Here is a 72089-nt window from a genome sequence, read left to right as displayed (position 1 = left end):
ACGCGGAGGTGCCGTCCGTTCGGCACTAGGATCATCGGTGATTTGGATCACGACGAGTATGACTCCATCAACCCCGTTCACTTGAACGCTTCCGCTTAGCGATCTACAAGGGTATGTAGATGCACTCTCCTTCACCTCGTTTCTAGATTACTCCATAGATTTATCTTGGTGATGCGTAGAAAATTTTAAATTTCTGCTAATAGCTACCTCCAGAACATGAACATGACCTAAATCTGTCACCGGATCACATCCAGCGGATGGTCCCTGCTGCTGCAACGGCCTTAGAACTGGAGCAAACCGTGCCATCCGAAGCCACAGAGTCCCCGGTGTTGGAGCCGCACACGGACTCGGCATCCCGCGATATCTATGTCAATGGAACTCCAGACTCGTCTCCAGCCATGAGTTCCAAATCGGGTATGCCTGCGGACACCGAGCTGGATCGGTTATCGATTTTTGAATTTAGCGCCGCAGACATCTTCTAGCACTCGCCCTTGGGTGATGTGCTAAACTCTTTAAAGAATTTGTCCTTGGAGAAGGACTCACAGCCAAACTATATTCGGTTCAAACCAGAGGTTGGTGATGGGAAATTTTGTTTCCCACCCACCACCCACTTCATAGCCACTATCGATGATTTAACCGATGTGCTCGATTACGGCTTCGAAGACATCGACGGTATGGACGATGATGCCGACCAGGAGCAAGGCCAAAACCCGCCATTTACTGGACGTTGGATAGCCACCTCTTCATGTGATGTGTACATGGTCGACACACCTAAAGAAGCTAGCGACGATGACAAAGGGGATCCAGTCGCGGATAGGCCTTCTGGGACACAGTCCAAACGACGGCGCCCCAAATACCGCTCCAAGCCTCGTCGCTCAAAAAATGACAACACTGGCACCGGAGAAAATGGTACTCCAGGCGACGCCGAAAACAATGAAGACCTTGTCGGAGCCGCATCCGAACAAAAGGAACAAGACAGCGGGCAAGATGACCCTAATAAACCAGCCACGCCCAGTGACTCAGATGATGATAGTTATCGTCCAGTCTCCGAAGATGAGGAGAGCCTCGGCAGCGAGGATTTCATCGTGCCTGAGGCACCCCTAGAGCAGGAATGCTTCAAGCGCCAGCTAATAGCTACCGCCAGAAGCCTGAAAAAGAAACAACAACAGCTCCAGGCTGATCAAAACTTGCTCATTGACAGGTGGACTGAGGTCCTGGCAGCCGAAGAATACGGCCTCGAGCGCCAAGTCAAGAGTTACCCAAAGCGTAGACTGCTACCTCAGTTCGATGAGGAGGCACTAAACCCCATACCTCCCTCACGCAATACAGACTGACCACCACGCGATCAAGATAGTGCGACGGACCGACCACCCCACGGTCGGGATAAAGCAGCAACTCAGGCCGAACAACAGCCCACCCTACCACCTCGCAAAAATAGGGACAGAACAGCTCGGGACCTTACATACGACCTTCGGCAAGAGCTGGACAGCAGAGCAGAACACACCAGATCAATCTACGGATCGCGAGGACGCTTCCCAACTCGGGATGACGGCTACCTATTCAGGCGTGACAAGCCTAGTCACACCCGGGCCGATGACCGCAGATGCACTCCATCAGGGGTGCGCCGTGATGCGGCCCAATACAGAGGCACCGCACACCCTCTCTGCTTTACAGATGAGGTGTTGGACCACGAATTCCCCGAGGGGTTCAAGCCCATCAATATTGAACCATACGACGGAACAACCGACCCCGCAGTATGGATTGAGGACTTTATTCTCCACATCCACATGGCCCGGGGAGACGACCTCCACGCCATCAAATACCTCCTAGTGAAACTCAAAGGGCCAGCTAGACACTGGCTGAATAGCCTGCCCGAGAATTCCATCGGCAGCTGGGAGGACCTGGAAGAGGCCTTTCTTGACAACTTCCAAGGTACATATGTCCGGCCACCCGATGCTGACGACTTAAGCCACATAGTTCAACAACCTGGAGAATCAGCCAGAAAATTCTGGACTAGGTTCCTAACCAAAAAGAACCAGATCATTGACTGTCCGGATGCCAAAGCCCTAGTGGCCTTTAAACACATCATCTGTGACGAATGGCTAGCCCGCCACCTCGGCCAAGAAAAGCCAAGATCCATGACAGCCCTCATGGCACTTATGACCCGCTTTTGCGCGGGAGAAGATAGTTGGCTGGCTCGCAGCACAAACACAGCCAACGAAGCAGGCCCCTCTGAGGCCAAAAATAGCACCAGCAAGCTCCGACGCAACAGACACAAACGATGAAGCAATGGCGATAACACCGAGGACACCACAGTTCACGCCGGATTCAGTGGCTCCAAATCCAGCCAGCGAAAGAAGCCCTATAAAAGGAACGGCGAAGGACCATCCAGCTTGGACCGCATACTTGATTATCCTTGCCAAATACCTGGCACCCCAGACAAACCGGCCAACCATACTACCAGAGATTGCCGGGTCCTTAGGCAAGCCAGTAAGGCAAATAGCGGAAACAAGGAAGGGGAATCGCAGAGCGAGGACGAAGATGAGGAACCTCGGCAGCCAAACAAAGGGGGGCAGAAGAAATTCCCGCCTCAAGTCAAAACGGTGAACATGATATACGCTACACACATCCCCAAAAGGGAGCACAAGCACGCACTTAGGTGTTGGGGAACGCAGTAATTTCAAAAAATTTCCTACGCACACGCAAGATCATGGTGATGCATAGCAACGAGAGGGGAGAGTGTTGTCTACGTACCCACGCAGACCGACTGCGGAAGCGTTGACGCAACATAGAGGAAGTAGTCATACGTCTTCCCGATCCGACCGATCCAAGCACCGTTACTCCGGCACCTCCGAGTTCTTAGCACACGTACAGCTCGATGACGCTCCCCGGGCTCCGATCCAGCAAAGCTTTGGGGATAAGTTCTGTTAGCACAACGGCGTGGTGACGATGATGATGTTCTACCGACGCAGGGCTTTGCCTAAGCACTACAACGATATGATCGAGGTGGAATATGGTGGCAGGGGGCACCGCAGACGGCTAAGGAATGATCATGTAGATCAACTTGTGTGTGTAGAGGTGCCCCCCTGCCCCTGTATATAAAGGAGCCAAGGGGGAGGGGGCGGCCGGCCAGGAGGAGGGCGCAGGAGGAGTCCTACTCCTACCGGGAGTAGGACTCCCCCCCCCCAATCCTATTTGGAATAGGATTCCCCGAGGGGGAAGAGAGAGAGGGGGGCCGGCCACCTCTCCTTGTCTTAATAGGACTAGGGGAGAGGGGAGGCGTGCGGCCCACCTTGGGCTGCCCCTTTCTCCTTTCCACTAAAGCCCACTAAGGCCCATATAGCTCCCGGGGGGTTCCGGTAACCTCCCGGTACTCCGGTAAAATCCCGATTTCACCCGGAACACTTCCGATATCCAAACATAGGCTTCCAATATATCAATCTTTATGTATCGACCATTTTGAGACTCCTCGTCATGTCCGTGATCACATCCGGGACTCCGAACTAACTTCGGTACATCAAAAATGCATAAACTCATAATAATTGTCATCGTAACGTTAAGCGTGCGGACCCTACGGTTCGAGAACAATGTAGACATGACCGAGACACATCTCCTGTCAATAACCAATAGCGGGAACTGGATGCCCATATTGGCTCCTACATATTCTACGAAGATCTTTATCGGTCAGACTTCATAACAACATACGTTGTTCCCTTTGTCATCGGTATGTTACTTGCCCGAGATTCGATCGTCGGTATCCAATACCTAGTTCAATCTCGTTACTGGCAAGTCTCTTTACTCGTTCCATAATACATCATCCCGCAACTAACTCATTAGTTGCAATGCTTGCAAGGCATATGTGATGTGCATTACCGAGAGGGCCCAGAGATACCTCTCCGACAATCGGAGTGACAAATCCTATTCTCGAAATATGCCAACCCAACATCTACCATTGGAGACACCTGTAGAGCTCCTTTATAATCACCCATTTACGTTGTGACGTTTGGTAGCACACAAAGTGTTCCTCCGGCAAATGGGAGTTGCATAAAACATGTATAAGTCATGAAGAAAGCAATAGCAACATACTAAACGATCGGGTGCTAAGCTAATGAAATGGGTCATGTCAATCAGATCATTCAACTAATGATGTGACCTCGTTAATCAAATAACAACTCTTTGTTCATGGTTAGGAAACATAACCATCTTTGATTAACGAGCTAGTCAAGTAGAGGCATACTAGTGACACTCTGTTTGTCTATGTATTCACACATGTATTATGTTTCCAGTTAATACCATTCTAGCATGAATAATAAACATTTATCATGATATAAGGAAATAAATAATAACTTTATTATTGCCTCTAGGGCATATTTCCTTCATTAGGGACGTTTACGCGGTAGAGCCAGTCCCCCAAAATTCAACCAATGGTGGTCATTCCCGATCACCTTCGATCATAGTGATCATCCAACTAGTATCCGTCACGGCGGTTTAGCCGCATTGGTACTGGACCCAATCATCGACGGATTTCACATGACACGAGTCCTAATGGACGGTGGTAGCAGCCTCAACCTGCTCTATCAGGATACAGTACATAAAATGGGCATTAATCCCTCACCAATCAAGCTCACGATAACTACCTTTAAAGGACTTATACCAGGCGTGGAAGCTTGTTGTACGGGCTCGATCACACTGGAGGTGGTCTTCGGTTCCCCCGATAACTTCCGAAGCGAAGAGCTAATCTTCGATATCATCCCCTTCCGCAGCGGCTACCATGCACTGCTCGGACGAACTGCGTTCACCAAATTCAATGCGGTTATCTCAAGCTCAAGATGCCCGGTCCACGCGGCGTCATTATAGTAAATGGAAACACGGAACGTTCCCTCCATACAGAGGAACATACTGCAGCCCTAGCAGCAGAAGTACAGAGCGGCCTCCTAAAGCGGCACCATAATCCGGCCGCCGAACCCCTGGACATCGTCAAGAAGGTCCGGACTACACTGCAAAAGGGCAGTTCGGTTCGTCAAGAGCTGAATTAGTTAATTCGGCCTCCGTCCCAGCCCCGTTGAGGAAGGAGGCACCTGTGCCGCGCGTACATAATTACGCACTCAAACCTCATGGGTACTGACGGAGGCATAACTCGCTCGCGATCCACAGTGCGTCTTGACCGACCCTGGGATTCGCACGCCTTTATTTTTTTCTTTCTATTATCACGGGTCTTTTCTCTTTTCGAGGTCTATATGGACGACCCGCTTACAGAACAGACCAAGGAGGCAAGAAGCTCTGGCATATAAGGGAATCTCCAGGTGGTGTCTATTAAACGATTGCCATACTTGTTTTACATACCCGCACGTAGCTCGGCCTTGGTCGCGACATGCAAATAGCTTTACTTGCTTGTCACATTACTCGCACAAAGTACGCCTCGACGTACTAATTACATTACATTGGTGATGTCAGCTTATTACTTAATTTTTCCTGTTGCCTCACCTTTGTGTATATTATATATTAAACGCGTACACTATGGTACATATTACTGCGCCAGGGGCTTCATTACATCCCGTTCTACGGCAATAAAAGTCCGAACACTTTTTTCAGTATAGTTCGGCACCCCGAACTTATAGCACTATATGCATCGGCTCTGAATCATGTCTTTGGTCAATAGTTGGGTTGCCCGGCTCCTGTGCTTACTACCCTACGTTCCGCTATATCGGCTAGGGTAGTAAAGGGAGAAGTACTGCGATTGTGTCCCGGTTTTTTCGGACGAGCACCTCAGTAGAGAAAGCCGAAAACTGACTGTCATGATGTGGCGAGAGTCGGTCAGCTATTCGAGAGGTTCCAACTTCAGGCAAAGAGTCGGTCCCTCCGATTAGGCATGTATAACGCCCCTAGTTCGGCCTTCCGAATACCATGGGCTTCGCCAACTCTTTTAAATTGTCAAACTCCTATGGCTAAGTGAGGGCGGTAAAGGCCGCATAGTCTGATTTCCTTGTTCGTTGCGCTAAACACCTCCTTCAAGGACCAGAATGTGGAGTAAAGAGTGTTTAGCTTTATCCCGAACACCCCCGTACTATCTACGTGGGGGCAGAAGCCGACGACTGGTCAACTCTCAGATTTCATAAACGGTCGCACGTGAGGTAAAATGTAAATCATAAGCATTATAATACATAACATCACTACTCCACATTACATGACAAGATAATACAAATGTTCTCATTGGAAATGATATCCTTCGAACATTGTTCCGCCACAAGGCGGGACCCCTCCAGGATGCCATAAAAATAGAGCTCAGGTCGACGATGCTCATTGCCCTCCGGCGGCCCCTCGGTCATCAACTTCTTAGCATCCAGTTTTGCCCAATGTGTCTTGACACGGGTAAAGGCCATACGCGCACCTTTAGTGTAGACCGACCGCTTCACGGTTTTGAGCCGCGGACAGGCATTTACAAGCCGCTTAACAAGTCCGAAATAGCTGCTAGGTACAGGCTCGGAAGGCCACAGCCGGACTATCAGGTCCTTCATGGCTAGCTCTGCCGACTTGTGCAGCTCGACCAACTGCTTCAGCTGGTCGATGAAGGGAAACAGATGTTCGAGTCCAAGATACTGGGACCAGAATAGCTTCTCCGTAGACATCCCTTCTTCGGCTCTGTAATACTCGGCAGCATCCGATATACTTCACGGCAGATCCGCAGACGCCCCTGGAAAACCCGAATTTGGATAAGTACATGGAACGTTTCTTTTACATACTTGCTTTGCATGGTGAAAGAATTACCTGCCGTAATCTCCTTGGCCGCCTGAATTTCCTGGAGGGTGTTCTGGATTTCAGCTCGTGCATCCTGTGCGCTCCGGCGGGCCATCACCAGTTCGGACTCTTGCGCCTTACAATCACGCTCCAAGGACTCAAATCTCTTGATCGCGTCCTGGAGATGTTGCTGTGCTTCGCCGACCTGGGCCTCGTGCTTCTCACTCACGGCACGCTCCTTAGCCGCTTTGTCCTCGGCCTCGGCCAGCGCCTTCTTGAGGGCTGCCACCTCGGTCGTGGCCCCTAGTAAAGTTCACGACAACTTAGTCTGGATGGACTTTTCATATTTTTTGAAGGTACTAGCAGATCAGCACATACCTTGGCTATCCTCTAGTTGCTTCTTTATGAGGCCGAGCTCTTCCTCGGCCTACTCCAATTTCCGCTTCAATTCGGAGACCTCTGCACCATGAGCGGTGGCAGCCTGCAGCGACACCTACTTATTCACAAAAACAACTTATGTTAGACTCCTGCGATTTTTTCTCTTCGATCCTCTGTTCGGCTCCATCTTTCCGAACACCAAACAGAGCATCGGGGGCTACTGTCTATACTGTGATATTCTTCCTGCAAACGCGTTACTTACCTCAAAGCCTGATAGAAGGCTAGTGCAGGCTTCGGTCAGTCCGCTTTTCACGAAGTGGACCTTCTCTATTACAGTGCCCATAAGGGCACGGTGTGCAGCCACAATAGAGGCACCTCGTAGCACCTCCAGCAAGCTATCCGGTGCCTCTAGTTGGATAGAGGTCACTGGCGGAACAGGCACACTCCCACCTCTCGGAGCATGCCGTTCGCTGGACTCCGGAGCCGCATAGGTCTTCGGAATAGTACCCGGCTCAGGTCCGAAGGGAACCCGGCCCCCGTCACTGGTCCTCGCAGGGGCTTTCCCCCCATGCGTCCAGCAATTGAGGAATCGTCCTGGGGCACCGCCTCGACGACCTCCAGAAGCCCCTCTGGTCGGGGATGATCTTTGGCGACACCACCTCGTCGTCACCCCTGGGAGAGACGGAATGAGCAGGTGGCGGAGACATGCTAGCCATCTCCTTTGAGTCTAGAGATCCCTCGGACGAAGATCGCGGGGAGTCGTCGCGCACTGGACTGCAATAACAAGGTTCATCAATATTACAAACCGGGAAAGCTAGATGTTTTCGGATCCCGATACTTACGAGGCGGCCTGATGCTTGGTCCGGCGAGGTCGCTCCGGATTGCTGTCCACATCCCACACGGAGTTATCCGCGTGGGAACCTCTAACCCTTTTAGGTGCTCCCGCCTTCGGATTTGTGGAAGCCACCCTCTTCCTCCTCCCCACTTCACGTGGGGAGTCGCTTTCTTCTTCCTCTTCGTCATCGTCGTCGGCGGACGAAGAGTAAGTCTCGTCTTCGGACATCATGTACGGAGCACCTTTTCGGCGAAGGCCCTTCTTGGCCCCTTTGACCGTTTTCTTGGTCGTCTTCTCCGGCACCTCATAAGGTGCTGGAAAAAGCACTTTCATCAACAATGGGAATTCTCGGTCTTCGGGTAGCGGAGCCGGACTGTTAATCCCCTCCGCTATCTTGATCCAAGCCTGAAAACACGGGTAGGAAGGCTTAGGCTTTTTCTCAAAATATGCTAGTAAAGGGTACGCCTTGAAAACATTAGAAGAGCTTACCGGGTTAGCCTGGCATTTTAAGCTAAGCCCGCGATCTTCGGTCGTGGGCGGTGGTGTCTCGCCGGCCTTAAAGAGCACTTTCCAGATTTCTTCGTGTGTTGTGCCATAGAGCTCTTGTAGCGTCTAGTGCTTGGTCGGGTCGTACTCCCACAGATAGCAAGTCCGGCGTTGGCACGGAAGAACCCGACAAATGAGTATAACCTGGACCACATTGACGATCTTGATCTTCCTATACATCATATTCTAGACACACGTCTGGAGTCGAGTCAGTTCGTCCGAGGGACCCCAGGTTAGGACCCTCTCTTGCTAGGAGGTGAGCCACATCGGGAATCCAGATCTGAATTTGGGGGCCGCTACCCAGTTGGCGTCGCGCAGCTCGGTGATATAGAACCACCCCGATTGCCACCCTTTCACCATCTCCGCGAACGAGCCTTCGGGCCAGGTAACGTTGGGCATCTTGCCCACCATGGCGCCTCCGCATTCTGCTAGTTGGCCGCTCACCACCTTCAGCTTCACGTTGAAGGTCTTCAACCATAGGCCGAAATAAGGCGGGATGCAGAGGAAGGCCTCGCACACGACATTGAATGTCGTGATGTTGAGCATGAAGTTGGGGGCTAGGTCATGGAAGTCTAGCCCATAGTAAAACATCATTCCCCGAACGAAGGGATGGAGAGGGAAACACAGCCCGCGGACGAAATGTGTGAGGAAAACAACCCTCTTGTGGGGCTCTGGAGTAGGGATGATCTGTCCCTTATCCGGGAGTCGGTGAGCGATCTCCTTGTCCAGATATCCGGCCTCCCAGAGCGCCTTGATATCCTTCTTGTTTACGGAGGAGGCCATCCACTTACCCCCAGCTCCGGATCCGGACATTTTTGGAGTGTTTTCTCGGTTGAGGGAAAAGTTAGAAGCTTGGGCGCTGGAGCTCAGGGACGAAAAGGTTGAGGAGGGGCTGAGGTGTGCGTGAAGTTGGGGAATCCTTATCCCCTTATAAAGGTCGCGAATGTCAAGCGTCTCCCCACTCGCCTTGAACTCGCCTATTTCCAAGGGCCATGCAAAACGGCACGGTTGGGTCACCCACGCCCGTATTGATGAGAATCCCGTAATAAGGGGGCACGATCTCTGCTTTGACAAGACGTGCCAATGGCAACCGCGTCTCAAAATGTGGAGCGGCAGACAAAAAACGGTCCAAAATTATGACCGGACAGGCGTGATGTCATATTGTAAAAGCTGTCAGCGGATTAGACTCGTGCAAAAATATATATTCTCTCTACGGTTTTGTATGGTGTGTGTGACAGGTCCGGATACTATCATCGCATCCGAAGACTATTTTGAAGTTTGGATAAAAGGGAACCCGCCTTGCAATGCCGAAGACAATCTGCATGCCGAACTCCTCAACATTTAAGCCAGGTTCAGGGGCTACTCAGGGAGTCCTGGACTAAGGGGTCCTCGGGTGTCCGGCCTGTTATCCGTGGGCCGGGCTGATGGGCTGTGAAGACATGAAGGCCAAAGACTATACCTGAGTCCGGATTGGACTCTCCTTGGCGTGGAAGGCAAGCTTGGCGACCGACTATGAAGATTCCTTCTTATGTAACCGACTCTATGTAAACCCTAGATCCCCCCGGTGTCTATATATACCGGAGGGGATAGTCCGGAAAGGACACCATTCATTACCATAGTCATATAGGCTAGGCTTCTAGGGTTTAGTCATCACGATCTCGTGGTAGATCAACTCTTGTAACACCCATATTCATCAATATCAATCAAGCAGGACGTAGAGTATTACCTCCATAGAGAGGGCCCGAACCTGGGTAAACATTGTGTCCCTTGTCTCCTGTTACCATCGATCCTAGACGCGCAGTTCGGGACCCCCTACCCGAGATTCGTCGGTTTTGACACCGACAACGGCGTCGAGGTCGTCATCCATGGCGAGGGTGGGGAGGGAGCGCCCGCGGGCGGGAGGATTATGGGGGGAAATGGAAGGAGAAGGCTGCCACCGACCAATGGGCCAGGAGGTAGAAGGCGCGTGCGTGTCTATCTCGTGTCCACACAGACACAAATCCGGCTCAAAAATGGGTCGGGAATGGGTCGGTAGACAGACTCCAAGTGGACGCACGTCCGTTTGGGCCGGCACGTTGGGCCGACTTTCGTATTCAGGCCGACCCAAACAGACACTAGCGGAGGAAATGGGTCGCCCCGTTGGAGTTGCTCTAATGTCCTAGTGGGACTCTTGTATCCTAGGCCTGTTATATAATGTGAGGGTAGACAAATGATGTAAGCTATGTCAACATAATAGCAAAGGCACCCAAGGGAGACGGTGGCGTGTGCCAACGCCCGGGTGACCGGGGTGCGGTGTTGTGGCCGTGTCATGGGGCTAGCGCCCATAGTCAAGCTCCGACAATGTAGGAAAGTCAATAAATTTCGTTAACAAATCCCGATGTCATGTTTTGTGTGATTGTTTGATTCTTGGTAGATCGACTACGCACCTCGGGTTATTCTAACAGCAGAGGCTTGGTTGCGCATGATCGCGTGTGCTGCGGAGGCGGCACTACGGCATGGTTGCATGAAGGCCCGGCAACTGCACGGAGGTGTCGCAATACCATTGTTGGGTTTCTCCATTTCAAACTTCTTGTGTCGGTGTACTAGGTTTGTGAGATAAAAAATGGCATCACCTCATTTGTTTGATTAGAAGCCCAAGATAAAACTTGAGTTCAACCATCATCGACGTCTCAAACTTGCTTGTCATTAGATCACCAAACTCTTTGACGAAATGTAAGTTACTTCATTGGAAAATAATATCGTCCACATAAATTTGACAAGTAAAGAGTTCATCATTGCCAGGCTGGTAAACAGAGTATAGTCAAGTTTTCTATTTCAACACCTTTTTTCAAAAAGAAACATCTTCCAACACTCACCAAGCTCTAGAAGCTTCTTTGAGTCCATAAAAAGGTTTGTGAAATTTGTAATATTGTTAGGTTTCTTAGGTTTTCGATACCGGGTGATTGTTTAACATAAATCTCTTCCTTGGTGTCTCGCTCATGCGTCTAGCATCATTGGTGGGTGCGTGCAGGCATGTCTTTGGTGGATCTGTCCTTGGTGGATTTTCTCGAGTATGGTTGTAGTTCATCTATGTTCGTGTGTTTTCTAGTTGGATCTTCCGATTTACGCTACACTTCAATGGTGGCAATTGTTGTTTTCGTGTGCTGGTCCTATGGGGCCTTAGCACGACGACTTCCAGACTGTCTACTACAGCAAGTTTTCTCCGGATCCAGTGAGGGAGGCGTGATGACGGCGGCACGCCTTTGGCTTGCTTCAGTGGTTGTAATTGTCGATAGATGGTTTATGGATCTAGATGTAAATTTTATTATTTCTGGTGTTCATTGTACTGACATGATTGAAGATGAACATATCAGAATTTCTCCCACAAAAAAAACCTCATCCTCGACTTTACCATTCAAAAATGCATGTATTTATGTCCATTTGGTATCATGTAATATTATAGTGATTTTTGTAGGCAAAAAGAATGTCAATAGCTTCTAGTCAGGCAAAGAGAGCACAATTAAATTCCACTAAAATCCAAACCTTATAATTGAATATATCACTAGCAAATATGCACGCGCGTTGCAACGAGGAAACAAAAACCTAATAGTATACAAAACCAAATGATGCATCTAGTTAGTCCTTCGGTCTATATCAATTATAATTATGCTCTCCTTTCTTGAGGGCTGCCACCTCGGTCGTGGCCCCTAGTAAAGTTCACGACAACTCAGTCTGGATGGACTTTTCATTTTTTTTTGAAGGTACCAGTAGATCAGCACATACCTTGGCTATCCTGTAGTTGCTTCTTTACGAGGCCGAGCTCTTCCTCGGCCTGCTCCAGTTTCCGCTTCAGTTCGGAGACCTCTGCAGCATGAGCGGTGGCAGCCTCCAGCGACACCTTCTTATTCACAAAAACAACTTATGTTAGACTCCTACGATTTTTTCTCTTCGATCCTCTATTCGGCTCCTTCTTTCCGAACACCAAACAGAGCATCAGGGGCTACTGTCTATACTGTGATATTCTTCCTGCAAACGCGTTACTTACCTCAAAGCCTGATAGAAGGCTAGTGTAGGCTTCGGTCAGTCTGCTTTTCATGAAGTGGACCTTCTCTATTACCGTGCCAATAAGGGCGTGGTGTGCAGCCACAATAGAGGCGCCTCGTAGCACCTCCAGCAAGCTATCCGGTGCCTCTAGTTGGATAGAGGTCACCGGCGGAACAGGCACACACCCTTCTCTCGGAGCATGCCATTCGCTGGACTCCGGAGCCGCATAGGTCTCCGGAATAGTACCCGGCTCAGGTCCGAAGGGAACCCGGCCCCTGTCACCGGTCCTTGCAGGGGCTTTTCCCCCCATGCGTCCAGCAATTGAGGAATCGTCCTGGGGCACCGCCTCGACGACCTCCAGAAGCCCCTCTGGTCGGGGATGATCTTTGGCGACACCACCGCATCGTCACCCCTGGGAGAGACGGAATGAGCAGGTGGCGGAGACATGCTAGCCATCTCCTTTGAGTCTAGAGATCCCTCGGATGAAGATCGCGGGGAGCCGTCGCGCAATGGACTGCAATAACAAGGTTCATCAATATTACAAACCGGGAAAGCTAGATGTTTTCGGATCCCGATACTTATGAGGCGGCCTGATGCTTGGTCCGGCTGTTGGGTTTCGTAGTAATTTCAAAAAAATTCCTACGCACACGCAAGATCATGTGATGCATAGCAACGAGAGGGGAGAGTGTTGTCTACGTACCCACGCAGACCAACTGTGGAAGCGATGACGCAACGTAGAGGAAGTAGTCGTACGTCTTCACGATCCAACCGATCAAGCACCGAAACTACGGCACCTCCGAGTTCGAGCACACGTTCAGCTCGATGACGATCCCCGGACTCCGATCCAGCAAAGTGTCGGGGAAGAGTTCTGTCAGCATGACAGTGTGGTGACGATCTTGATGCACTACAGCAGCAGGGCTTCGCCTAAACTCCGCTACAGTATTATCGAGGACTATGGTGGCTGGGGGCACCGCACACGGCTAAGGAATAGATCACGTGGATCAACTTGTGTGTTCTAGGGTGCCTCTACCTCAGCATATAAAGGACTAGAGGGGGGAGGCTGGCCGGCCAAGGTGTGGCGCGCCAGGAGAGTCCTACTCCCTCTGGGAGTAGGATCCCCCCCCCCCCAATCCTAGTTGGAATAGGATTCGCGGAGGGGGAAAAGAGAGAGAGGGGGCCGGCCACCTCTCCTAGTCCTAATAGGACTAGGGGAAGGGGGAGGCGCGCAGCCCATGTAGGGATGCTCTTCTCTTTTCCACTAAGGCCCATCATGGCCCATTTAGCTCCCAGGGGGTTCCGGTAACCTTCCCGGTACTCCGGTAAAATCCCGATTTCACCCGGAACACTTCCGATATCCAAACATAGGCTTCCAATATATCAATATTTATGTCTCGACCATTTCGAGACTCCTCGTCATGTCCTTGATCACATCCGGGACTCCGAACAACCTTCGGTACATCAAAATGCATAAACTCATAATATAACTGTCATCGTAACCTTAAGCGTGCAGACCCTACGGGTTCGAGAACAATGTAGACATGACCGAGACACGTCTCCGGTCAATAACCAATAGCGGGACCTGGATGCCCATATTGGCTCCTACATATTCTACGAAGAACTTTATCGGTCAGACCGCATAACAACATATGTTGTTCCCTTTGTCATCGGTATGTTACTTGCCCGAGATTCGATCGTCGGTATTCCAATACCTAGTTCAATCTCGTTACCGGCAAGTCTCTTTACTCGTTCTGTAATACATCATCCCGCAACTAACTCATTTAGTTGCAATGCTTGCAGGGCTTTAAGTGATGTGCATTACCGAGAGGGCCCAGAGATACCTCTCCGACAATCGGAGTGACAAATCCTAATCTCGAAATACGCCAACCCAACATCTACCTTTGGAGACACCTGTAATGCTCCTTTATAATCACCCAGTTACGTTGTGACGTTTGGTAGCACCCAAAGTGTTCCTCCGGCAAATGGGAGTTGCATAATCTCATAGTTATAGGAACATGTATAAGTCATGAAGAAAGCAATAGCAACATACTAAACGATCGGGTGCTAAGCTAATGGAATGGGTCATGTCAATCAGATCATTCAACTAATGATGTGACCTCGTTAATCAAATAACAACTCATTGTTCATGGTTAGGAAACATAACCATCTTTGATTAACGAGCTAGTCAAGTAGAGGCATACTAGTGACACTTAGTTTGTCTATGTATTCACACATGTATTATGTTTCCGTTTAATACAATTCTAGCATGAATAATAAACATTTATCATGATTATAAGGAAATAAATAATAACTTTATTATTGCCTCTAGGGCATATTTCCTTCAGTCTCCCACTTGCACTAGAGTCAATAATCTAGATTACACGGTAATGATTCTAACACCCATGGAGTCTTGGTGCTGATCATGTTTTTCTCGTGGAAGAGGCTTAGTCAATGGGTCTGCAACATTCAGATCCGTATGTATCTTGCAAATCTCTATGTCTCCCACCTGGACTAGATCCCGGATGGAATTGAAGCGTCTCTTGATGTGCTTGGTTCTCTTGTGAAATCTGGATTCCTTTGCCAAGGCAATTGCACCAGTATTGTCACAAAAGATTTTCATTGGACCTGATGCACTAGGTATGACACCTAGATCGGATATGAACTCCTTCATCCAGACTCCTTCGTTTGCTGCTTCCGAAGCAGTTATGTACTCTGCTTCACATGTAGATCCCGCTACGACGCTTTGTTTAGAACTGCACCAACTGACAGCTCCACCGTTTAATGTAAACACGTATACGGTTTGCGATTTAGAATCGTCTGGATCAGTGTCAAAGCTTGCATCAACGTAACCTTTTACGATGAGCTCTTTGTCACCTCCATATACGAGAAGCATATCCTTAGTCCTTTTCATGTATTTCAGGATGTTCTTGACCGCTGTCCAGTGATCCACTCCTGGATTACTTTGGTACCTCCCTGCTAGACTTATAGCAAGGCACACATCAGGTCTGGTACACAGCATTGCATACATGATAGATCCTATCGCTGATGCATAGGGAACATCTTTCATATTCTCTCTATCTTCTGCAATGGTCGGGCATTGAGTCTTACTCAACTTCACACCTTGTAACACAGGCAAGAATCCTTTCTTTGCTTGATCCATTTTGAACTTCTTCAAAATTTTGTCAAGGTATGTTGTTTGTGAAAGTCCAATTAAGCGTTTTGATCTATCTCTATAGATCTTTATGCCTAATATGTAAGCAGCTTCACCGAGGTCTTTCATTGAAAAACTCTTATTCAAGTATCCCTTTATGCTATCCAGAAATTCTATATCATTTCCAATTAGTAATATGTCATCCACATATAATATCAGAAATGCTACAGAGCTCCCACTCACTTTCTTGTAAATACAGGCTTCTCCGAAAGTCTGTATAAAACCAAATGCTTTGATCACACTATCAAAGCGTTTATTCCAACTCCGAGAGGCTTGCACCAGTCCATAAATGGATCACTGGAGCTTGCACACTTTGTTAGCTCCCTTTGGATCGACAAAACCTTTTGGTTGCATCATATACAACTCTTCTTCTAGAAATCCATTCAGGAATGCAGTTTTGACATCCATTTGCCAAATTTCATAATCATAAAATGCGGCAATTGCTAACATGATTCGGACAGACTTAAGCATCGCTATGGGTGAGAAGGTCTCATCGTAGTCAATCCCTTGAACTTGCCGAAAACCTTTCGCGACAAGTCGAGCTTTGTAGACAGTAACATTACCGTCAGCGTCAGTCGTCTTCTTGAAGATCCATTTATTCTCAATTGCTTGCCGATCATCGGGCAAGTCAACCAAAGTCCACACTTTGTTCTCATACATGGATCCCATCTCAGATTTCATGGCTTCAAACCATTTTGCGGAATCTGGGCTCACCATCGCTTCTTCATAGTTCGTAGGTTCATCATGATCTAGTAGCATGACTTCCAGAACAGGATTACCGTACCACTCTGGCGCGAATCTCACTCTGGTTGATCTACGAGGTTCAGTAGTATCTTGATCTGAAGTTTCATGATCATTATCATTAGCTTCCTCTCTAACTGGTATAGGTGTCACTGGAACAGTTTTCTGTGATGTACTACTTTCCAGTAAGGGAGCAGGTACAGTTACCTCGTCAAGTACTACTTTCCTCCCACTCACTTCTTTCGAGAGAAACTCCTTCTCTAGAAAGTTTCCGAATTTAGCAACAAAAGTCTTGCCTTCGGATCTGTGATAGAAGGTGTATCCAATAGTTTCCTTTGGATATCCTATGAAGACACATTTCTCCGATTTGGGTTCGAGCTTATCAGGTTGAAGCTTTTTCACATAAGCATTGCAGCCCCAAACTTTCAGAAATGACAACTTTGGTTTCTTGCCAAACCACAGTTCATAAGGCGTCGTCTCAACGGATTTTGATGGTGCCCTATTTAACGTGAATGCGGCTGTCTCTAGAGCGTATCCCCAAAACGATAGCGGTAAATCAGTAAGAGACATCATAGATCGCACCATATCCAGTAAAGTACGATTACGACGTTCGGACACACCATTATGCTGAGGTGTTCCGGGTGGCGTGAGTTGCGAAACTATTCCACAATTTTTCAAATGTACACCAAACTCGTAACTCAAATATTCTCCTCCACGATCAGATCGTAGAAACTTTATTTTCTTGTTACGATGATTTTCAACTTCACTCTGAAATTCCTTGAACTTTTCAAATGTTTCAGATTTATGTTTCATTAAGAAGATATACCCATATCTGCTTAAATCATCTGTGAAGGTGACAAAATAACGATATCCGCCACGAGCCTCAATATTCATCGGACCACATACATCTGTATGTATGATTTCCAACAAATCTGTTGCTCTCTCCATAGTACCGGAGAACGGCGTTTTGGTCATCTTGCCCATGAGGCACGGTTCGCAAGTACCAAGTGATTCATAATCAAGAGGTTCCAAAAGTCCATCAGTATGGAGTTTCTTCATGCGCTTTACACCGATATGACTTAAACGGCAGTGCCACAAATAAGTTGCACTATCATTATCAACTCTGCATCTTTTGGCTTCAACATTATGAATATGTGTATTACTACTATCGAGATTCAATAAGATTAGACCACTCTTCAAGGGTGCATGACCATAAAAGATATTACTCATATAAATAGAACAACCATTATTCTCTGATTTAAATGAATAACCGTCTCGCATCAAACAAGATCCAGATATAATGTTCATGCTCAACGCTGGCACCAAATAACAATTATTTAGGTCTAATACTAATCCGGAAGGTAGATGTAGAGGTAGCGTGCCGACCGCGATCACATCGACTTTGGAACTGTTTCCCACGCGCATCGTCACCTCGTCCTTAGCCAATCTTCGCTTAATCCGTAGTCCCTGTTTCGAGTTGCAAATATTAGCAACAGAACCAGTATCAAATACCCAGGTGCTACTGCGAGCATTAGTAAGTTACACATCAATAACATGTATATCACATATACCTTTGTTCACCTTGCCATCCTTCTTATCCGCCAAATACTTGGGGCAGTTCCGCTTCCAGTGACCAGTCTGCTTGCAATAGAAGCACTCAGTTTCAGGCTTAGGTCCAGGTTTGGGTTTCTTCTCTTGAGTAGCAACTTGCTTGCCATTCTTTTTGAAGTTCCCCTTCTTCTTCCCTTTGCCCTTTTTCTTGAAACTAGTGGTCTTGTTGACCATCAACACTTGATGCTCCTTCTTGATTTCTACCTCCGCAGCTTTCAGCATCGCGAAGAGCTCGGGAATAATCTTGTTCATCCCTTGCATATTATAGTTCATCACGAAGCTCTTGTAGCTTGGTGGCAGTGATTGAAGAATTCTGTCAATGATGCAATCATCTGGAAGATTGACTCCCAATTGAATCAAGTGATTATTATACCCAGACATTTTGAGTATATGTTCACTGACAGAACTGTTCTCCTCCATCTTGCAGCTATAGAACTTATTGGAGACTTCATATCTCTCAATCCGGGCATTTGCTTGAAATATTAACTTCAACTCCTGGAACATCTCATATGCTCCATGACGTTCAAAACGTCGTTGAAGTCCCGATTCTAAGCCGTAAAGCATGGCACACTGAACTATCGAGTAGTCATCAGCTTTGCTCTGCCAGACGTTCATAACATCCGGCGTTGCTCCTGCAGCAGGCCTGGCACCCAGCGGTGCTTCCAGGACGTAATTCTTCTGTGCAGCAATGAGGATAATCCTCAAGTTACGGACCCAGTCCGTGTAATTGCTACTATCATCTTTCAACTTTGCTTTCTCAAGGAACGCATTAAAATTCAACGGAACAACAGCACGAGCCATCTATCTATAATCAAACATAAGCAAGATACTAATCAGGTACTGAGTTTCATGATAAATTTAAGTTCAGTTAATCAAATTAATTAAAGAACTCCCACTTAGATAGACATCCCTCTAATCCTCTAAGTGATAACGTAATCCAAATCAACTAAACCATAACCGATCATCACGTGAGATGGAGTAGTTTTCAATGGTGAACATCGTTATGTTGATCATATCTACTATATGATTCACGCTCGACCTTTCGATCTTCGTGTTCCGAGGCCATATCTGTATATGTTTGGCTCGTCAAGTATAACCTGAGTATTCCGCGTGTGCAACTGTTTTGCACCCGTTGTATTTGAACGTAGAACCTATCACACCCGATCATCACGTGGTGTCTCAGCACGAAGAACTTTCGCAACGGTGCATACTCAGGGAGAACACTACTTGATAATTTAGTGAGAGATCATCTTATAATGCTACCGTCAATCAAAGCAAGATAAGATGCTTAAAAGGATAAACATCACATGCAATCAATATAAGTGATATGATATGGTCATCATCATCTTGTGCTTGTGATCTCCATCTCCGAAGCACCGTCGTGATCACCATCGTCACTGGCGTGACACCTTGGTCTCCATCGTAGCATCGTTGTCGTCTCGCCAAGCTTGTGCTTCCACGATTATCACTACCGCTTAGTAATAAAGTAAAGCATTACATCGTGATTTCATTGCATACAATAAAACGACAACCATAAGGCTCCTGCCAGTTGCCGATAACTCGGTTACGAAACATGATCATCTCATACAATAAAATTCAGCATCATGTCTTGACCATATCACATCACAACATGCCCTGCAAAAACAAGTTAGACGTCCTCTACTTTGTTGTTGCAAGTTTTACGTGGCTGCTACGGGCTTAAGCAAGAACCAATCTCACCTACGCATCAAAACCACAACGATAGTTTGTCAAATAGACTCTGTTTTAACCTTCGCAAGGACCAGGCGTAGCCATACTTGGTTCAACTAAAGTTGGAGAGACAGTCGCCCGCAAGCCACCTATGTGCAAAGCACGTCGGGGGAACCGGTCTCGCGTAAGCGTACGCGTAATGTTGGTCTGGGTCATCTCGTCCAACAATGCCGCTGAACCAAAGTATGACATGCTGGTAGGCAGTATGACTTATATCGCCCACAACTCACTTGTGTTCTACTCGTGCATATAACATCAACATAAATAACCTAGGCTCGGATACCACTGTTGGGTTTCATAATAATTTCAAAAAATTTCCTACGCACACGCAAGATCATGTGATGCATAGCAACAAGAGGGGAGAGTGTTGTCTACGTACCCACACAGACCGACTGCGGAAGCAATGACGCAACGTAGAGGAAGTAGTTGTACGTCTTCACGATCCAACCGATCAAGCACCAAAACTACGACACCTCCGAGTTCGAGCACACGTTCAGCTCGATGACGATCCCCGGACTCCGATCCAGCAAAGTGTCGGGGAAGAGTTCCGTCAGCACGACGGCGTGGTGACGATCTTGATGCACTACAGCAGCAGGGCTTCGCCTAAACTCCGCTACAGTATTATCGAGGACTATGGTGGCTGGGGGCACCGCACACGGCTAAGGAATAGATCACGTGGATCAACTTGTGTGTTCTAGGGTGCCTCTACCGCAGTATATAAAGGACTAGAGGGGGGAGGCTGGCCGGCCAAGGTGTGGCGCGCCAAGAGAGTCCTACTCCCTCTGGGAGTAGGATTCCCCCCCCCCCAATCCTAGTTGGAATAGGATTCGCGGAGGGGGAAAAGAGAGAGAGGGGCCGGCCACCTCTCCTAGTCCTAATAGTACTAGGGGAAGGGGGAGGCACGCAGCCCATGTAGGGCTGCCTCTTCTCTTTTCCACTAAGGCCCATCATGGCCCATTTAGCTCCCGGGGGGTTCCGGTAACCTTCCCGGTACTCCGGTAAAATCCCGATTTCACCCGGAACACTTCCGATATCCAAACATAGGCTTCCAATATATCAATATTTATGTCTCGACCATTTCGAGACTCCTCGTCATGTCCATGATCACATCCGGGACTCTGAACAACCTTCGGTACATCAAAATGCATAAACTCATAATATAACTGTCATCGTAACCTTAAGCGTGCGGACCCTACGGGTTCGAGAACAATGTAGACATGACCGAGACACGTCTCCGGTCAATAACCAATAGTGGGACCTGGATGCCCATATTGGCTCCTACATATTCTACGAAGATCTTTATCGGTCAGACCGCATAACAACATACGTTGTTCCCTTTGTCATCGGTATGTTACTTGCCCGAGATTCGATCGTCGGTATTCCAATACCTAGTTCAATCTCGTTACCGGCAAGTCTCTTTACTCGTTCTGTAATACATCATCCCGCAACTAACTCATTTAGTTGCAATGCTTGCAAGGCTTAAGTGATGTGCATTACCGAGAGGGCCCAGAGATACCTCTCCGACAATCGGAGTGACAAATCCTAATCTCGAAATACACCAACCCAACATCTACCTTTGGAGACACCTGTAATGCTCCTTTATAATCACCCAGTTACGTTGTGACGTTTGGTAGCACCCAAAGTGTTCCTCCGGCAAACGGGAGTTGCATAATCTCATAGTTATAGGAACATGTATAAGTCATGAAGAAAGCAATAGCAACATACTAAACGATCGGGTGCTAAGCTAATGGAATGGGTCATGTCAATCAGATCATTCAACTAATGATGTGACCTCGTTAATCAAATAACAACTCATTGTTCATGGTTAGGAAACATAACCATCTTTGATTAACGAGCTAGTCAAGTAGAGGCATACTAGTGACACTTAGTTTGTCTATGTATTCACACATGTATTATGTTTCCGTTTAATACAATTCTAGCATGAATAATAAACATTTATCATGATTATAAGGAAATAAATAATAACTTTATTATTGCCTCTAGGGCATATTTCCTTCACCGGCGAGGTCGCTCCGGATTGCTGTCCACATCCCACACGGAGTTATCCGCGTGGGAACCTCTAACCCTTTTAGGTGCTCCCACCTCCGGATTTGTGGAGGCCGCCCTCTTCCTCCTCCCCACTTCAGGTGGGGAGTCGCTTTCTTCTTTCTCTTCGTCATCGTTGTCGGCGGACAAAGAGGAAGTCTCATCTTCGGACATCATGTACGGAGCGCCTTTTCGGCGAAGGCCCTTCTTGGCCCCTTTGACCGCTTTCTTGGTCGTCTTTTCCGGCACCTCATAAGGTGCTGGAAAAAGCATTTTCATCAACAATGGAATTCTCGGTCTTCGGGTAGCGGAGCCGGACTGTTAATCCCCTCCGCTATCTTGATCAGGCCTGAAAATACGGGTAGGAAGGCTTAGGATTTTTCTCAAAATATGCTAGTAAAGGGTACGCCTTGAAAACATTAGAAGAGCTTACCGGGTTAGCCTGGCGTTTTAAGCTAAGCCCGCGATCTTCGGTCGTGGGCGGTGGTGTCTCGCCGGCCTTAAAGAGCACTTTCCAGATTTCTTTGTTTGTTGTGCCATAGAGCTCTTGTAGCGTCTAGTTCTTGGCCGGGTCGTACTCCCATAGATAGCAAGTCCGGCGTTTGCACGGAAGAACCCGACGAATGAGTATGACCTAGACCACATTGACGAGCTTGATCTTCCTATACATCATATTCTGGACACACGTCTCGAGCCGAGTCAGTTCGTCCAAGGGACCCCAGGTTAGGACCCTCTCTTGCTAGGAGGTGAGCCGCATCGGGAATCCAGATCTGAATTTGAGGGCCGCTAACCAGTTGGCGTCGCACGGCTCGGTGATATAGAACCACCCCGATTGCCACCCTTTCACCATCTCTGCAAACGAGCCTTTGGGCCAGGTAACGTTGGGCATCTTGCCCACCATGGCACCTCTTCATTCTGCTTGTTGGCCGCTCACCACCTTCAGCTTCACGTTGAAGGTCTTCAACCATAGGCCGAAATGAGGCGGGATGCAGAGAAAGGCCTCGCACACGACAATGAATGTCGTGATGTTGAGGATGAAGTTGGGGGCTAGGTCATGGAAGTCTAGCCCATAGTAAAACATCAGTCCTCGAACGAAGGGATGGAGAGGGAAACACAGCCCGCGGACGAAATGTGTGAGGAAAACAACCCTCTTGTGGGGCTCTGGAGTAGGGACGATCTGTCCCTTATCCGGGAGTCGGTGAGCGATCTCCTTAGCCAGATATCCGGCCTCCCAGAGCGCCTTGATATCCTTCTTCTTTACGGAGGAGGCCATCCACTTACCCCCAGCTCCGGATCCAGACATTTTTGGAGTGTTTTCTCGGTTGAGGGAAAAGTTAGAAGCTTGGGAGCTGGAGCTCAGGGACGAAAAGGCTGAGGAGGGGCTGAGGTGTGGGTGAAGGTGGGGAATCCTTATCCCCTTATAAAGGTCGCGAATGTCAAGCATCTCCCCACTCGCCTTGAACTCGCCTATTTCCAAGGGCCATGCAAAATGGCACGGTTGGGTCACCCACGCCCATATTGATGAGAATCCCGTAATAAGGGGGCACGATCTCTGCTTTGACAAGACGTGCCAATGGCAACCGCGTCTCAAAATGTGGAGCGGCAGACGAAAAACGGTCCAAAACTATGACCGGACAGGCGTGATGTCATATTATAGAAGCTGTCAGCGGATTAGACTCGTGCAAAAATATATATTCTCTCTACGGTTTTGTATGGTGTGTGTGACAGGTTCGGATACTATCATCGCATCCGAAGACTATTTTGAAGTTCGGATAAAAGGGAACCCGCCTTGCAACGCCGAAGACAATCTGCGCGCCGAACTCCTCGTCATTTAAGCCAGGTTCAGGGGCTACTGAGGGAGTCCTGGACTAAGGGGTCCTCGGGCGTCCGGCCTGTTATCCGTGGGCCGGGCTGATGGGTTGTGAAGACATGAAGGCCGAAGACTATACCTGAGTCCGGATTGGACTCTCCTTAGCGTGGAAGGCAAGCTTGGCGACCGACTATGAAGATTCCTTCTTATATAACCGACTCTATTTAAACCCTAGATCCCCCCGGTGTCTATATATACCGGAGGGGATAATCCGGAAAGGACACCATTCATTACCATAGTCATATAGGCTAGGCTTCTAGGGTTTAGTCATCACGATCTCGTGGTAGATCAACTCTTGTAACACCCATATTCATCAATATCAATCAAGCAGGACATAGGGTATTACCTACATAGAGAGGGCCCGAGCCTGGGTAAACATTGTGTCCCTTGTCTCCTGTTACCATCGATCCTAGACGCGCAGTTCGGGACCCCCTACCCGAGATCCGCCGGTTTTGACACTGACAGCGGCGTCGAGGTCGTCATCCATGGCAAGGGTGGGGCGGGAGCGCGCGGGGGCGGGAGGATTATGGGGGGAAATGGAAGGAAAAGGCTGCCACCAACCAATGGGCCAGGGGGGAGAAGGCGCGTGCGTGTCTGTCTCGTGTCCGCACAGACACAAATCCGGCTCAAAATGGGTCGGGAATGGGTCGGTAGACGGACTCCAAGCGGACGCACGTCCGTTTGAGCCGACGCGTTGGGCCGACTTTCGTATTCAGGCCGACCCAAACAGACACTAGCGGAGGAAATGGGTCGCCCCGTTGGAGTTGCTCTAATGTCCTAGTGGGACTCTTGTATCCTAAGCCTGTTATATAATGTGAGGGTAGACAAATGATGTAAGCTATGTCAACATAATAGCAAAGGCACCCAAGGGAGACGGCGGCGTGTGCCAACGCCCGGGTGACCGGGGTGCGGTGTTGTGGCCGTGTCATGGGGCTAGCGCCCATAGTCAAGCTCCGAGAATGTAGGCATGTCAATAAATTTCGTTAACAAATCCCGATGTCATGTTTTGTGTGATTGTTTGATCCTTGGTAGATCGACTACGCACCTCGGATTATTCTAACATCGGAGGCTTGGTTGCGCATGATCGCGTGAGCTGCGGAGGCGGCACTACGGCATGGTTGCATGAAGGCCCGGCAACTGCCCGGAGGTGTTGCAATACCATTGTTGGGTTTCTCCATTCCGAACTTCTTGTGTCGGTGTACTAGGTTTGTGAGATAAAAAATGGCATCCCCTCATTTGTTTGATTAGAAGCCCAAGATAAAACTTGAGTTCAACCATCATCGACGTCTCAAACTTGCTTGTCATTAGATCACCAAACTCTTTGACGAAATGTAAATTACTTCATTGGAAAATAATATCGTCCACATAAATTTGACAAATAAAGAGTTCATCATTGTCAGGCTGGTAATCAAAGTATAGTCAAGTTCTCTATTTCAACACCTTTTTTCAAAAAGAAACATCTTCCAACACTCACCAAGCTCTAGAAGCTTCTTTGAGTCCATAAATAGGTTTGTGAAATTTGTAATATTATTAGGTTTCTTAGGTTTTCGATACCGGGTGATTGTTTAACATAAATCTCTTCCTTGGTGTCTCGCTCATGCGTCTAGCATCATTGGTGGGTGCGTGCAGGCATGTCTTTGGTGGATTTGTCCTTGGTGGATTTTCTCGAGTATGGTTGTAGTTCGTCTACGTTCGTGTGTTTTCTAGTTGGATCTTCCGATTTACGCACACTTCAATGGTGGCAGTTGTTGTTTTCGTGTGCTGGTCCTATGGGGCTTAGCACGACGACTTCTAGACTGTCTACTACAGCAAGTTTTCTTCGGATCCAGTGAGGGAGGCGCGATGATGGCGGCACGCCTTTGGCTCGCTTCGGTGGTTGTAATTGTCGATAGATGGTTTATGGATCTAGATGTAAATTTTATTATTTCTGGTGTTCGTTGTACTGACATGATTGAAGATGAACAGATCAGAATTTCTCCCACAAAAAAACCTCATCCTCGATTTTACCATTCAAAAATGCATCTATTTATGTCCATTTGGTATCATGTAATATTATAGTGATTTTTGTAGGCAAAAAGAATGTCAATAGCTTCTAGTCAGGCAAAGAGAGCATAATTAAATTCCACTAAAATCCAAACCTTATAATTGAATATATCACTAGCAAATATGCACGCGCGTTGCAACGAGGAAACAAAAACCTAATAGTATACAAAACCAAATGATGCATCTAGTTAGTCCTTCGGTCTATACAAAATTGATATTACAATATGCCGTGTATCGCGGACATTTTTTCTCCTCTATATAGAGATGATGGACTTGCCTGCAAAGAAATATGCGCTGGTAAAACAAAAGGAAATTATAATTGATATATTAAAGTCCAGGCTCCATTGACAATAGGTAAAAAGATTTATCTTTTCACACAAAAGGTAAAAAGATTAAACAATTGAAGTACTCCTTTGTATAAATCTATGGAAAATCATATCTATGAAATTACTCAGCAAGATGTACGACGAAAGAGCGACATAATCCCTCCGTTTCTGAATATAAGGTGCACCAGTTTTCATGCAAGTCAAACTTATATATGTTTGACCAAGATTATAGAATGACATCAACATCTACAACACAAAATAAATAAAATATGACAATACTTTTCGTTATGGGTGTAATGATAAAATTTTGGTATTGTAGATATTTATTTATTTTTATAAAAACTTGGTCAACATGCATATCCTATACTTGCTTGTTTCTAAACATCCACTTGGTGTTTTTTCTAAATTTTCATGACAGGCCTAGAGTATCAATTTCCTTTATTGTAGTAGGTATAGGCCACCAAGCGTGTGTTTTTTGCGGATAACAGGACCATCCTCATCTTGCTTGTTTCTAAAGATCCACTTGGTGTCGACAATGTTATCCTTCCTATCGCGCTTCTCGGTTAATGCCTGTACATTATTTCTTTGGAAGTTATGAAGCTCTTCGTGCATATCCTTTACACATTCTGCATATTCAAGAGATTCTTCCACCCTAAAAGGTTCAATGGAAGAGACAAAGGAGTAGTGTTGATAACAGTTTGCGAGCCTAGTTTTGATCGAGGTATTCTCCCTTCTTTAATCTCTCCGAGGTTTGGTTGACAGAATGGTTGTTATTCACTCTAGCCTTGACTCGTGTAAGTTTTTATTTTCAATATGCAGTTCTTCTTATTGTGATGGGTGTTGATCTTGTTGATCCACTTCTTTCATCTTCTTCGCTTGAAGGAGCCTCCTTGTTTGCTATAGGTAACAAGGCCCATGTTTTACTTTGGATAGAGGACACGACCCAAAACGGAGTTCCCTTGTTACGCGTAAGCACGTTGATCATGACCGCATGTAGGCAAACACAAGACACCAATACGATACATACACGGTTGGATACAATTAATCCATAGGCCCAAATGAATGTTGTCAATGGGAAAGGATGATTAACACATTCATGCATTACTTGTTGTATGCATGCTTAGCTTAGCAGCCCATGCAACGTTTTTCTAGAATGACCGGCAAACCAAATTAAACCAAAGTATGAGCATGATGTTTGAGTAGAGTTAGGATGCTAACATACAAACTACACAGAAACGGAGTTAAAATTGCATGTACCAATGGTGTGTGGAGAGGGGGGAGAGGAGGTGGCAGGCGTGTGCGTAATTAGATGGGTGTAACTATCTATTACATAATTAGGAAAAAGACAAATAAGCTACCACGTTCGTCCATTTATGCTAAAAATATATCCTTCATTGATCTTAATTGTGATGGTAAGATTAAAAGATTAAAAGATTAAAAAGTTACATACAATATAATCATGTACACGCGAGACTATTACATGACACGTCCCTCCGGCGGAGCAATTCCGCCCGGGGAATTTCCCTCCGGGAGGGGAAATCGAAGCCATCATCATCACCAACAACCCTCTCATCTTTGGGAGGCCAATCTTCATCAACATCTTCAACAACACCATCTCATCTCAAACCCTAGTTCGTCTCTTGTGTTCAATCTTTGTACCGAAACCTTAGATTAGTGCCTGTGGGTGCCTAGTAGTGTTGATTACATCTTGTAGTTGATGCTAAATGGTTTATTTGGTGGAAGATTATATGTTCAGATCCATTATGCTATTTAATATCCCTCTGATCTTGAGCATGAATATTATTTGTGAGTAGTTGCCTTTGTTCTTGAGGCCATGGGAGAAGTCATGTTGCAAGTAACATGTGAATTTGATATTCGTTCAATATTTTGGTGATATGTATGTTGTGATTTCCTTAGTGATGTTATGTGAGCTCGACTATATGACACTTTACCATCTTTGGGCCTAAGGGAATGCATTGTGGAGTAGTTATTAGATCGAGGCAAAGAGAGTAGACGCTACCGTCCTCGCCGAGCTCTACACCGACCCGACCCTCATTGCCAAAAACTGCTCCATCGAGGATGAGTGGGTGGTGTCGGTGAACCGCCACACGATCTTCATCTGTGACCAAGAGCGGGAGGATACCTTTGCCAAGAAGATTATAATGTATATATTGAAGTCCAAGATCCATTGACAATAGGCAAAAAGATTAATCTTTTAACACAAAAAGGTAAAAAGATTAAACCATTGAAGTACACATTTGTATACATCTATGGAAAATCAAATATATGAAATTACTCACCATTATGCACGACGAAATACCGATATACTCCCTCCGTTTCTGAATATAAGGTGCACCAGTTTTCATGCAAGTCAAACTTATATATGTTTGACTAAGATCATAGAATGATATCAACATCAACAACACAAAATAAATAAAATATGAAAATACTTTTCGTGATGGGTGTAATGATAAAAATTTGGTATTGTAGATATTGATGAATCCCCGTCAGCGACGTGTGTGAGCACCGGCGGCATGGTGGCCGCGCCCTGCGTGCGTACTCTGGATGTGCCGTAGGAGAGGAGATGCCTCTGAGGAGGGTGGATTCGTGAGGATCGGCAGATGTCCACCATACCATGGCCACACCCTGCGTGTCGTAGGAGAGGGGATGGGGACAACTTGCCTCTAAGGAGGGCGGATTCGCGACGATAGAACCACCTCACAAGTCATGTCTCCTCTCCTCTTGTTGTCGCCCGGCTTTAGACATTTTTTTAGACTCATTAACATATTTGAAATCGTGAACATTTTACAAATTCATGAACACTTTTACAAATTTTCAAAAATTTTATAAAATCAAGAACATTTTTTGAATTCATGAACATTTTATATTTTTGCAAAAAAAAATAAACTGTGAATTTAATATTTTTCTCGAATCTGCGAACATTTCTAGAATGGACGAGCATTGTTTTGCAAATTTGTGGAACAATTTTTGAAATTCAAGAACATTTTTTTATTTAACGAACATTTTTTGAAATGCATGATCATTTTTTGAATCAGTGCACATTTTATGAATGGATATACCATTTTGTAAGTCACGAACAGTTTTTGAATTTTTAGGATTTTTTCCATTCACGAACATTTTTGACTTGGCGAAAAAAGGAATTTCATTAACATTTTCAGTGCATGAAAATTTCAAAAAAATCATGAATATTTTTTGATTTGCCATTTTCAAATTTTCAAACATTTTTTGAATAAGCAAGCATTTGTCATAAAATCGTGAATATTTTTAAATCCACAAACATTTTGTGATTTATCAAACATTTTATTTCAAAATTATCAGTTTTTCTAATTTTCCAAACTTTTCTGTAGTCCCAAATTATTTATAGTAGAAAAAATTAAAATGGGAAAGAAAAATAAAGAGTAAAAATGAAATATCAAAAAACGGCCACCCAACCCAAACGGGCGTGCTGCGTCTTCTTCCAACGCACAGAGCGCGGTATAGGAGGTCCATACTGCATGGGCCGGTCCAGGCGGAGGATCCCCTGTGTGAAACGTGTTTTTTATCACTAATAGGTGACATTGTTGGATAATATTTTGCAACTTTGAGGGAAATTTCCATGACGTATCACAAGAAGCAATAGCCCCTTTATTATTACTAGCAAAAGGGCCCTGCGTTGCAAGGGGAGAAAAAAATTATAATCTCCAATGGACATGATCACATTTTGTTGCGTCGCCGATATATAATATCACTCTCAATTTCGTGAAATCGTGAACATTGTTTTAAAACCGTCAACATATTTGAAATCGTGAACTTTTTCAAATTCATGAACACTTTTACAAATTTTTGAAAAATTTCTAAAATCAAGAAAAAAATTAATTCATAACCATTTTATAGTATTTGCAAACTTTTTAAAAATGTGAGCTCTACTATTTTCCGCGAACATTTTATAGTCTATGTTTTCGGAACAATAACTTTTTTTGAGTGTCTAAAAATGTGAGCTCTACTATTTTCTATTCAATTGGTGGTGGTCTACCTTTGGTAATTCGTATAGTAGGGCCTGCAAAAATTGGCTGCATGCTATGCATAGGTACTGGATCAGGAGACAATCCACTATTTTCACTCTCTTTTTTTGCTGCAAACTGTGGTCTACATTATTCAAAAAAAAATTGAGAACTTACATTACTCAATTAAGTTAGTTACATATGCTAGAACACATGCCACTTTTTTTTGCGGGGGTAGAACACATGCCACTGATAATTCATTATAATGATATTGCCATAAAATGTGAGCTCAGACGTATATACATATTGTCTATCAGAAGCTACGATCTATTGGATATCTTGCATGGCGATATTGCTCTTTCATTTGGATTACATCATGGTTTTGAAGTATATCCTGGGGAAGGCAAAAGGCACTCGGAGCAACAAAACGTTGCCGGATGTATATACTTCGTATTTGTATTCTGATGTGATGCATGTACAGCAAGCTTATTGTAAGAGAGACATAGTGTTGTGAGGCACACCAACTTAAATACTTGGATGCAAACAAATCATGTCAAATATTTAATAAGTCTTGGGGCATATGGATGGATGATATTAGACTAATCAAGTAATGTATCATAGCATTGCCACTAAATATGAGATAAGTGGAGAAAAAGTGAAATGTTCTGACTTTAGACAGCGATATTTGATTGACTCTTGTTTGTAATTTCGTGAGAAAGATGCTTTAAAAGAAGTATGCCAAGGAGTTCCTCCTTGGTTGTCGAATTATATATGCAATGAAAATCATAAAAGCACATAATGGGAATAACGTGTGCATTCAAAATTTACAAAATTAAACAATAATTTTAAAGTAAAAAATATTTAACTTCTTTGTAGTCTCTTTCTCATAGTACTATCATTTATGATATTACAAAAGCATGTTCATATGAAAATATTAGTCAAAATCATATAATAGAGATCGTATGGTCCGTTAGAAGTACACATAAAATCTAGTCGCGCAAATATGCGGGTAATTCCGCTAGTTTGATAGTATAATATAATAGTATTGTTTGGGGGTGGGGGCATTCCCCCCACTCCCACCCCCACCCTCAAGCTTGGACGAAGTTATGGATGTAAGCAGTGCAATTAGAATCATCGGGTTGCAGGGAATTTAGAGGCAGAACTTTTGTTTGCATCCGTACCTCGATGGTTTGGGATGGAGAGGTGTATCGTAACGTTGGCGGATACGTTAAATAGTCCAAGCAGTGCAATATTATAGGAAGACTTTTTGTGGAACTTGAGCATTACGTACCACACTCGGGGGATCAGAACATACTACATTATTAGAAAGAAAAGTGGTATGCTTACGAGAAGGACGGAAATGTATCTTACCGATGGGTACTGTGAGAAGAATGGATATGCATGTGCCCCAAGATATCACGGTGCATGTCTCGAAGAAATCTAAGATGCATCGAACCTTTAAAATAGGATTGCGATGCCAGTGAACACAAAAAAAGTATTTTCATATGTCGTCCATCATCAAGCATGCGACGGTGACTAATACAATGTAGCACCGGGAGGACCTTGCACTGCTCCCGAGCCCCGAGGACGATCCACGCCATGGACGCAGTTGTCACTGAGGCGAACACCACCAGTGCGGCGATCATGGGGATGTTGTCGGGCAAGCATTTAGGCATCAAAAGGCAGATTGGCGCCGCTAGCACCGACCACTTCGATGTCAGCTCGTCGCCACCATGCATAGCACTACCATAGCTGCTAACATGTTGTTGATGTGCTTTGCTCTTCTCTTTTTGAAATGAGTCTCGAGACGAGCCCAGTTTTGAATTAACAAAGTCATTAATCGACCAAAAATTGCGACAACCAACAACTTATAGAAAAAAAAAGCAATATATACAAAAAGTGATGTAAAACATCTCACAGGCAATGACGGCAAAAAAAAACATCAAAAAAGAGAAAATAAGCGCAACTTGCACTGTCGAGGCTATCGTCCACCTCTATGGCCAACACCAATAAGGAAGCACATGTCTTGAAAGGAGGATCCGCCAAAGGAAACGTGCCCTCGACCAGTCTCGGTTGGCCATGCCAAATTACCAAGTCATCGTTCTCTGCCTTTGTAGAGGGCCACTACCCTCTCACCCTAGATTGAAGGATGATGCACTGTCAGAGTCAGTGATTCGCCCCAGAACCAGAAAGATCAGTGGTCCCCTAGTGGTAATACTGCTGGTATAGTACTATTGTTTTTAACGATAGTTCCAAGTTGGTCCCTACATGTTATAGTTCCAAGTTCAAAATAACTAAAATATACCCGCATATATCTATAGGCATAGCTAGACATGGATTAAATTTACTATATTAAATAAAAGAGAGGTGAATTAAGCAAAAGAAAAAAAGAACCGAGACGACTAAAAGAGGAGAGTTCCGGCCCAATGGGTTTAACTTAGCTTGTGGTCAAAAGTGTTTTGAGTAAATAATCAACTGATCTTTCTTGATTGATTGACACTATTTCTGTGGGTATATAATACGCAGATATTTTACAGCAACTGTCATAGACGAGAAATCACGATGGTTGGAAGAAGAGAGAAAGAAGGGACACATCTGTTGCAAGGGCAGTGTAGGTTAGGAAAGGGTAGATTCACTTAGTTATAGGCCATGCTTGGCCATGTAGTCTATCTACAGCAAGTGCCTCGCTGGCGAACGACGGCTGCTGGAGCGGACGGGCGCGAGTACGGACGTGGTTGGCCATATTGTCTATCTACAGCAAGTGCTGAGTTGCAGAAACGCTTCTGAAACATGGGTGAAGTTGTAAAAATGTGAAGTAGGTGAAGGTGGCTCCTAACCGTCCGATCAACAACAGATCGAACGCCCACGGAGGCGGTCCACGCGTACGGAAAGATCAGCCGGGTGAACACAAATGTTTACCAAATTATAAAGCTGAAACAGGACTTGATTTTTGAAATTTTGAAACTAATCGTGTTCTCTGAAATTTGCCAAAAAAAAAAGAGGTAAAATTAAGCATGTTTTATATAAACCCAAATAACCGAGAAGACGCCCAGGCCCATATTCCAGCTCGTACACCTCTCGCCTCTCGCGCTGGCCTCCTCTTCCCCGCTCCGTCTCTCCGATCAGGCTCAGGTCGACGAGAGCGGGCGGCGGGGTCCGTCGGAGAGCTCGCCGGCAAGGGACGATCAGTCTTCTCCCCTCTTTCCTCGGAGTAGGAGGTCACCCGAGGCAAGCGATCTCCTCTCCGGCGGCGCCACCATCAGGAAACGGCGACCTCGACGCCGACCAGGTCTTGCAGTGGTTAGACAACGTGGGCGACCAGGTAGTTCAGGTACGGCTAGCTGCGTCCTTCTAGATTCGTAACCTTCCCTTAATTGCCAGGGTCGCACTGCCTGCATCTGAATCGGAATAAATCTCTTGTTTTTACAGTTTCTTTGTCAGATTATTATGCATTGTCGCTCTTATATCTCAAATACTTTCTTCTTCAAACAAGAAACCAACATATGTGTTAAATTGCAGTTTCCTTTGGTATTTTGCCCAAAACAATTGCCTTTCTAGCTTATGCCTGCAGCACCAGACCAACTACCAGTTCCATGACTTCTGTTAGTGCGTCTCGTGGAACAGGTGAAAGGAGCAGGGAGATTGTGTTGATCAATAGGTTTGGATCTCGGTTTGCGTCTGTGATTCTAGCAGTACACACCAAGAAAGATAGTGCGGGAACCTTGGAATTTCGTTGGCAAATGGCGATCAACGGTAGTAGCTCCAGCAAAAGAAAAGTTGAAGCGCAGCGAGAGGGGGGGAGCAGCTCCAAGAAGCTGAATGTCACCGTGGGGTTGGAGACCCTTGACTGTACTATCTGCTCTGCACCCCTCAGGCCTCCGATATTCCAGGTACTGCATCTATGTGCGTGTTCACTTGTCTTTGAACTCAACCTTTTATTTCATTCATGATAAAGCAGAAGTTAAAAGTAGAGCTTGGATGAATTTATTTTTGGATGTAGTGCTACTTAATTGGAAAGGAATTGTTTCTTGTGTAGACATAACATAGTCGCTATGTTAGCTCAAATGATGGAATGTCTGTGGTGGTTACCTATCATGTTGTCGTGTGGTATTTCAATTCTTTGTCGCTGGTAAGATTTACTCTTACGATGATCCAATTAATTCTTTGTATTCTGCAGTGCTCTGTGGGGCATTTCATATGCTCCTCGTGCCGTGAACGTGAGGATCAACTGGACTACAAGTGCCCGACATGCTCTGCCAAAACTTCCTTCAAGCGCTGCTTTGGAATGGAACATGTCGTCCAGTCAGTCACAGTTGCTTGCTCCAATGACAAGTACGGATGCGCGGAGAAGTTCACCTACTACAAGAAAGAAGAACACGAGAAAGCATGCCCGAATGCCCCATGCTTCTGCCCAGAGCCCGGTTGTGAATTCGCTGGGCCAACAAAGATGCTCCTGGACCATTTCGCTGCCCAGCACAAGTGTCCGTCTACAAACCTTCCAGACTCTGGCACGGTGTCTCTCCGCCTAAAACCGGGCTTACATGTTCTGCAATGCACCGACACCAGCTATTTTTTCTTGCTCAGCATGGCAACGAAGCCTTTTGGACATGCCATCTCAGTCGTCTGCGTCCAACCAAACGTTACGGAATTCAGGTTCGCGTGTACTATGAGCTACGACTGCCTAACGACCGGCTGTTGTGGAAGTACAAGCTGCCACATAAGGAGCTCTTCACTCTCTGATGGGCTTCCGACAGTGTATGACTTGATACTTCCCAAGGGAAAGGTTTCTGATGATGAAAACGACATCATGCTCAAAGCCACCATTCATCGTCAACCTTTAGGTCTCAGCAGATCTTGTTTTCCAGAAATGGGTCCGACTCCTGTTAGAGTTGTATCGAATATTATTGTACAAGTTAGGTTACAGTTGGACTTGGAGTTGTACGGTGTGTAGGCAGGATATGGAGTCGTGTCCTGGTAGGATACTTGTATCCTAGGCCTCTCATATATAGCGGGGCTAGACACACGATGTTATCAATGCCAACATAATAGCACAGGTACGCGGGGGAGCCGGCGGCGTGTGCCGGCGCCCGGGCGGCCGGGTGCGGTATTGTGACGGAGTCATGGGGAGGAGCGCCCGTAGTCATGCCCCGGGGATGTAGCCATATCGGTGAACCTCGTTAACAAATTTCGGTGTTGTGCTGGTGTGATTGCTTGATCATCGGTAGATCGACGGTGGCCTCGGACTTATTCTAACAAATGGTATCATGAGCAAAGTTCGATTTGAGGCCGTGATTTGTTGATCTAGAGGTGATGAGCCGGGATGTCGCAGTAAAATCGGTTCGATCCGTGGTGTGTCGAGCGATTGAAACTCGGGAGCAATCTCGGGAGATTAAGTCGACAGAAATTCATTGGATCGATGGGATTTGGAAGCATATCGGCGAGATCGGAAGCAACACGGATGCGGGCGGCGTGATCGATCGTGCACCGAAGGCACGCGTACGAGTTGTCAGGACTCAGGCAGCAGCCTGTAGAAGATCGATTCGGAAGACGTAAAGGTGGAGTGCACGTGGTTCCACGTAGGGGTCGGTTCCATGGTGAGGCAGCAAGCAGCCGGAGGCATCGATGCAGCAGGTTCCCGGGCCAGGCAGTGGCCGGCGCACGTGGCAATAGTGGGCTAAGTTGGTTGGGAAGCAGGCTGCGTGGCTTCAGGCCAGAAGCGACAGCGGGGTTTACCAGGCGGCGGCATAGCTGCTGAAGCGCAGGACGGCTGCGAACGCCCACATGGGCTGGGCATTCTGCAATGAGGCGTGCAGCAACGCTGGTGCACGCGGCTGGAGTAGCAGCATGGCGATGGAGCTGTGATGGGACGTGGAGGTCATGTACGTAGAGAGACTTGTTTAAAGAAAAAAGGGGCGTCAGGTATTTGTGCGTGCATATTTCCATCAGAAGCAAAGAAAAAGCAGGGACGGAGATGAAAGCTTTGAGGCTGCACGTGAGCAAGGATGACCGTATTGATCTTGTGCGCGTGGGAAGGCTACTACAGGGATTCTCCAATTGGCTCTATTTGCTTGGTACACATACATGTATGCACGGGATGGTAGAAGTGCATGGTACAGAACATAAAGGCGCGGTTGCAGGTCCATGGAAGATGGGCGTGTGCGGCAACGGCGGCGTGCGTACAAGGCTTGTGAAGTCTGGAGCGCGTCGTGAGGGATCATGCATACACAGGGCGTCAAGCAATGCACGGATGTGCGGGTGGACACGACGCAGGGTGGAGCATGGTTGCAGTCGGATAATTTCGGCTGGGTCGGACTGGATTGTCTGATGGACTGACGTGGATGTTGGTCAAAACAGAAGACGGCGGTGATTTCAGCGACGACGACATAGGAGTGTATTGCTGATGGTGGCCGACTTCTGGGGCGTGGAAACACGCGGTGCAGGCCCGAGGACTTGTGCGGCTTCGACAAGACTACGGCGCAGGGTTGATTCAAGGCAGTGCACACATGAGAGTTTGAAATCGACGGAGCGCGGGGGTAGCATAGCGCAGCTACATGGAGTCATGTTGAAGGTGGAGCTGGAGTCTGATGGATGACTATGCTCTGTGCTGATGGAGGGGCTGCGGTGTAAGATATCGGAGAATCGAAGCCTATTTCAGCGGGATAGCGAGAGACACGTGGATCGGACTGGGTACCAGTGGTCTGATGGAGACGTGATACTCGGCATCGGTCGGTGATGATCGATGGTTCTCTGCAGTGGGGGTTGAGGCAGTTGGGGCTAGCTACCCGGGAGACTCGACCAGGACAGTAGAGGCTCGACGCGGTGATAGCGGCGAGGCGTGCGATAAGCACGGGACACAGCGACAGACCAAGGCACTGGTGGTCAGACATGTGGTCAGACAAAGTGTGCAAGGGTGCTGAAGCAGTGTTGACGAGTACCAGATTCAAGTTGGTGACTGGGTTTATCGGTGCTAGTTGATGGACAAGACTTGACCGTGGAGAATCTGAGAAAGTGGTGGAAAGTCTAAAATTGTCAAAAGCTGAGAGAGTACATGGTCGTATATTCTGTGGTGTTCGGTGCACATGGCAAAGTGCGGATGACATGGCAGAAGGAGGCGGAGTGCTATAGCGGTGGGACATGTCAGAGACTATCCGGAAGAAGTGTGAGACAACTGCGAACTTGACTCAGGCTGACACAGGGCGACAGTGAAATTTCTTCAAGTTTCAGACAAGCAGTAGAGAAAGAGCGGTGACGTTGAGTTCACGTAACTCTTATATGTGGCGTCCAATATGTGAGTTGTTCATTTTTTCACGCAAACAGTGGTCGGTGTGTGATGTCGTTGAACGGATACTCTGAAAGTTGGAAGCACAAGGTAGAGTAATGAGGAACTTAATTTTGCTCGAGTGTTGACTGTGAAAAAGACGAGAAGGGACTATAGTTGCAGGTGGAATCACATGGAGTCTGGGAGTAGCAGCGATGCTCATGGCGTATCTCAAGTCCAATGTACATGGAGGTTCGACGCATGGATGAATTCAAAGTGGTGAAGAATATTCGCCAAGGTGGAGTTTGTTAGAGTTGTGTCGAATATTATTGTACAAGTTAGGTTACAGTTGGACTTGGAGTTGTACGGTGTGTAGGCAGGATATGGAGTCGTGTCCTGGTAGGACACTTGTATCCTAGGCCTCTCATATATAGCGGGGCTAGACACACGATGTAATCAATGCCAACATAATAGCACAGGTACGCGAGGGAGCCGGCGGCGTGTGCTGGCGCCCGGACGGCCGGGTGCGGTATTATGACGGAGTCATGAAGAGGAGCGCCCGCAGTCATGCCCCAGGGATGTAGCCATATCGGTGAACCTCGTTAATAAATCTCGGTGGTGCTGGTGTGATTGCTTGATCATCGGTAGATCGACGGTGGCCTCGGACTTATTCTAACAACTCCTGCACTTGAACAAAATCCCGATACTTGTGACGTTGAGGAGAAGGAGGAGGAGGATCATGAGGAAGAGGAGGACGAGGATCATGAGGAAGAGGAGGAGGGCGATAATGAGGAAGAGTTGGATGCTGATCATGAGGACGAGAATGATGATGCTGATGATGAGAGGAGGAAGAGGAGGAAGAGTTGGATGATGACTATGAGGACGAGGATGATGAGGAGGAGGAGAAGGAGGAGCTGGATGAGGACTAGGAGGATAAACCTTGGAAGTCTCAGAGGCCAGCAGATCCAGTCTTTCAGGAAATGCCCCGACTCCTGTTGTTCAACGAAGATCGTACTCTGATACTGATGATGAGGATAATACACATTTAAGTACCGGCCTTGTTTCGAGAATTTGGCCAGATCCTTCTGCTGTGGTTTCTTCTACCTCTTTTTTACCTTCTAGGCTTTGTGTAGCTTTCAGTTTAACATCAGCTATCTCAGTTGATTGATGTCGTCAGCTCTGTATTCATAACTTATAAATATTAGTACAAAAATACAGTCGGGAGAAAAACCTCAAAAAAGTATCAGCCTTGCTCGTTTATGCTAAAGGCTTAGCGTGGGCTTGCTGCCATTTTGCCTGGCCTTCACGGTTCTGGTTCGACGGTATACATGTCAAGTCTTTCTGGTCTAAAGTTCCGCTTGTTGTTAGGCATTCCTGCAGCTCCTAGTACATTTCTCTGCATTTACATGACTACCGAGTATGAACCACCACCTTTTCGCATACTAACAGGAATTGCTTCTTTTAGATCTCTGTGTGACTACATGAGATCCAAGATCCCTAAAAAAAGAGATACCAAGGTCGCAGGTGGCCGCAATATTTTGAGGGTCATAAGATGAGATGTTTTTCAGAATGCGGTGGCCAGTCAGATGTTTGATTATCTGTAGAAGAAAACAAGATGAAACCCTCTGTAATTTTTGGTTGGAGTAGTTGATGATTCTGAAGTTTGTTTTTTCTTAAGATTTGTTTGTTTGCCTTCCCCGCACTCTGCCGCCGCCATCACCCCGGCACTCGTCTCGGAGCGAGGCCCCATTGGATAGCTTGCCGGAGAGGGAGCGGCACCCTTCGCCACCCAGTCAGAGGAGCAGCGTCGGAGAAGGATCATCGCCGTGTCAGGCCCAAGATCAACTCTGAACCTGCTGAACTTGACTGAAACTGTGGATTTCCTCTGTACACTTCGGACAGAGTGATGCGAACCGTTATCTGGCGATCCTTGCCGTGCAAGACGCATCCAATGGACCAAGTTCAGTTACCTCTCCAGGACATTCTTTACTCCTGTCTCTTCTGTCGCTTTTCCCGCTTTTCCTTGCCTTCTCTTTGCTTTAGTTTTTTTTTTTTGAGACAACCTCGCGAAGTTTTTATTAATTCGTCACAATGTTTACAGGGACGGATGGAAGGTCTCCCGGGTGTCCCAACCACACATGGCGACCCACCCCGACTATGAAAGCCTTGTAAGTTTTACCTCAGACTGGATTTGAAGGTAGGTCTACTGGACATCTCTGCAGATGCTCTTTTCTTTTCATCATTTTCATTGTTAGCGAAACTGGGACTGCTTACCGAAAATCTCAAAGGATTTTTTTATCAACTTTGTTGTGTTTCACTTCCCATCGAAAATTGTCAATTTCGCCAAATTCGTTCGAAACTTCTTCCAAAGCCTTTTCTCTAATTGGGAGTGATGCCCCTTCAGTCGAAAAAATAACTGGATTTGAAGCTGCGGAGAAGCATTAAATAAGTTTGCGAGGAATTCATGGTGCAAGAGAGACACTTCCAATTAGTAGATACAAAAGCTGTGTGTAATCCTATGAAAACCAGTCCTTTGCAAAATGGCTTTATCCTGCGAGAAATCGTTTCAGGTCCTTTGCAAAAATGAATTTGGTATTTCCATCAACGGTCTTTCATGGTCTAGCTATACCGTACATCATAACTAACCAACTGGATCTTACAAGTGCAGCGGAGGAATATCCAAAATTGAGAGAACTCATACAGAGGAAGGACGAAATTGTTACTAACACTGCTTCACCACCGATGTATTTTAAGTGTGATCTACGGCAACATGTTCTTTCTCCAGAATTTTTTGGTACAAAGTTTGATGTTATTCTTGTGGATCCACCATGGGAAGAGTATGTTCATCGTGCACCAGGAATAACAGATTATATTGAATACTGGAACGCTGAGGAGATTACGAATTTGAAGATTGAGATTGTTGTTCTTGTCTGGTTGTTTCGGGACAGCACATTGCATAACATCCAAGGCTCCAAGTTTACCCAAGTTTTGTAGTCCAGGTTAACCAGCCTCCGAGTGCTCATGGGAGCAACTGCACCTAGTTTAAGTTGGTGATGACGTTGACGAAGATGATGTTGCTGGACATAATGCAAAGATGAGACTGGTGGTTCATACGCTCACGCGTTGAAAGTGGTCGCCACAAGCATCATTGACACAGAGGATAGGTGATGCGGAGCATCCTACTATCACCCCCATGGACATTTCATCATCAGCTCGAACACCAAGTGGACCCATGACGAGAGCCCGTGCACGTGATATCGAAACCGAGGTTACCTCTTTCCTCTTCGAGCTCCTTTTGGATTCACATAAGAAATGGCTTCTACCTCAATCGAAAACTTTGTGCATGACTAGGTATCGAGGAGAAGATCATGATGGCAAGAGCCTCAAGAAGGAGGAGAAGGAAGAGCTCCAAGACACGAAGCACCGGAGGCTCTCTGGACACCCCGGGTGCCCGCACCCTCCACCCCCGGGTGCTCGCACCGCCACCCCCGGGTGCCCGGGCCCGCCAGCCGCTAAGGGCGTTGGCCCTCTAACCCGTCCGGGTGCCCGGCCCCCTCCTTGGCGCCTGCCTCTCACCGGTCCGGGTGCCCGAACCCCTTTACCCCAGGTGCCCGGACCCCTCCCGGTGTGCTTGTGTGCACTATGGGCATTTGACCCTTGTACCCCCGTTTTCCCCCAATTTCGTCCCTAGCCTATAAGTACTCTTCTCATAGTTCATTTTTAGGGTTAGCAAAGTATTGGATAGACAAAGAGAGAGCTTTGCTCATCTTCCTCCTCTTGGAGATCAAGGCCTCCTCTTGGAGTAGCTCCTCTTTGAGATCAAGGCCTCCTCTTGGAGAAGATCCTCTTGTGGATTCAAGGCCTCCTTTTGGAGAAGATTATCACCAAGACCTCACCTAGTGGGAATAACCTTACCCTAGTGCTATTTTCCTTGAATTGTTCTTGTATGCTTGTGGATCTCATGTTTGCTACTCTAGTGGATGTGTTATTTGCGCTTGTTTGAGTGATTCTCCTCTTGTGTTCTTGTGTGTTCCTCACTTTTCCCCCCTCCAAGTGTGAAAAGATCCCCTCTAGGGTTTCACCCTACAACAATAGGCCCACACTGGTGGCGGTGGGAGATTGCACCGGTTCCAAGATGGAGGCAAGCATCATGACGAATAAGCCTCGACAGTGTAAAGGCCTCCTTTGGTTCATATATGCATCTCAAATCCTATAGGGAAAGAGATGTCACTTGATGCATGGCCGCATAGGATAGGAATTTTTATACTAAGTCCTCGAAATAGCTTTTTTTCTACTAGGATAGGAATTTTTCTACTAAGTCTGGGCTAATGTTTTTTTTTCTTTGAAATGTGTAGGATTAATTTCTATCCTACATAGGAATAGGAATCAATTCCTAAAGACCAAAGGGCTTGAAAGAAATTTTTTCTACAAAGTTCGCATCCTTTAGAATTTCTATGAACCAAAGGAGGCCTAAGCGACAGAGCTACCTAAAGTCCAAGAGGGCGGTGCCCCCCCCCCCCCACCCCACCCCAAAGCCATAAGATTTTTTGCCCCATAAACAAACATTTGTGTTTCATATGTGTTTCCCGGCAAACGCCACCACCGTGGTGATCATCGAGATGTTTCCCGGCATGCACTTTGGTGGCGGTGGGCATACTACCGAAGGGACTAGCATGGGCCACTTCACAGACGACTCATCCCCTCCGGCGACTATGAGCCATGCCACCATGGACACAATGGTGAGAGCTCCAACTGTGTTGCGTGCATTTTGGGTTTTTCTCGATCCTGAGGGGTGCAATGGTGGCTTTTGCAAAGTCTACAATTTATAGGCAACTGATGTGACCCGGTGGCAAATAGGCTTTGTGACCAATTAGAATAAAAAAATGTTAATGGGCGCATTTTGTCGTGCAACCGGTGATATTGTTGTTGTTTTGGGTTGTAGTTCTTCAATATCTAGAGATAGGTAAAACCCTAGCCGCCTGCCGAGTCTCTCACAGGACACTTCCGACCCCCCCCCCCCCCCCCCCCCCGCGCGGCGCCGCCACATTAGTTGACCATCTCTTCTTATGAACCTTGGTGTGGTGGTAAAGTTGTTGCATTGTGACCATGAGGTCACAGGCTTGAGTCCTGCAAGCAGGAACTATGTGCACCGGTCCGCCCCTTTTCATTTAGGGCACGGAAGCCTTCAAAGGCAGCGGCAAGGAAGAGGCTTGAGTCCTGCAAGCAGGAACTATGTGCATCGGGCCGCCCCTTTTCATTTAGGGCACGGAAGCCTTCAAAGGCAGCGGCAAGGAAGCGCTGAATGGTCGGCATGCTCTTCATGCAGCTAACTTTTAATCACAACAACGGCCAGCACAACTTCGGGTGGCGGCATTGAACTCTTAATTGTGTTGAGCATAAGGCTATGTGTTACCCTAATCGATGTTAACAGTCTACAATGACATGAGCTTTCAAGTAGAGCGTAGAAGCTTTACTTGATTCACTGACTAAATTAAGGCGTGTGCTCAGACATCAAATTTCTTTGGTGTTAGGTTGCTTTCTACTCCCTCCGTTCCTAAATATAAGTCTTTGTAGGGATTCCACTATAGACTACATACGGAGCAAAATGAGTTAATCTACACTCTAAAATGCATCTACATACATCCGTATGTGGTTCATAGTAAAATCTCTACAAAGACTTATATTTAGGAACGGAGGGAGTATACTGCAAACAAAGCTTTCCAGAAATATTTTCCAAAACTTCTGACAACACTCAGGTTCTTGTGTCATAACCAGTATAACTGGATTAACAATCTTTCTCCCATGGGACTTAAACAGGACAACAACCATACAAAACTTGCCAACACTCTCCATGATGCTTGGAAACTGCGCTCGCCACCTACAGCAAACCACGTCTCGAGGATGATGCGGACCTAAGCACTTTTCTTCGAAGATTTCTTGTGGATTTTCTTCTGGGGCTTCAACTTATTCGATCCGGATGATGATGATTGCTTGTCTTTCCTCCTCTTGTTGTCCTTCTTCACCTTGTACATCGTGATTGCCTGGTATCAAAGTTATGTACAGCTGCTGTTAGATGCTGAGCTAGACAAATGGAAAAGGTAACATATAATGAATCCTGGAGGCTTGCCTTGCTGACATCCAACGGCTCCTCAAAGTTCTTGGCCAGCAGACTGTTCAGGATCTTGTCGTTCTGCTGTTTCTCCAGGTTGCCCATTCCTTTCCCTTGTACAACAGGGAGGAACTGCAGAAAAGCAACAGTTAAGCTAACCAAACTATCAAATTACAAAGGTGCTTGGATTTACAGAAGGCAAATAAGTTCACAGGGGAAAAACCTTTCTATTTTTGCCAGCCTTCTTAAGAGGTTTCTCGCCAGGCAACTTTTTGTCAAACTTTCCACCGCTAGCAGTTGCTGCAGAAGCCATACCAGCAACATTCTCGAGATCTTCCTTCTTAGCTTTTCTAGGCAGATCAGCTTTTGTCCCTGTGATGGGCACGGACGTGGCAGCAAGCTGTATGTGACTGCATAATGTTTTTTCAGAAAGCTGTTATATGAGAAAGTCGAGTTGCTAATGTAATGAATAATAAACTAAGTAGTGCATGAGCTATATATATAGATGATACTAGCTACTCCCTCCGTTTCAAATTACTCGTCGTGGTTTTAGTTCAAATTTAAGCTAAAACCACGACAAGTAATTTGGAACGGAGGGAGTAGTAGGAAAGGATTACCTTGGCAGAGCACCAACTTTTGCAGCATTCTTCAAATTTCCAAGTCTGTTCTTTTCTTGTTTATCTACCCTGCCCTTCTTCTCTTCCCTTCTTTGAGCAAAAGGATCAACACCAGGCTCTGTAATAAATCATACTTCGTTAAAAGGGTAACAGAATGACACATATACATTTTAGAACTAATTACATTGCCAATTTAGACTCGAGAGATTCAGTCAGTCATAAATGAAAAGATTACTGGAAAATAAAAATGATAGATGGACTAAATCAGTGTGCAAAGCAGAAGCGTGCAGGTTGTTAGCATTTGTGTCATGGCACATTACTGCAATAAGCACTCGGTGTAAAGCTCGAAACGGTTGCTACTCTTGTTACAAAACAAAATGCTGCTCATTAGATTCAATTAGTCAAAATGCAAAGAGCATTGGAGATTTAAAATGAACACCAGACTAAATCGGCGTAGATACGCAGAGGCATACATGCTGTTAAGCATTTGTGTCACAGCTCATGATGACTGCAATGTGTACTCGGCAGGGAAAAGCTAGAAAAGATTACTACCCTTGCCACAAAAACAAATTCACCGTCCATAGATACAGAAGACGAAGTTGCTCACCATCTGTCAATTTGGCTTCAATGATGGGAACATCTCTGTCATCATTGACACGATCATAGCCGTAAGTCCGCTTCCAGGAATTAGTTTGCTCGTCCCATGCACGCTTGTTCTTCTTGTGCTTGATAATCCCTGCAGGTATGTTCCTACCATATCAAACCCAAGCAAGTACACTTGCAATAAAAACATTCAGCAAGCCAGCAAGAATAACAGGCTCACCTTTCGACTTCGCGAACTGCTCCCACTTGGTAGGGGGCTTCGGCCTCGGCAACTGGTGACAGGAGAGGTAAAGATTATAAACATCTTGCAGTTTGCAAATACATGCATATATTATCATAACAAAAGTTCTGTTCAGCTTAATATCTCGTTTTAAGGATTGGCACAGAGCAGGAATGAGAAATTAGAATCAATACAAGCAATAGTTGAAGCAATATATGCTGGTGGTGGCAGTCGTAGTTCCATGCTAATATGTCATCCTCGCGTCTGTAACCTACACCAATCTACTGGCCGGCAGTAATAATCATTCTCTAAAACAAATCGAGAGCAACATATACTACCGAGCAGAGATGGTATGAGGGGAGAGAGAGAGAGAGGGATGCAGTATGCTCACATGCTTCTCGCGGGGGAGTCGGTTGGTGGGCGGCGGGAGGCGGACGAGGGGGCCGTCGCGGCCCTCGGTGGCCGGCAGCGAGAAGAGGGCGTTGGCGACGGCCTGCGCCAGCTCCGTGGCCTTCCGCAGGCACTCCTCCCGCAGCTCGGCCCTGGAGGACGCGGCGGCGGCGGCGGCGAGGTGGTGCGAAGGGTCGTAGGCCAGGAGGTGGCCCAGGTCCACCTCGAAGTTGGTGGCGGCGGCGGAGGCGGAGGCGGCTGCTTCTTCCGCCGCCATTGCTGCTGCGGCGACTGTACGGGGGGTTGGGGGAGGAGGGGGCGGCGTGGTGGTGCTTGGTTGGGTTTTAGTAGTGAGCTGGGCTGGGCTGCGGGACACGGGCTGGGCTGCTGGGCTGGGTAACTGAATACGCGCTTCTGGGCTATTCTGAGTTGCCGGCCTATGCTGCAGTTTACCTAAGGGCAACCCCTCAAAAAAAAAACCTAAGGGCAGCCCAGACTTTTTTTTTTTGAGATACGGCCCTTAGGCGACTTTATTCATTAATAGACCGTACACAGTCCGAGTGCAAAGCTGCACTTAGGAAAACAGGGGGAGTAAAAAAAAGTCATACTGCTCCTCACAGCAGTAACACCATACCTAGCCAACAAATGAGCTACTTCATTGGCTTCTCTTCCATTGTGCTGAATCTCTACCCCCTGAAAAAGCGAGAGATATGAAGACATCTCTCTGAAGATAGGGCCACTCACCGAGCAGTGTATCCCAGCGTTCCAGTCATTTACTACTGGTTTGCAGTCTGATATGTTCTCCACTCTAGGCCATCCTCTGTCCATGGCTAGCAACATGGCATCTCTGCATCCCATTGCTTCGCACACATATGGATCGGTGAGCCCCTCATAAGAGACATACCTTCCTACCAGAAACTCTCCTTTGTGATTTCTTGCGACTACCGCCGTCCCAGCTCTGCCTCCAATAGCATCAGTTGCAGCATCCACGTTTAGCTTCACCACACCTTCTACCGGGGGTTTCCACCTTTCTTTGCGCCGCTGTACGGCCGTGTCGTTGGCTGGTATATTCAGAGCTCTCAGGTGCTCCTGAATTAGTTCCATAGACCTAAGCGGCTGGTACTGCCGCTCACCATGAGTATACTTGTTGCGATCGCTCCATATTGCCCACATCACCGAGATTACCACGGCTGCATCCTCCTTTGCAATGAAGCTGGGGTCGAGGAGATCCCTTGTCCAAGTCATAGGTAGCATCGTAGGGAGGGTACAGCCAAAAAACCTGAGAGCCTCTGCCCAGAACACTTGTGCATGGGTGCAGGTAACCAAAGAATGAAACAAGGTCTCGTCCTCGTGTCCACACAACGCACAGATCACATCCTCGCCAATGTGTCTCCTTGCGAGCTCCGCCTTGACAGGTAGGAACCCTTTCATTACCCTCCTCCAGAAGATACGAAATTTGGGTTGAACATTCAGTTTTCAAAGGCACTTACAACTTTCCTCCTCTCCTGATGAGCAGGGCAGCCCAGACTGGGTCACTTGAAGGGCAGTCTTGTCTCAAAAAGAAAAAACTTGAAGGGCAGCCAGAGCCAGTGTCGATATCCATTTGTGATCTAGCCGCCGGCGGCGCCCATGGCAGCCGTGGCCTTCTCTTTTAACAGTACTCATCTAATCTGCCCGGGTTTCGCAGCATTCATTTAGATGTTCCATTCAAAAAATCTAGGCCCTGTTCGAAATCTCTCCACTCCACGGAGTTGTGAAGCTCGGTTTTGCCAGCTCTGTCAAAATGAGCTGAAGTCTGGTCTGCTCCGGGAGCGGAGTTAGAGGAGCGGAGAGGAACCGAACAAGTCGCCGGTGCGATCGGAATCCATCACTGTTATATTTCTGGCCTCTCATGCTTCTTCTCCTCTTATCTTTGTTTCTTGTTAGAGACGACTACAGAACCAAGTGTACAAGGCTACAAGGGTGATTACAGTGCGTGTATTGCATGCTATTCTTGTATGCACGCTGATTATGTCTTACATTTAGTACATATTCTACCTGATATGATATGATATGCTTAGGGGCGTCAAGGTCGGCCAGCGAGACGATCAGGGATAACCTTCATCGTCGATTGTCAGGGGGAAACACGAAACAACCCGGGTCACCGGCTAAGGCCCCTAATTCACCGCTTATGATAAAAGTGGTGGGTGCAAAGCCAGCCAGAAGGTTTGCCTAGAAGCAGCCACCCTTTAGAGAATGCGAGATAGCTCATTGCTCGAGCGCATGAAGATGAACTAGGCTAAGCGTTCTGCCTAAGATGTGATGTGGGATGTCAAAATGCATCGGTAAAGGAGCGGTCCGACTTCGAGGGAAGCAACCGTGTAGCCATTTGACAGAATTGGTTGATCCATGACTGTTAGTTTTGGCATCAGATGATAGCAGCGAGCTCTAACATTCACACCCCCTCCGTCACATGACTTCTGCGTAGCACTGAACTTTCAAACTAGAGACTGTTTTAAGGGCTACTTACTGCGACTACCTGACTTTATTTTGCAGTTCGCATCTTTGCAGGCTCGAGATGGATATTTATGCATAAAATAGAAGGCCATAACTGGAATCATTCAGATGGCAAGTACTCCCTCCGTCCGGAATTACTTGTCATCAAAATGGATGAAAATGGATGTATCTAAAACTAAAATACATCTAGATACATCTATTTGAATGACAAGTATTTCCGGACGGAGGGAGTACAGGATAATGAAACATCAAGGTGGTCTCTTTCAACATACAGTAACAAACATAGGCATGCAGGCAGCCAAACAAAAGCGGCTGCTCCAGGATCTGATGACACCACAATCCACAGAAGGTTCTCTCTCTATCAACTAACTGCAAACAAGAAGGGACAGATATCCATCTACCATGCCATTCCATTCCATCCATCATCCTAGTAACCCTAGAAGCTCAGCTACAGATTTCTACCACTCATCATCAGCAACCTCTACTAGACCACTACTCTGATCACTGACCAGCTCTGGCTGAACCTGGTTCTCATCTTGCTGCTACTCTTACCTCACCTCGGTTGAACGGTCTCATGGGCTTCTTCACTTGGGGCCCTTCTTCCACAGCCCGCTCATCCTCCGCAGCACGCCGCTGTTGCGCCGCTTCGGGGACTCATCGTCCGAGAACGGCGACCCCATCAGCTTCCCGCCGATGGACCCGTTGTACTCCGTGTCCAGCGACCCGGTCCTCTCCACCATCCGGCCGCCATTGTTGCCACCACCGCCCGCGAGCGCGGCGGCAGCGGCCTCCGCGGCCTTGCGCCACTGGTCGGACTGCACGCGCAGCCGGCGCAGCTCCGCGTCGGCCTCCGCGCTCGCCGCCTGCGCGGCGTCCAGCTGCTCCGAGGCCCGGGCGGCGCGCCGGCTGCTCTTGTCGGCCTCCTCCGTCACGTACCCGAGCCGCATCCGCACGTCCTGCTCCGCCGCCTTGGCCAGCTCCAGCTCCGCCACCGCCGCCTCGTACCGCTGCTGCACGTCGGCCTCCTTCCTGCCCGCCTCCGACTTGAGGGTCTCGTTCTCCTCCGCCAGGCTCTGCAGCGCGTTCTCCTTGTCCATCATGTTCGCCTTGAGCTCCGCGATGTCTGTGCTCGACTTCATCAGCTTCGCCTCCAGCTCCGGCTGCATTTCACTCAGCCCGTCTGACCTGTGAAGGTCCTCCTGCGCCTTGGCTGTCAGTGCTGCCTGCGCTGACATGAGCTCGTCGTTCTTGCTCTTCAGCTTGAGCTCAATATCACAGACTTGGCGTGTGCACTCGGACTTCACATTCTCCAGCATCTCATAGACGGTCTTTGTCTCGAAGGTCATCCGAGTTTGCTCCTCCTGGTACCTCATCTCAGCCACCTCAAGCGCCATCCGCAAGTGCTCAATCTCTGGGTCAGGACTTCCACAGCTTCCATTGACGTCACTGGTGGGATGCACGCTCTTTTTCAGAACTTCAGTCAATGGACTGCCAAAGCCACCATTGGCATTGCCTGCCTGTGCCTCATTCAGAATTTCATTACCTGCAGCCTGCGCTTTCTTCAGATCTTCCTCAAGCGATGCTACCCGAGCTTTAGACTCACTGAGTTCTATGTCCTTTGACCTCAGGCATTCCTGCAACCGGACACCCTCAGCTAGGAGTGTGTCAATGGTGGCCTTTGCGGTCTCAAGCTGCAGCTTGGCCTCAGTTGCCATGGCATTCGCATCAGCTGCAGCCTTGTCACTTTCACTGACATTTACTTTCAGGGCTTCAATCGTTGCAAGCCTGAGCTCCATCTCCTGCTTCAGCCCCTCGAGCTCAGAGTCCGCATGCTCACATTGCTTGGCACGGGCTGTATCGGATTGCACCGTCGCCTCCAGCTGCAACTTCAGCCTCTGGATCTCAGACAAGGCCGAGCTGAGTGCAGCGGCATCCACCGACTGCTGTTTCTGCAATGCCTCAAGCTCGGCCTGCCAGGTGCGGTCACGCTCCTGCTGGATCTTGCGCAGCTCCTGGAGACGGGATTCCTCTGCTGCTGAGAGCTCGACAAGCTGGCACTGCGACTCCTCCAGCTTCGACGATGCATCCTGCCCCTGCTTCTTTGCTTCATCGGCCTCCTGCTGTGCTTGGCGCCTTCGTGCCTCTGATGCGCTCAGCTGTTCCTTGGTCTTCTTCAGCTCATCTTGGAGCTGGTTGACCTTAGACTCCAGCTCAGTTAGCCTACTTGGGCGCTTCTTCTGAAAAATGAATGCAGAGGTATTAATTAAGCAATATAAATGAAACTTGCTGCAAAAGATTCTGCGTTTTCCAGTGCTGAACTGATTATAGATGCTAAAGCCTATCATCATACTACTTCCAGGATAGCTACTTGAGGGTGTGTTGGAATGTACATGGCTTTTTGAGAAATGGAAGTTCAGTTCTTGTAAAATACATTGAAAGGGGTACTTTGGAATGTCGACTGTTTTTGAACTGAACAGAAAGCAGCAAATTTAAATCCACTGAGGGCAATCAGCAACGCAACGACTGCCAAACAAGTAACTTTCTACCTCCGTAACTGGGCTCCGTGGTGAACGGCGCTCAATGACCTTTGGGCTCCTCTCTGTAGGTGTTCTTGTCGGTGTGATCCCTGCGGAGTCAGTTTCATTCCCTCCAGTTTTAGCCACACGAGACGACCGCGGAGTTGCTGGAGACGTCCTCTGCGGAGCATCTGAAGAGCCATTCCTACTGAACACAGAACGACAAAAAAAAACTTAGTATAAAGTACATATCTAATGCTAGTATCTGTACAAGAAAGATGAACAGAGCATAATATTAATTGCTAGTATATATGCTCAGCAGCTTTGCGTTCCAGTTTGGTTATTTATTTCAAACCAAATTGACAACATTCACTTGCAATAGAAAAAAGGTCTATTTCTACAGTGCTGTTAATATGCTACTATCATACAACTATCTTATTGGCTTGACAGAGATAAGATACTACAAATCGTACAACCATCTTAGTGGCTTGAAAAAGATAAAGAAAGAAAAGGCCTAGTCAACACAAGATCTGTAAATATTAGTATTTCACTATGCAGAAGTAAATGGCTATTTTGACCTGCACTGGTCCCAGTACATTACACACATTTAATACTACAAACGATATTGCCATCATTTGGGTACTGCTGTCCACCGAGGTGGTGGACACTGGCTCAGAGACGCACATGCGTGTGTAGAAAGGACTACAGATGCGCTTGGCAAACAAACACATGCACAAAAGGAAGGAAGGAAGGAAGGAAGAAACACATGGAAGCTACCTGGTTTTTGAGTTCTGCATGATGAGATCCCTCACCAGATCCTTGCGCACTCACTCAACTTCTGCAAGAATCACTACAGAAAGTAAACACATGATTGCTAATTAGCTTGAAGTAACTACAGTGTAAGGTCATAAGAAATCACAGGATGCAGATTACTAGCAGTGCAAAGTTCAAAAACCCACATCAAAGTTAAAATGCCAAGAAAAATGACATAGGGACTAATTAACCTGACATAGTTACAGTTCATGAAAGCTGAAGAAGAAGTGGTGCTATTCATTCCTCTTTACATCTAAATTAAAAATGTGCAGCCTCACACGCCCTATAGCCTCAGGCAGAGGTAACAAACAGTGCACCAGGCTGCACTGCACACAAGGACTGAGGTTGGCCCAATCCAAGGAGCCGTCAGGTTGAAGGAATCCAGCAAACAGCCGCAAACCTACTCCCACTACAAAACCTAAAATATTGCAGACATGGCAAACCACCCTTGATTCATGCAACCGGCACAGTGAGCACCCAAGGGCTGGAATGGGCATCCTTTCCTGCTTTCCAGGGTGGGGAACAATAATGTGAGCCAGCCTGCCTGCCTGCCTGCCTTTCATGGAAGGGAGTAAAGAAATGGTGGTGAAAAATTTCAGAGGGGGAGAGGCTGCGGTAACTTGCACAGTTACAGAGAATGGTGGTAATGAGGCCGTTATTATTATGAATCTGTCCCCAATGGGCGTAGGCTAGTAGTAGATCCTGCTGCTGCAGGTTGAGTGGAGTGGAGGAATGCATTGATGGGGAAGAACAGGTGCAGGAGGGGGTAGGAGGATAAGCATTTGCTGAAAAGGATGATTGGCATTGAAGCACTGTGCGGATTTGTAGTAGTGGTAGAAACTCGCAGTGGATTAATAGCGGATTAGGGCACGGATGTTGTACATTGTACACAAGGAGTAACAGTACTGGGAGGGCCATTTATTCGTGGGTTTGTACTACCCAGCAAGAACAAGGAAAGGTTGGGGCTCAAGAGATTCAGAAAGGAGAAGAACTTGCTCCAAAGAAGAACACATGAAAGATATCAAAGCATCTAATAAAATGTAAACAAGCTGCAAAGTAGGGATGGTGAAAAAAGCAGGAGCTTTTCTTGAACTTGGGCACTAATAGCTGCTCCTGCTCGACAAACCATGGAGGAAACGGTCCCTCGGCCTCTCTCCCCCCATCTTACTCCTACATTCACCGAATCATCAAGAGAAACAAATCTCTTCTTCTTCTTCTTCTTCTTCTTCTCCCCCCTCTTTCCTCACGGAACAAACAGATGCTATATCCAAGAACATGCAGTGGTTTCTGGGAGAGCGGATCGAAGGCACGCCATTGCAGCAGGGCAGGGAGGAAAAATCTCTTACCTCTTCTTCCTTTCACCCTCTATCTCTCTCCTCCGGGCCTTCCTTGCTGTTCTTGTTCTTCTGCTTCTCACTCCTCTCTTTCCACTGCCCCTGTCTGCTACTGCTAGTGTGTGACTGCGTGCGCCGAGCCGAGCGTCTTCTCTTCTCTCGGGTCTGCCATCCCACTCCACGCTCGCTCCCCTTTCGCTCGCTCCGATGGGGGCGGATCTCCTGCGCCCGCTGCGCCTGTGGCCCCGCGCGTGTCCCTTCCGGGGCGTGCGGCGTCGCGGGCCCACCCGTCGGTGCCCCGCCGCGCCGGGCCGTCCGTTCCATCCCTGGTCTCGAGGAGAGAGGAGCGGTCTCTTCTCGTCTCGTCGCCTACCGAGATGGGTGACCTGACGTACTGGCTGGTGGGGTCCGCTTATAGGTGGGCCCGGTTGGTCAGCGTGGTGGATGTGGGGGCGAGGAGGCGTGGCTGGGGGTGGGGGTGGGGGAGTCCCGACGAGCGCTGCGCTGGTGAGTCAAACGGGCATCGCGCCTCTGACCCGGCGTCCATCATCACACAGGAGAAAGGTGAGCTTCGTAGATATTTTTCTTGTTCGTTTGGAATTGGAAAAGGCATGGTAGCACTGCCGAGTTTCCATGTGTTTACTAGGAATTTTATATGAATAGAAAAATCATAGGAAGTGAGATGACATGCATCTTAATTCCTATAGAGAAAGAGATGCCATTTGATGCATAGGATAGGAATTTTTCCATTAAGTCTAGGTTAATGTTTTTTTTCAACCAAAATGTGAAGGATTTATTCCTATCCTACAAGGGAATAGAAATTCATTCCTACAAACCAAAGTGCTTCAAAGGAATTTTTCCTTTGCAAATCCTATCCTATAGAATTTCTATGAAATTCCTACAAACCAAAGGAGGCCTAAATCAAGAGATAAAAGAAGGATGTTCCTACAAGGCTTCACAGAGTTCAGTGATTCTCGGCCGTTGGATCGTTTCTCTTGATGTGTTCTCGTCCGTCCGATCGAGATCTGGAGAAGTCTGGGCCGTTGGATCTGGGATTGACACTGCTGAAATGAATAGTAATGGCAACAAAATGTAAATATCGTGCCCCCACCGGGGCATTTCGGTCATTTCGCCTAGGGGGGGTATAAAAGGGGGGCGCTCTGGCGGAGACCTAGCCGCCTCCTCCCTTGCTTGCTCCTGCAGCCGCCTCCCTCCCTCCCTCCCACGCAGCCGCCTCCCTCCTCCCTCGCTCGCTCCTCATCCGGCGACGGCGACGGCGACTCCCGCGCTCGCGTTCTTCCTTTCCCAACACGCCACCGCGTGGCCCCGCACGCCTAAGCGGCTCCCACCAACCACGGCGACGGCGGCAGCGGCCACGGGGGAGGGCGGCGGATCAGCGGCGCCGGCGACGGATCAGCGGCGCCGGCGATGGCGTCCGTGGCGGCGGTGGATTCCTGCCGTCCACTCGATCCCGTGCTCGATCTCCTAGCCCCTCCTCTCCTGCGCTCGTTTCCCTGCTGCCTCTCTCATGCCATCGCCGCCCCATCTCCTCTCGCACTTCCTGTCGCCGGCCTCGAGCTGTAGAGATGCGCCAGTGCTCGATCCGAGCAGCGCGGTCCCTTGCTCGTGCCAGGGGTGCCCCTCCTCCTCGGTCCTCGTCTGTTGCTCTGCTTTCCGAGCACAGGCTGCCACAGCCACTCGGTGCCGCGGCTGCGCCATAGCTCGGGCCGCAAGCACACCGCACCATGGTGCTCCACCTCTGTTGCACTCGTCGATCCGTAGGTATGTCACTATTCTGTTCCGCTTTGGTTATTGGCTGCTGCTAATCTTTATTTTTTTCATCTTTTTTTCATCCAGATTGGTCCACGGTTCATGGCCTTCTGGTCAATCCCCTGGTCAGTGACTCCTTCGATTTGTGCGTGCACATCATCTATTAGCAGCCTCGTCCATCTTCGTTCACGGATCTGTGGGTCAACCCCTCTTCTCCTCCTTTCCCCTCCTATTCTTTCCAGACCTAGGTGTAGGATTATATGGCAGTATGCATTTTTTGCCTCGCTCTGTTCTGCTTGTAGATCATGTCCTTTCTGTTAAAGGCCAAAAGTATTTTTGTCTTTGTGCATTGGATGTTTGTCGTTTCCTTCCTTCACTACTTGTTTTTAGTGGAGCCTAGATATATGCCTTTTGTTCCTTGTCTGGATCTTTGTAGGGCTATGATTGTTGGTCCTTTCACCTTTGTGCATGGAATGTTGGTTATTTTGTTCCTTTGCTTGTTTTATTTATTGTTTCTTTGTACTGTGCTCCTATGATTCAACAATAACCGAGGCAAGGGTGTGATGATCTGAGTTTCCAAATATTGAATTGCAATTATGGTTTAATTGATGTTTGCATTAGTGAGGAGCATGGGTGGTCACACAAGCAGAATGGCCACACAAGGTGTTTTTCTCAATCAGATCACATGCATCTCTTAAAGATAACACCATAGCAAGTATGATTTACAGATTGTTAGATATTATCGGTCTATGCATCGTGTGTTTGTAGTGTTCCTAAATCTAGATATGTTGTTTACATATGTGCTGATTTCTGTGACTAAATAGACTAGCAGTTCTGTCAATGGTTCTAAATACTTGCAGCTAGGAAATACCAGTCCCCATACTGGAAGGCTTGTCTATTTTATGTCTTGAGTTGAAAGAATTATTGCCAATTCTGTCAAACATATCTATTAAAATAGTGCTTCTCTTCATATAGTAGAAATAATTATATGAGAAGCTAATGCAACTACTAAAGGTAACAGAGAGGAGAAGAGAAAAGCTTTGCTATGGGATGGCATCTTTTTGTTAGGCACATGAATTCTTATTCTGAACAAGTTTAAAATTTGACATGGCGCCGGTTTGTAGGTGCTTTTTCCTATATGTATAGATCAGATGCTTTCTACACGCTCTTGCTCTTCATAGATCATCTATTTGTCAGGCCTATCACTTTATGAGTTTCAAATAACAACCTAGGTCTTGCAGAATGCAACTAGATGAATTTTAGGCCTATGCTCACTCGCCGATTGTTGTAGGTGTTCTCTCATTGTCGTACTACTGGCCACCTCTCCTCTCCATGGCGCTCAATTCTGTGACATGAGCCTGTTTTGTGTGCAGCACGGCTATCCCAATGGTGTAGCTGTCGTTGTACAGAGTTGTACTTCCTTGCCGGAAACCTTTCCAATTCAGGTATACCACCTCCCTCCCGTCTTTTTCGTTCTTTTGTGCGATTCATGATTTATGGACGTGTGATGTGGAATGTCTTTAATGGTAAATTTTTGGATCGTTGTTTTATGGTCGATACAGCTGCAAAAGCAGATATGCAAATTTGAGACCAATGATACTGTGCTTACTAAAAATAACAACTCTGATAATTGCACAGAGGATAGGTCTGAAACTTTTATTTACATATTTAGCTTCATTTTTTCTGATAAGAGTATCCTCAAAGTATGGCAACTATTCACTTACTTAATTGTTGTTGGCCTTTTCTTCCTTTACTTGTACTCATCGAAACCTTTCCCTTTTGTTTGTAGTGGTGTCAGCTATGACCTGGAGAGAGGTGTTTAGACTCCCTAAGATGGCATATGTCGTTGAGGAGACGTGATCTCCGAGCAGCCCTTCTCATAGCTCGCAGTCCAGGTCGATGCCAAATTCAACTTCCAGGAGGCTTTTTGCGCTGTGGCTGCAGGTTCGTGTTATCGGGGGAAAATATCTTTTGTTTGTTTTATTGGTGATGTGGGTGAGTTGATTTCTACCTGATTTGTTCCTTTCCATCTGATCTGTGTAGCGTTAAGCATTTGAATGGAGCACATATAGGCATGCCCCGGTTCATCTTAGGTGAGTGTGGATCTTACATTGTTCTGTTTTACTAGATGTTTATTCGCCTGTTGTGATGGCATATCTGATTGTTTATATTGTTTGACATGTATTCCGTGCACAGAGTCACTTGGTTGTTTGATGCGTTCGTGCTCGTCGGCGGGACGGTGCAAGGCGCAACTCCGACGCGGTTCCTCGCCGGTTGGACGGCATTCAGGCGCAACCCCGGCGCGCACTGAGTATTGCCTTGGCTATAACCTCCCTCGGTGAGCTCCATCTTCCTTCTGCTCCTCTGCTTCGGCTACTGTATGGGACATGGTCATGGCAATATTGATGTGGTGCTCGTCTGGTTGATGCTCTATGCCCTACTCATGCATCGGTTCCTACCTGAGCTCTGTAGTTGTGGATCCATGCTATCTTAGGGTTTGCAGGCTGCTTTTCATGTTTAGTTGCTATCATAGGAGCTCATTTGATGCTCTAGTTTACATGTGGATGCCCTGGTCCTATAGCTATGCTCCTGGATTTGCTAGATTGATCAGTGGCGTTCGTGCTAGGGCGATAATGATTAATCGTGGCTAAAATAAGTGTTCCTTTGAGTAGTCGAGGCACCTGTGGGTATCAAGTTGGATCCTCCCTCTTGTCTCTAGAATCCTTTTTGATCCTGTGATACTTGTTGTTGTCCTTGGATGGTCATTCTTGTTGAGTGATAACTAGGGCAGCTCCACTATATAAACAGATTGATCTGGTGATAAGAGATGACGTGGGTAGGTTATATGATCGAGGAAAGGTGAATCTGAGCCCACTATGCAATGGACCCTAAACCATTTTTTTTGTTTTTAAAGGTGTTGCTTATTTATGCTCAAGTGGTGTTCGTGCTAGGGCGATGATGATTACCATGGCTGAAATTAGTGTGCCTTTGAGCAATCGAGGCACCTGTGGGTATCAAGTTGGATCCTCCCTCTTGTCTCAAGAATCCTTTTTGATCCTGTGATGCTTGTTGTTGTCCTTGGATGGTCATTCTTGTTGAGTGATAACCAGGGCAGCTATACTGTATGAACAGATTGATCTGGTGATAAGAGATGACGGGGGTAGGTTATATGATCGAGGAAAGGCGAATCTGAGCCCACTATGCAATGAACCCTGAAACCTTTCTTCTAGAAACATGAAACAGATCGAAACCTGAGCGTTCTCCGCGATTAGAGCACTCTGGTCGTCTGATCATTTTCCTGATGTGTTTTCGGGCGTCGGATCTCGGGCTCGGCTCATGTGAGGCGTCAGATATTTACCAGATCGTTATGAGCCGTCGAATAAAATTCCAATGGCAACAAAATGGGCGATGATGATTACCTTGGCTGAAAGTAGTGTGCCTTTGAGCAATCGAGGCACCTGTGGGTATCAAGTTGGATCCTCCCTCTTGTCTCTAGAATCCTTTTTGATCCTGTGATGCTTGTTGCTGTCCTTGGATGGTCATTCTTGTTGAGTGATAACCAGGGCAGCTGTAACGCCCTCGATGCGGCTATATCTCCTACGTGTCGAGGCACGACTTAGAGGCATAACCGCATTGAAAGCAATGTCGCAAGTTAGGCAATCTTCACAACATCCCATGTAATATATAGATAATAAAAGGGGAGATACATAGTTGGCTTACACTCGCCACGCCAATCAAAGTACATAAATATCATTACATCAACCAAACACTCATGGCCTGACTACGGTGCCAAAATAAAAGATAAACCCAACATACGACACGGTCCCGATCGCCCAAACTAGGCACCACTACTGATCATCAGGGAAAGACACATAGTAACGGCGTGAGTCCTCGTCGAACTCCCACTTGAGCTCAAGCGCATCATCTGGAACAGAGTCATCAGGCCCTGCATCTGGGTTGGAAGTAATCTGTGAGCCACAGGGACTCAGCAATCTTGCACCCTCGCGATCAAGACTATTTAAGCTTATAGGTAAGACAAGGTAAATATGTGGAGCTGCAGCAAGCGACTAGCATATATGGTGGCTAACCTGTTCGCAAAGAGAGCGAGAAGAGAAGGCAAAGAGCGAACGAATAACTAGAGGACAACCTGCGACAAGCATTACTCCAACACCGTGTTCACTTCCCGGACTCCCGCCGAGAAGAGACCATCACGTAACTCACACAGTAGATTCATTTTAATTAAGTTAAGGTTCAAGTTATCTACAACCGGACATTAACAAATTCCCATCTGCCCATAACCGTGGGCACGGCTTTCGAAAGTTCAAATCCCTGCAGGGGAGTCCCAACTTAGCCCATGACAAGCTCTCACGGTCAACGAAGGAATAGACCTTCTCCCGAGACATTCCGATCAGACTCGGTATCCCGGTTCTACAAGACACTTCGACAAGTTAAAACAAATCCAGCAACACCGCCCGAATGTGCCGACAAATCCCGATAGGAGCTGCACATATCTCGTTCTCAGGGCACACTCAAATGAGCCAGACGTCGGGTAGGCCAGCCCAGAGTTGCCCCAGGTAGCCCCGGACATCGCCTGGTTGGACCAACACTCAGAGGAGCACTGGCCCGGGGGGGGGGGTTAAAATAAGATGACCCTCGTGCTCCGGAAACCCAAGAGAAAAAGAGGCTAGGTGGAAAATGGTAAAACCAAGGTTGGGCATTGCTGGAAAAGCTTTAATCAAGGCAAACTATCAAGGGTTTCCCATTATCACCCAACCGCGCAAGGAACGCAAAATCCGGGAACATAACACCGATATGACGGAAACTAGGACGGCAAGAGTGGAACAAAATGCTAGGCGAGAGGCCGAACCTTCCACCCTTTACCGAGTATATAGATGCATTAAGATAACAAGATAATATAATGATATCCCGACAAGTAAATAGTGTTCCAACAAGGAACGGTCTCCAATCTTCACCTGCAACTAGCAACGCTATAAGAGGGGCTGAGCAAAGCGGTAACATAGCCAATCAACGGTTTGCTAGGACATGGTGGGTTAGAGGTTTGACATGGCAAATAGGGAGGCATGATAAGCAAGTGGTAGGCATCATAGCATAGGCATAGCAAAAGAGCGAGCATCTAGCAAAGCAAAGATAGTAGTGATTTCGAGGGTATGATCATCTTGCCTACAAAGTTGTCAGAGTTGACTGGATCCTCGAAAGCAAACTCAATGGGCTCCTCGTTAGCGAACTCGTCTCCTGGCTCTACCCAAACAAGACAAACAAGCAACAAGGACACAATCAACCACGTGCAAAGCTCAAACAACATGATGCAAACATGGTATGCTATGCGGGATGCGATATGTGATGCATATGCAAGACTTAACAAGGAATGAATGAACCTGGCCTCAACTTGGAAATCCAAGTGTTCCACTGGAAAGGTGAGATGAAATCGCTTGAAAACGATATAAAGAACGCCGGAATCGGAGTTACGGTTTGGAAATGGCAAGCAATTCAAATATGGCACCGGTCTGCGATATACAGCAAGTAGCCATCTAAATGCAACAAGATGAACATGCTACAGCACTCAAACATGGCAACAAAATACATGGTAGGGATCCATACATGATGCTTAACAAAATATGAACACTGAGCTACGGCCAATTCATCCATTAACAGGTTCAAATAAGCATGGCAAAAATGCATTTGGCAAACAGATTTCAGACTTAGTGAAATTAACACTTGTCTGGAATTTCAGATCAGATAGCACACTTTGGAGCATGAAAACTATATTCTACAGGACCTGAACATGGCAAAGTAAAGCATGGCATGGAGCTACTCAAAGAGCTTAACAAAAGTCCCTTAGTGACCTTGAGCCAAAAGGGATCAGAAAATATAATTGCAAGCATGTGAACATGGCAAAAACATAATCAGTTCTCAGACTTAGTGAAAAACTAGAGCATGCAAAAACAGATATCAAGTAGGCATGTTTACGAGCTCGATGCACTCACTACAGAGCAAGTCATGACAATCTAAGCATACACCCATCAAGAATACACATTATACAAGCTAGACATGGCAAGAACAATAATATAGCATGCACGGATCAATTACAACATCCTCGGCAAAATCGCTAACAAGCAGACAATCTGCCCAGATTCATGAAATAGCAAAAGTAGAGCTCAATTGACTCAAGCTAGGGTGCTCCATAGTTGCAAACAAAGACATGGATGGATAGAGCACTACAAGATTAACAAAACATCCTTACTGATCATCCTCAAAAGAGGCACGGATCACTAGGAAACAACATGAACATATGGCATATTGAGATAAACAGATCAAGGACTTAGTGGAAATGCTAAGTCCCTGAAATCAGTATTAATGAACGCACCACTTTGCAAGCTTGTGCTAGTCACCACACACATCAAAACAATACATGGGTTGCACCTCTGGATATATGGCAAAACATATAACAAAACACATGTACAGCTCAGGGGCATTTCATGCACACACTAATCATGGCAAAAATGACAAATGTCTAATTGGAGCAGCAGATCTGACAATTGTCTCAAATAGCATTCTTCCAACAACATTTCGGGCATCAAGATGAACTCAAATGAAAATGATGCAATGAGATGAAATGATGTGCTCTCTGAGACGAACATTTTGATATGCTATATGCCCAAAACGGAGTTACGGATGAGGAGATACAACATGATGAACATAGCGAAAAAAATAAAGGAGAGGGTTCGCTGGGATATAAGGATCTGAGATCTAGGGTTCGCTGGGTCCGCGAACCGAGGCGGCGGCGCACGCACTCCGACGAGGAAGGTGGTGGCCGGGGTCGGCGAGGGATGGCCGGATTGGGCCGGTCCCTGCCCGGATCCGGCCGGAGGGGCCGCCGGCGACGGCGGGGAGAGGCGGCGGAGGTGCGGCGGAGGCGAGGCAGGGGCGGCGAGGTGGCGATGTGGCAACGAAGAGCTTGCCACGGCGGAGCTTCCGCTGGCCGGCGACGAGTCGGCGGCGGCGGAGGACGGCGTCAGGCGGCGGAGCCGAAGGCGGGTGCGGGCGGCGCATCATCGGGCCGGGAGGGCCTCCCGCGGGCCCTACGGGCCGGTAAAGTGGGCGCGGGCGGCGGACAAACCGGAGAGCACCACGTGGCGGCGGCGGGCAGACCGGACACGTCCGTCGGCGGTGATTTTGTCCGGCAGCGGTGGATGCAAGGTGGATCTAGGGTTTCGGGGAAGGGGAAAATGGGAATTTCGGAGGGGGTGTATTTATAGGCATAGAGGGAGCTAGGAGAGTCCAAATGAGGTGCGGTTTTCGGTCACGCGATCGTGATCGAACTCTCTAGATGATGGAGAGGGTTTTGGTGGGTTTTGGCCCAAATTGGAGGGGTGTTGGGCTGCAACACACACGAGGCCTTTTCGGTCCCTCGGTTAACCGTTGGAGCATCAAACGAAGTCCAAATGGTACGAAACTTGACAGGCGGTCTACCGTTAGTAAATCAAGGACACTTGGCAAGTCTCGGTCCAATCCGGAAATGTTTAATCCCCACACACGAAAGAAAGGTAGAAATGACCACCGGAGGAGAACGGAGCGCCGGAATGCAAAACGGACAACGGGGAAAAAGCTCGGATGCATGAGACGAACACGTGTGCAAATGCAATGCACATGATGACATGATATGAGATGCATGACAACGACAATAACACATGGAGACAAGAACCCGAACCCGAGAAAATAAAATAACTTAAGGCCGGAAATGACAAGAGTTGGAGTACATATTGGGTAAATCATATCCATGGTGTTACAACACTCCACCACTACGAGAGGATCTCGTCCCGAGATCTAAGACTGAAAGAACGTCGGGTACTCAGAACGGAGGTGATCCTCGCGTTCCCAGGTGGCTTCACGGTCGGAATGGTGTGACCACTTGACTTTGAGGAATTTGATTGACTTGTTGCGAGTCTTGCATTCAGTCTCTTCAAGAATAGCAACGGGGTGCTCATGATAAGAGAGATCTTCTTGGAGCTCAGTGTCCTCGAAGTTGACGGTGCGGTCAGGAGTCTTGAAGCACTTTCGAAGCTGAGAGACATGGAACACGTCATGCACATTTGCAAAGTTTGAAGGAAGCTCGAGTTGATAGGCGAGATCGCCTCTCTTGCTGACGATCTTGAAAGGTCCCACGTATCTAGGGGCAAGCTTCCCTTTGATACCGAAGCGGCGAGTACCTTTCATTAGAGAGACACGGAGGTAAACATGATCTCCGATCTCAAAAGCCAAATCATGGTGCTTACTATCATAGTAGCTCTTCTGGCGGGATTGGGCTGCTTTGAGGTTATCTCGAATGACTTTGCACATTTCCTCTGCCTTTGTGATTAAGTCATTTCCCAGAAGTTGACGTTCACCGGTTTCAGACCAGTTGAGACGGGTACGGCACTTCCTGCCATACAGAATTTCGAATGGGGCCTTGCCCGAACTTGCTTGAAAACTGTTGTTGTAGGAGAATTCAGCATAAGGAAGACAATCCTCGCACTTCATGCCGAAGGAGATCACACAAGCCCTGAGCATATCTTCAAGAATTTGGTTGACACGCTCGACTTGACCGCTAGATTGAGGATGGAAAGCTGTGCTGAAGCGGATGTTGGTGCCCATGGCCTTCTGAAAAGAATCCCAAAACTTGGAGGTAAAGATGCTACCACGGTCTGAAGAGATCACTTGTGGAATACCATGCAGAGAGACAATTCGAGAGGTATAGAGTTCCACCAATTGAGCTGCAGTGATAGACTCTTTGATAGGCAGAAAGTGAGCCACTTTAGTGAGTTTGTCGATGACAACGAATATAGCATCATTGCCACGTTTGGACTTTGGAAACCCAGTCACGAAGTCCATCTCAATGTGGTCAAACTTCCATTCTGGAATGGCAAGAGGTTGGAGGAGACCAGCTGGCCTTTGGTGTTCTGCCTTCACTCACTACTAGAAAAAGGGCTATAGATGGGATTGACACTAATGGCGCACCAGACAAGCGGTGCGCCATTAGTATATACTAATGGCGCACCACCTTATGATACGCCATTAAAGTTGAAACTACTAATGGCACACCTGGCCCAGGGTGCGCCATTAGTATCAAATTTTTTTTGAACTAGTGCGCCTGTCCAAACATACTAATGGCGCATCCAGACACAGTGCGCCATTACTAGTTGTAACTAGTAATGACGCACCTGTCGAAAAGTGCGCCACTAATGTTGTTTTTTTATTATATTTTTTAATCTTTTTTTTGCAAAACTACTAATGGCGCACTGTTCCGCCGTGCGCCAGTACTAGTTTTAATTAGTAATGGCGCACCAGTAAGAGATGCGCCATTGCTATCTATACGTATGGCGCACCCCTACCAGTGCGCCATTGCTATCACCCCTTATCCCCTCCCTCTTGTCACGTTCTCTCCCACCCACCTCCCTCGACTTTGATTTAGATCAGGAAGCCCCGGCCGCCCGCCTCTTCCTCTCCCTCCTGACCACGGCGAGCTCCCTTCCCCCTCCCTCAGACCAGATCCAGGGCATGGAGCCGTGGTGAGCTCCTTCCCCAATCCTCCTCACCGGATCCAAAGGAGAGCAGGTGACCACGTCCTCCGGCGACGGCGTTGCTCCGGGGTGTGGAGGCCGCCGAGCTGCAGGAGGAGGAGCTCCCCGCCACCCCAAGGCCCTAGATCCAGCCGCCACGGACAAGGAGCCCGCGGCCATGGCGACCTAGCAGGCACCACAGGAGGAGGCCGGCCATGGCGACACCGGATCTGGCAGCCACGGTCGCCAGAGTCGTCGACCTGGCTGGGCCGTGACAGAGGTCGCCTCGGTCCTCACCATCGGGAGAGGAAGGCCTATGTTTCTGCTGCTCCGCTCTTCCCCTGCTCCTCCTCAAGGTCATCTTCTCATCTTCGATTTTGATTCCCTCCTCTCCCCTTGCCATCCTCTACCTGCTCTTCTTCCCTTCCCTTCTCTTATCTAATGGTCCTCCCGTTCCTCACGCAGGCAGGCAGGCAGGAGCACGCCTCACACACACCCAACATCCGTCGAGCAAGAGAAGCGCTTCTCTTCTGCTGGCCACGAGTTTGGCCAACACAAGGCACCTCTGCCTGCTCCGGTGCGCCGCACCTTCATCCCTCGGTTCCGCTGCCATGTGAGGTGAGCCGCACCTCCTCCTCTGCTCCCTTAGCCCACGGCCATTGAGCCGTGAAAATATCAGTGCTTTATGTGTGCCCATGCCAAACTTAATTTGTTACACAAGAGTTGGAGCTGCTGTTAAACAAAGGATGGATTGGATACACGAACTCTACTGCTGGCACCAGGGCTATTTAATTTGTTACCTATTCTATAGATGCAACTCTGCACTTGTTTGCATCAGCCACCGTACTATTGTATTCTTTATACCCACCCAATATTTCTTAGTCTGCTTCATTCAACACATGTATGTACAGTGGTCTCCTCTACTATGCTGTACAATTATCGTGTGGGTCAGAAATGTTACAAAATGAAGCTCTGTTTGTTTGACAGGAAATCTTTCATTTTCTGTCAACACTTATTTTTCTATAATATATTGCATACATGAAACCTTGTCCGTTCCACCCAGCCGCACGTAGCCTCTTTCGGTCGTGACGCTATAAAAACTTTCCTTTATGTATGTTTACCTTTCTTTCTACTATGGATGCTAGTCCTTCTCTTACTTATGCAAGGAACAAAAATACCATCCAGACCCTAATCAACAGTCCTAGGGTGTAAATAAGCTTGCATCTTTTCAAACGAATAAGTATACATCAAACTTTTATTGTGTTATTATGCTGCCCATCGAGCCCTGCCATGGGCTATGCCGGCCATCGACCCCATGGTGATGTTTCGAACCTGTGATGGTGCTCTTCTAGTTCCAGCCGCCACAGTGTTTTTTTCTCTTATTATACGTCTTTGCTGCTTAAGCCCCTTTTCCTACTCCATGATACTGCAGTAGAAGTGCTTTGTAATGAGCGGTCCATGTTCTTTTTGTCTGATAGGACCGCCTCTGCTTGTGAGAATTTTTAACTTGTGCCAAATGCAATAAATAAATAAATGCTTGTGTAATGTCTGTTGCTGCTGTGTATGGTAGAATTTTAAGCATGCAATTGTTTTCTACTCCCTCCATTCCATAGTTCTCTTCATGGTTTTAGTTAAAAAACCACGACTGGAATTATGGAACGGGGGGAGTAGCACTTTGATAGAATAGGTTCTATCATTTCCTCGGAATCAATCTTCTTTATGCTACTATTTCGGTTTCCTCAAATAGCCAGGTGCTCGTATGAGATGCCCAACATCACCAGCGACTCCCTAGCCACCGGCCAAGCAGCTCTGCCTGCCTGTTCCGAAACGGTTGGCCATGAGGGGCTAGCGAGAAGAACCCTAGCAGATCTGCTTCAATTAGGACTTAGGACTTGATAATAACTTCAGCCAATCTGCTTCATTAGTTACGAATGGTTTCATTAGATAATAATGAGTAAGTGAAGAAGTTGAATGGAAATAGTCGATATTTGCATTGTGGCTGTTGGCTTAGAAGGTGATCCGAAGTTTAGTTGGTTGTCGAAGAAGAATAATTCATAAATCAAATGTGCAAAATTAATCCAGTCATCTCAGTTTCAGGTTCATAGAGAAGATACTGATTTCTATATATGATTTAGCCAATTGAAATTCACACTGCACTGTGCCTGTCTCACTGAAGTTGTTAGTTACTTGGTCTGAAAAAATGACAGTATTGACATGTTATAAATAGTTTGTTTGTGTTTCTGTTTATTTTGTTACATTTTGCAGGGATAAAGTGAAGAAAAAGAAGAAAAGATTACTAGAAGATTAGCTTTAGGATTTTTTTTATTTCCTTGCAATTTTCCTTTTATTGGAAACTTGTAAAGACATTGTAATATTCTTACTATAATAAAAATTATGATTCTATTTCATTTTTTGTTTTTAAATTATTTTTCCTTATAGGTTTTTTTCTGTAAATTTAGATTTTTTTTGTTTTCCAAATACATTAGTGGTGGCGCATTTAAGCCCTTATTAGTGGCGCACCTTCCTTTATTACTAGTGGCGCACCTATAAGGTTATTAGTGGCGCACCTGGAGGGAATACCAGTGGAGCACCGAATGGTATACTAATGGCGCACCACACGGTGCGCCATTAGTATCTGGTATACTAATGGCGCACCTGTGGCCTATACTAATGGCGCACCAGTGGTGCGCCATTAGTAAAAATTACTAATGGCGTGCTAGTAATGGCGCACCAGTGATGCGCCATTAGTAAGAAAAACTGGTGCGCCATTAGTAGGCCTTTTTCTAGTAGTGACTCTTCTGCAGACATCACATTCATTCACGAACTGAGCAATCTCGCGCTTCATTCGAGTCCACCAATAAGCCTGCTTGAGGTCCTGATACATCTTCGTGCTCCCAGGGTGGATGGAGAGGAAAGAATTGTGAGCCTCGTTCATGATCACTTTACAATGGTCACCTTTGGGCACAACAATACGATCCTCGAAGAAGAGAGTGTCTTTGTCATCAAGGTGGTAGCACTTGTACTTGGGTTGACTCTTGGCAATCCCAGTCTTCACCTTTTTCACCATAGCATCAAGAAGCTGAGCTTGGCGAATCTGGTCTTCCAAGGTAGGAGAGACTTGAAGGTTGGCGAGGAAATCTTGAGGAACAACTTGCAGATTAAGTTTGCGGAAAGCTTCACAAAGCTCGGGTTGATAAGGCTTGAGAATCAGGCTGTTGCAATAAGCTTTTCTGCTCAATACGTCAGCAATCACATTGGCCTTGCCTAGAGTATACTCGATACTCGGATTATACTCTTGAATCATTTCGACGCATCGAGTCTGCCTGAGGTTGAGATTAGGCTGAGTGAAGATGTACTTGAGACTCTTGTGGTCAGTGAAGATGTCCACTTTTCTTCCCAATAAGAGATGTCTCCAAGTCAAAAGAGCATGCACAACTGCCGCCAACTCAAGGTCATGAGTGGGGTAATTTTTCTCGTTGGGCTTCAACTGGCGAGAGGTATAAGCCACAACTTTCTTCTCTTGCATCAACACTGCGCCGAGACCTTGGAGAGAGGCATCGCAAAAGACCTCGTACGGTTTGGATTCATCAGGAGGAGTCAGAACTGGAGCAGTGACCAATTTCTCTTTCAAGGTGTTGAAAGCAATGTCACACTCCGGAGACCAAACGTACTTGACGTGCTTCTAGAGAAGATTTGAGAGAGGCTTCGCGATCTTAGAAAAGTTTTCAACGAATCTTCGACAGTAGCTTGCGAGACCGAGGAAGCTACGGAGTTGCTTCACGTTCTGAGGTGGTTCCCAATTCACAATTACAGACACCTTCTCAGGATTCACCGCAATGCCCTTGGCAGAGATGATATGCCCAAGATAAAGAACCTCATCGAGCCAAAATTCGCACTTGGAGAACTTGGCGTAGAACTTGTGTTCTCTGAGCTTATCGAGCACCAAACGCAAGTGCTTGGCATGATCTTCCTTGTTCTTCGAAAAGACCAGAATATCGTCGAGATAGACCAAAAGAAAGTCATTGGTGTAGGCGTTGAAGATGAAGTTCATCATGCGAGAGAAAGTCGGAGGAGCGTTGACGAGGCCAAAAGACATGACAGTGTATTCATATGAACCAAAGCTTGTCCTGAACGCCGTCTTGGGAATATCTTGCTCGCGGATTCGAATCTGATGATAACCCATATGGAGATCAAGCTTGGAGAATACTTGGACACCTTTGAGTTGTTCGAACAACTCGTTGATGTTGGGAAGTGGGTATTTGTTCTTGATGGTCTTCTTGTTCAATGGACGGTAATCAACACAAAATCGGTCCGTTCCATCCTTCTTCTTCACAAAAAGAACACCACAACCCCATGGAGAAGAACTAGGTCGGATGAGACCCATTCTCTCTTGAATATCAAGTTGCTTCTTCAGCTCTTTCAACTCTTCAGGTCCGAGCTTGTAAGGACGCTTGTAAACCGGTTCCGTGCCAGGCTCAAGATCGATGACGAATTCAACTGGCCGGTGCAGAGGCATTCCTGGAAGCTCTTCTGGAAAAACGTCTTGATATTCACAAACAACTGGGATTTGCGAGATAGCATCCAGTTCACCCTTCTCATTGAGAGAAAACTGACGGATGGTATCATCACGAGCGGCAAAGACAATTACATCCTCAAACGGATGAGTCAATTGAATCTGCCTGGCGGCACAATCAAGATGCGCCTTGTGCTTAGAAAGCCAATCCATCCCAAGAATAAGATCAATATCCAAGTTGCCAAGAACCACCGGAGAAGAAAGAAACTTGTAGTCGCCCAATGTGATAGTAACATCCGGGACCATAGCGCTTGCATTCATGAATTTACCCGGAGAAACAACAGATAACTGACTAGGCAAATCTTGTAAAGGCAACTCATGCTTAGAAACGAATGGTCTCGAGATGAAACAATGCGATGCACCAGTGTCAAAAAGAACTTTAGCAGGAATATCGTTAACAGGAAGGTTACCCATGATGACATCTGACGAGTCCTCTGCCTGAGCTGCATTCAACAAGTTGACCTTTGCAGACTTGGGGTTATGCTTGACCACAGCTGTACTTGCCGATCTCACAGGAGGAGGAGGAGGGAGGCGCCTCAGATTTAAGCACTTGTTGGCATAGTGACCCTTCTGTTGGCACTTGTTGCACGTGACCTCTGAAAGTGGACGGTGATACGGAGCACTCGATCTTGGAGCTTGAGACGAAGTCTTGTTCTGAAAGCCAGGGTTGGGTGGGTGGGAAGATCCACTGCCACCTTTGCTCTTCTGCTGATACGGCTGACGGAACGGAGGAGGAGGAAGCCAATACTTCTGCTGCTTGGCCACTTGAGTAGAGGAAGAAGGAGTAGCATCTCTGACTCGCTTCTTGGAAGCATCACACCTCAGTTGAGCGGCCTCTTGCTTCAATGCCATGTTGTAGAACTCATCGTACCTCAAGGGCTCAAAGAGAACAAGAGCTAGCTGGATTTCTTCTCTGAGACCACCCCTGAACTGGTATATCATGCTCTTCTCGTTAGGGACGTCCTGCTTAGCAAAGCGGGCGAGCTTCTGAAACAACTTGTTGTAGTCATAGACAGACAAAGAGCCTTGTTTCAGGTTGCGGAATTCCTCACGCTTGCTTTCAACCACGCTCTGAGGAATATGATGAGCTTTGAAGTCTTGACGAAATTCATCCCAGGTAATCACACGGCCTCCTCTGAAATCCTTGTACTGCTGGAACCATTCTGCAACTTGGTCTTTGAGTTGGAAGGAAGCGAACTTGACGAAGCCTTAGGCCTGACGTTACTGCACTCGAAATGCTTGCACAGATCCACAAGCCAATCATCAGCATCAGTTGCCTCAACACAATTGCTGAAAGTCTTTGGCCCGTTAGCAAGGAACTGGTTGAGTGTAGCAAAGTGATTCTGATTGTTGCCTTGGTTGCCTTGGTTCGCTTGATTGCGCTCTTGAAGAATTTGCATGATCAACTGTGTGTTTGCATTGGTTGCGGCCATCACAGCTTGCCATGCCTCCGGAGGAGGTGGAGGTGGTGGCGGATCCTGATTCTGATTCTGATTGGTGCTCTTAGCGGGAGCCATCCTGAAGATGGTAACAACCGTTAGCACATTGACAGATAAAATGAAGCTGAATCCAACGGGTTGAAATTGCAACATATAGTCTTCACATTCGAACATAAGAACAAATGCATTCCACTTGAAATGGTCACATATCCATAAATTGAGAAGCCACTTAGAATTTAGGTAGAGGAATAAATCAACAAGGTACGGATCAAGAACGGATACTCGGTAAGAAATCCCAATCTCAAACCAAATATCCGTGGAAGAAAAATTAGATCTACAAGAATTCCCACCTATGAAACTCCCGAACCTTTCCAGGTATGCAATCAGGTGTTGGGGATACAGGGGAAGCATAATATCTCACCCAAATCTAGCAAATCCTACATCCAGCTGTATCCATCCTTCAACACATAACCGAGAAAAACTTCGGAAACCATCTACCTCAACCTTCGAAAAGCATCTGTTATACAAGTTATGGCGATACTCCCGAACTCCCGCCCCAGTACTGGGTGGCGTCGAGATTATCTCACCAACGAACTGCATAAAAGAGATTTTCGATGTCGGCGTACTAAACTCAGATATCCCAGAACTGCAACGATAAAATTGTGACGACAACACCTCGGAGCTCAACTCCCCGGAACACTGCCACAACCCCTAAAGACAGGAGGCACCAAGAACAATGTTCTCGTCACAAAACCATCGGAACGATTCCAAGATACCCGCGTGATTCTAAATTTTTTTTAGTGAAATTTGAGAAGAGAAGAGTCAAAACTCTACGTCAGGATGCCTTACCAGAGCGATGAGGAGACTGGGGAGTAAAAAGAATTCCTAAACTCTCCGATATATAATTCCTAAATGACTCAAAATAATTTTTCTAGACTCAACAACGGCTGCTAAAAACGATCAAGCAATGGGGGCTCCTAAGGTCGGGGAAGGCTCTGATTACCAACTTGTAATGCCCTCGATGCGGCTATATCTCCTACATGTCGAGGCACGACTTAGAGGCATAACCGCATTGAAAATAATGTCGCAAGTTAGGCAATCTTCACAACATCCCATGTAATATATAAATAATAAAAGGGGAGATACATAGTTGGCTTACACTCGCCACGTCAATCAAAGTACATAAATAGCATTACATCAACCAAACACTCATGGCCCGACTATGACGCCAAAATAAAAGATAAACCCAACATGCGGCACGGTCCCGATCGCCCCAACTGGGCACTACTACTGATCATCAGGGAAAGACACATAGTAACGGTGTGAGTCATCGTCGAACTCCCACTTGAGCTCAAGCGTGTCATCTGGAACGGAGTCATCAGGCCCTGCAGGCAAGATAGTGCACATTTAGAGAATTCCATGTGCGGAGGAGCTTGCTCAATTCTTGGCAAAGGGAAGTTAAAGATTCTCGACATAGACTTTAGCCCGTCTTGATCTATTTCTGTTGGCTGCATGAGAAATACCACATTTTGTTTCTACATTGGCTTTTGATAATTTCTTTCTTGATTTTTCAAATAAAAATTCGTTACATGTAGTTTGCTGCTGGTATAACCATGCAAACATGGTGATGTATGCCATTTGTACTTCTTGGTCCTAAGAGTTATTGTCGATACAAACCTTTTGGAAATTATAGTATTATTCGTAGGCTGTGGCAGAACACACTGAAATCGATTCTGCCTTACAATATCATGCCGATACCACTATGTATTGCTTCTATAACAATTGAATGTTTCTTCTTCATTTTGTTAAATCTGGATTTTTACTAACTTAGCATTACCAGCTTTATCAAAACGTTGGGACCGGCACCCTTACGCCAGGGCGCGATCCCAATCTAGTAAAGGTTATTAGGGGAGGATTTGGAGTCGTTGTACTCCATCCGTCCTTTGAAGAGTGTACTTCCAACTCCGTTGAAAAGTCAAACATTTTCATGTTTGATCGTATTTATACAATATAATACATCAACATTTATGCCATGAAGTTAGTAGCATTCGATTCAAATAAAATATATCTGCATCATATACCTATTTGGTTTTCCAATTATTTATATATTTTTACACAAACTCGGTTAAATTTTAAGATAGTATGACCCTTCAATAAAATTGAAAGTATACTTTTTAAAGGCCGAAGAGAGTATGTGTTCTTTTCTGGTAGTGTGGTGCTTCTTTTCTTGGGTCTATTGCATCATGGCGCCGTGGTTTGCAAGCTAAACTTGCGGTTAGTTG

The 72089-nt window shown here is 46.9% G+C and overlaps 2 protein-coding genes across 5 annotated transcripts; both read right to left on the bottom strand.

Moving 5' to 3' along the window:
• Positions 1-43075: 43075 nt before the first annotated feature.
• LOC123188799 (ribosome biogenesis regulatory protein homolog) lies at positions 43076-45629 on the bottom strand. The gene is made up of 7 exons (XM_044601052.1): positions 45311-45629; positions 44920-44971; positions 44704-44832; positions 44097-44214; positions 43703-43889; positions 43498-43611; positions 43076-43411 (listed from the first exon to the last, which is right to left on the bottom strand). The coding sequence occupies exons 1-7, from the start codon at positions 45584-45586 to the stop codon at positions 43283-43285; spliced, it is 1005 nt and encodes a 334-aa protein (XP_044456987.1). The 5' UTR covers positions 45587-45629; the 3' UTR covers positions 43076-43282.
• Positions 45630-48046: 2417 nt separating this feature from the next.
• On the bottom strand, positions 48047-52697 carry LOC123188774 (interactor of constitutive active ROPs 2, chloroplastic). Of its 4 annotated transcripts, none has more exons than XM_044601042.1 (4): positions 52481-52697; positions 51099-51159; positions 50352-50526; positions 48047-50042 (listed from the first exon to the last, which is right to left on the bottom strand). In XM_044601042.1, exons 2-4 carry the CDS (start codon positions 51116-51118, stop codon positions 48390-48392), a joined length of 1848 nt encoding a protein of 615 aa, XP_044456977.1. In that variant the 5' UTR covers positions 51119-51159; positions 52481-52697; the 3' UTR covers positions 48047-48389. The 4 variants fall into 4 exon arrangements, with proteins under 4 accessions (XP_044456977.1, XP_044456961.1, XP_044456970.1 ...); XM_044601026.1 differs by having other exon boundaries at positions 50352-50529; positions 52481-52696; XM_044601035.1 differs by having other exon boundaries at positions 51099-51171; positions 52481-52651.
• Positions 52698-72089: the final 19392 nt, after the last annotated feature.

This window comes from Triticum aestivum, chromosome 1A (genome assembly GCF_018294505.1).
Source record: "Triticum aestivum cultivar Chinese Spring chromosome 1A, IWGSC CS RefSeq v2.1, whole genome shotgun sequence".
Taxonomy (NCBI): domain Eukaryota; kingdom Viridiplantae; phylum Streptophyta; class Magnoliopsida; order Poales; family Poaceae; genus Triticum; species Triticum aestivum.
This window is presented reverse-complemented; position numbering and strand designations above follow the sequence as displayed.

Bases quoted from the DNA above. Each gene is read 5' to 3' on its own strand.
- LOC123188799 (XM_044601052.1), bottom strand. From the start codon at position 45,586: ATGGCGGCGGAAGAAGCAGCCGCCTCCGCCTCCGCCGCCGCCACCAAC. The intron at 44,833-44,919 runs GTGAGCCTGTTA...ACATACCTGCAG, and splicing joins GCAGTTCGCGAAGTCGAAAG to GGATTATCAAGCACAAGAAG. The intron at 44,215-44,703 runs GTGAGCAACTTC...GATTTATTACAG, and splicing joins TGAAGCCAAATTGACAGATG to AGCCTGGTGTTGATCCTTTT.
- LOC123188774 (XM_044601026.1), bottom strand. From the start codon at position 51,118: ATGCAGAACTCAAAAACCAG. The intron at 50,530-51,098 runs GTAGCTTCCATG...TTCTGTGTTCAG, and splicing joins ATGCAGAACTCAAAAACCAG to TAGGAATGGCTCTTCAGATG. The intron at 50,043-50,351 runs GTAGAAAGTTAC...TTCATTTTTCAG, and splicing joins CACGGAGCCCAGTTACGGAG to AAGAAGCGCCCAAGTAGGCT.